Below are 56120 nucleotides of genomic sequence, written 5' to 3'. Positions count from 1 at the left end.
GAATGGCTCAAGGAGCAATACAGTATCCCAGAACAGTTTGAGCTCTTCGCTCCTGGGGCTGAGGGTCGGGTTAACAATCCGCCTCTGGGTCAGGTGGCCTTCTATGTCGAGAACCTTCGGGCAGGTCTTCGCTTTTCGATTTCGGAGTTCGTCTGGAACATTCTGGATTATTACGGACTTTGTCCGGCTCAACTGGCACCGAACTCAGTCCGATTGATAATCAGCTTCGCATTGTTGTGTCGGCTTTTGCCGACCTATCCTCGTATCTCTCTCTTCCGGACGTTCTTCGTCCTCCGACCCCACTCAAAGGCCCGAGGGTGGTGGTTCTTCAATCCTTGGAAGGGTCTTTCATTCATCACCGATCTTCCATCATCGATTCATGGGTGGAAGAACTAATTTTTTTTTGCGTCCTCTCCGCTTCCTTGGGGGTTCCCTTCCCGCTAGAGGGACCCTCGGACTCAGCCGAATGAGAACAGTCGGATGGAGGATGGGGACCGAGAGAATTTTCACCGACTGAAGGATGTGTCGGTGCCGAAGCAGAGGGAGCTCGTCACCGAGCAAGCTCCGTACGACGCTGGCCTAAGTTCGGTTCCTTATTTAGGTACATCTCGGTCTATCGGTCGTTTTTTGTCTTTTCTATCCATCTTTGGACTTGCGCTGATCCTTCGTTGAAATTACAGGGATGCCATCGAGAGTGAGGCTGATCGACGCCGACATTCGGCAACATGCGACGAGGAAGAGGCTAGCGCACGGGGCCGAACCATCGCGACCTCCCAAGAGGCCTCAGATAGCATTGCCTACCAACCTTGCGGTGATGGGAGCGCAGCCCGACGTCGAATGTGCGTCGGGCTACGAGCCTGTCATTGCTCTGCCGGTGCCGGTGGTGCCACCTGAGGCGCCATTCGAGGAAGGGGCAACCGAGGGGGTAGTCGAAGGAGCGTCGGCTCCTCCACCAACAGAAGAGGTTCGGACCGAAGTACGTGAGCCCGAACAACCTGCAGCAGCCGCCGTCGTGGCCTCGGGAGGGACCCAATCGAGCTCAAGCTTCCCGTCCCTCTCTGATTTTCGGGCCTGGGTGGCCGGACGAGGGAAGGCTCCGATGGCATCGGGCAACGACACAAGGTCGGCCGGCCGAGCCACGTCATTCGACGTCCCGCTTTCCGAAGGAGCGTCGGCCCTGGCCAATCATGATTTGGCCAGGAGGTTGTGCCAAGCAACCATTCTCCCGACCGACCGGGAGATCACGAAGAGTCGGCCAGTGTCCGACATGCTTTCTTCCTTTTACCCGACTATGATCCAGGTGGGCTCCTACTCTTCCTTTCTCCTCTTCATTATTATTTTCCATCAGTTCGATTTTCTGACAGTCGGCCTTCCGTCCGCAGCTGATCTATAATATATTCGGGCTGGAGGTCGGGTACCGAAGGTTCGGCGATGTCTGGGCGGCCTGGAAGAAGAAGGCAGAGATCACCGAGGCTGAGAAGGCGACGCTGGTCGACTAGCTGAAGTTGTCGGTCGACCGTGAGGCCAGGCTCGAGGAGGAGATCTCTCGACTCACCAACGACCTAGCCACCTCGGAGGTCAAACTTCAGTCGGCCTGCGAGCAGGTTCGGCGCAAGACCCGCTCCGTTCATCGACTGAGGCACGAGAGGGACGGCTGCGTTAGGGAACTCGAGGTCGAGCGCGAACAACTTTGCGTTAGCCTGGAGAACCTGGCCAAGGCTGAGGAGAACCTGTCCTCCGCCCAGGCTGACGCCGACATATTGAAGGCGGAGGCGGAGTCGGCCAGGGAGGCACTGGGTCGGGCGGTGGAGGACTTCCGTGGTTTGGAGGAGTACCGGGAGGATCTCCTCGAGAGCGGCTTTGCCTCCTACCGGGTGGGGTACGAGGATGCCCGAGAAGCGATCCAGAGTCTGCACCCGGAGCTCGACATGAGCGGGATCATCCCTCTAGGGTTGGAGGACCAAGCGGCAGAGGGAGAGGCTGACCCACTGCCGACGGAACGAGTCACCGAGGACGAGGCGGCTCCGACCCTCGGTCCCTCACCGACCCGAGCGGGCACGTCGGTTGCTCCCAAACTATATCCGGTGGAAGAAGCCGACTCCGACGAATAGTCGGGGTATCCGCTTTGTTATCCTTATACTTTTTTACTTTCTGTTCAGCCTTTGATATCTGTAATCTGTCCTCATCCCAATTTTGTAATCGAGATTCATCCCAATTTTGACTTAGTAAAATTAAAGACTTCTCACTTTTTTTCGTGTGTAGTTGAATGTGTTTGATCGTCCGAACCATCTCTAGGTGCATAGGTCGTAGTTCCGACATGTCCCATTAGGACGTTCGGTAGGATCCAGCATAGCCGATCAAAGTGATCAGTGGCGTGCGCCCCGCTAAGGGTAGAACAAGCCTCGATCACAGGTCGGCATTCCGACCGCCGCACAGGCTGCTTAGGATTCGATGGTCGAGAGCCGTACAGATCGTAGGTTGAGCGTCTATCGTCCGGACCTTGGTCGGGTGTGCACATGGGGTCGGGTGTCAGCCAATCCCCGAACATGGCTCGTCGACACGACCGTTTCGTAGAGTCTGATAGTCGAGTAGCGTCCGACGCATTCGGATAGGGCAATGATGGCAAGTCGAATATCCATCATCCGGCCCTTGGTCGGGCACGTACATCAGGACGTATGATAAATAGTGGCAAGCCGAATATCCTTCGATCGGTCGTGACCGGATCGGTTCGTCGCAAGTTGAATACCCGTTGCCCAGACCTTGGTCGGGCGGGTACGTCGCGGTCGTCTTGGCATTTTGCCCTTTCTTAGTCAAAAGTTTGGCTAGTTAGCCAACGGTGTTGGTCGAAATCCTTTGCCTTCAAAGACAGGGGGCCGTCGTAGACATTCCGCTCATTTGATCCCTGTTGTAGAATCTGATATGTCGTCGATGATCGGGACGTAGATTGAGCCGTAGATTCGGTGATTGAGTCGTAGATTCGACGACCGAAGCATAGGTTTCCAACGAGATATAGGGCTAAAGTCGGGGCATCGAGGCTCGTACTTCAGGTGAGAGCCGACCCTCGATGGAGGGCCAAACTTCACGGACTCTGGAGTTCTGAAATCATATTGTATTCCGAGCAAGAAGGGCGTACGGAGTTTATTGATAATACAATTTCAGGTTGTCAGCATTCCAAGTTCGAAAAATAGCCATCCCTTCTAAGGTCTCAAGTTGGTAGGCGCCCGGCTTGCAAGTGTCGGTTATCTTGTAGGGTCCTTCCCAGTTCGGGGATAGCTTCCTTTGATCCTGAGGCTTCGAGACTTCCGCCTTTCTCAAAACCAGGTCTCCGGGTCTGAAGGACTTCGGCTTGACTTTAGCGTTGTAGTATCGGGCTACTCTCTGTCGGTAGGAAGCCATACGGAGTTGAGCCTCATGTTGGAGTTCGGGAAGGAGATCCAAGTCAGCTCTCTGACACTCAGAGTTATCTGGCTCACAGTATTGCTCGACTCTAGTTGATGGTAGCCCGATCTCCAGTGGGATCATTGCCTCCTCCCGAAGGCCAAGTTGAAAGGAGTTTCTTCGGTCGGGACACGAGGTGTCGTTCGGTACGCCCAGAAGATCGAGTGCAATTCTTCGATCCAGAGGCCTCTGGCTGCGTTCAGTCGGGTCTTCAGTCCATGCAGAATGGTCTGATTGGCTACTTCGACTTCTCCGTTGGACTGTGGATGCCCGACCGAAGTCAGCTTGTGCGTGATATGAAACCTCGCACAGAACTCTCTGAAGTCGTTGTTGTCGAACTGTCGCCCATTGTCGGTGATGATAGTGTGCGACAGCCCGAATCTAAAGATGATAGACTTCTGGACAAAGTCTTCCATCTTACGCTCGGTGATTTGCGTCAGAAGTTTCGCCTCCATTCACTTGGTGAAGTAGTCGATTGCGATAACTATAAACTTTCTTTGACCAGACATCGGAGGGAAAGGGCCGAGCATGTCAATCCCCCATTGGGCGAAAGGCCACGGGGTGACAATGGCAGTCAGTTGGTTGGCGAGCCGGTGTTGCAAATTAGCATACTTTTGGCATGGCTCGCACCTCCGAACCAGGTCAGCCGCATCTTTCTTCATGGTGGGTCAGTAGTAACCCTACCGCAGGACTTTGTAGGCCAAGAATTTGCCCCCCAGGTGACTCCCGCAGATCCCTTCATGCACCTCCCTGAGTGCGTAGTCCGCATCCGTCGGTCCGAGGCACCGTAGCAAGGAAAGAAAGAATGACCTTTTGTAAAGTCGCCCGTCCATCATTACGTACTGGGAGGCCGCCCATCGGAGTCGCTTGGCTTCCGCAAGGTCTTCGGGGCTGGTTCCGTCGGTTAGGTACCGGACGATCGGGTCCATCCAACTTGGCTCGATCGTCAGTTGCAGCACCTCCTCGGCCCTATCGATGCTCGGTTGCTCGAGGCTCTCCATGAGTGTCCGGCCCAGGGTGCTATAGACGGACGTTGCGAGTCTGGAGAGTGCATCGGCCCGAGCGTTCTCCGACCTGAGAATGTTGGAGATCTCGAAATACTTGAGGTGTGCCACGAGATCTCTCACCTTCTGAAAATATTTTGCCAAGGTCGGGTTCCGTGCCTCGAATTCGTCTTTGACTTGTCCCACGATCAGCTGGGAGTCGGAGAAGACTCTGAGGCTGTCGATTCCGAGCTCCTGCACCATTCTCAAGCCAGCGAGAAGCGCTTCATACTCGGCTTGATTATTGAAAGCTTTGAAGTTGAATCGGAGGGCGTACTCGGTAACCACCCTCTCTGAGTTGGTGAGTAGGAACCCGACACCGCTCCCTTGGGCATTGGAAGCTCCATCTATGTGTAACACCCAGGTTGACCCGAGGTCACATTCGGAGGTTGCAGCTTCTTTGGAGCTTCCATCTTCTGACATTTGATTGGCTGTCGGGCATTCCGCAACAAAGTCAGCCAGGACTTGGGCTTTCAAAGCAGGATGCGGTCGGTACTGGATGTCGAACTCGCTCAACTTCATCGCTTATTTCGTCAGTCGTCCTGATGTGTCGGGACGACGGAGGATCGCCCTCAGGGGCTGGTCAGTCAGGACCACGATGGCGTGTGCTTGAAAATACGGACGGAGTCATTGCACGGATATGACTAGAGCAAATATCATCTTTTTCGCCCTTGAGTATCGAGTTTCGGCCCCGTGGAGCGCCTTGCTGGTGTAGTATATGGGCTGGTGAATTCGGCTCTCGCTCTCCCGGACGAGTACCGAACTAATAGCCTCTGGGGAGGTAGCCAAATAAAGATACAATGTTTCTCCGACTTCTGGCTTCACAAGCAGGGGCGGAGAGGCCAGGTACTTCTTTAAATCTTCAAAGGCTTGCCGGTACTCATTCGGCAAGGAAAAGTCCTTCGTCTGCCTCAGGATTTTGAAGAACAGGAGGCACCTCTCAGCCGATCGAGAGATGAATCGGCTGAGCGCGATGACCTTCCCATTAAGCTGCTGCACCTCTTTTTTGCTGTTTGGGTGCCGCATGTCCATAATCGCCCTTATCTTCTCGGGGTTGGCCTCGATTCCACGTTGAAAAATGAGAAACCCGAGGAACTTCTCCAAAACTACCCTGAAGGCACACTTGGTCGGATTTAACTTCATCCGATGTTGCCGAAGGGTGCGGAAGGTTTCTTCCAAGTCTTGGATATGGTCTGAAGCCTGTGCGCTCTTCACCAACATGTCATCCATGTAGACCTCCATATTGCACCCGATCTGATTCTTGAAGACTTTGTTGACGAGGCATTGGTAGGTGGCTCCGGTATTTTTCAGATCGAAGGGCATAACTCTGTAGCAGTAAAGGCTCTTGGCAGTCACGAAGGCCGTATGCTCTTCGTCCTCGGGCACCATCCGGATCTGGTTATATCTGGCGAAGGCATCCATAAAGCTGAGCAGTCGATGTCCGGACGTCGCATCCACTAGTTGATTGATCTTCGACAGTAGGAAGCTGTCCTTCGGGCAGGCCCGATTCAAGTCGGTGTAGTCGATACAAATCCTCCACTTCCTATTGGCTTTCTTCACCATGACGACATTTGCGAGCTAATCGGGATAGGTGGTTTCTCTGATGAAGCCGGCCTCGAGCAGCTTGTCCACTTCCTCGTCGATGGCCCTCTGTCTTTCGGGGGCGAATGCCCGTTTCTTCTGTCTCACCGGCTTCGTACTAGGGGCGATGTTAACTCAGTGAGTCATTGTCTCCAGAGGTATGCTGGACATATCTGCTGCTGACCAAGCGAATACGTCGGCGTTATCCTCCAACAGTTTTATTAGCTGCCATCACTCCGGGTCGGTCAACTGCAACCCGACCCAGACGACCTGCTCAGGGTTCCTTATCATCGGGATGGAGATTAGCTGTTCAGCCGGTTCACCCCGCTCCTCCTCTTCCCATTGGTCCAGCTTGTCGACCGTCAGGGAGTCCTTCGACTCAGTGCTTTGAGTAGAAATTTGGAAGCACCGCCGAGCGAGTTGTTGATCCCCGCGCATCTCTCCGACTCTATTTTTGGTCGGAAACCGAACCTGCAGGTAGTACGTCGAGACTATCGCTCTAAGGGCATTTAGCCCGGGCCTTCCAAGTATGGCGTTGTAGGCCAAAGGTACTTGGACGACCGCAAATGTCATATGGACGGTGCTTTATCGTGGTTCGGTCCCAGCTGTCACAAGAAGAGTAATTTCTCCTTCCACTGCGACGGCTTGTCCGGCGAAACCCATGAGAGGCGTAGAGACCCTCCTGAGTCGGTCGGTCGACAGTCGCATTCGAAAAAAAGTCGAGTAAAACAAAATATTAATTGAGCTTCCATTATCGACAAGAATCTTTTTTACATCATAATTCGCGATTGTTGCCAAGACAACAACAGCATCATCATGGAAAGTTTGGATTTCCAGAGCATCTTCATCTGTGAAGATGATTACATTGTCCTGATGCAGCCGCTTCGTCGACTCTTCTCTAGCAGTCGTCCTCCGATCCAGTCGTTTGGAGATCATGTTGATGACCCCAGCCGTAGGCCGATTATTCACCGCCTCTTCAGTTGGTTGGGGTTGTCGGTCGTTAAGGGGCCGAGCCAACGGGTCCTTTCGGTACTTCCCGAGATAGCCTCATCGGATGAGGTCCTCTATCTCATCCTTGAGTTGGATGCATTGCTCGGTGGTATGACTGCGGCTCCGATGAAACCGACAGTACCTTCTCCGATTGAGGCCTTTTGCCTTTAGAGGCGGAGGCCATCGTAGATATTCCGCTCCTTCAATCTCCATCAAGATCTGCGCACGAGGAGCAGAGAGGGGAGTGTAGGAGTCATACCTGCGATGCACCGACTTCGGACTTCACCGTCGGGGCGATCTCGGGCTCCGCCGTCGGGGTGAGATCCGTTTGTCGGTCGGGGGCCTGCTGGGTTCAGCAGGAGCCCGACCTTTCTTGCGCTTCTCCTTTTGGCCCGTGCTCTCGATCAGGCACCGGTCGGAAGCTCCTTCGTCTACACGTATGTATTTGTATGCGCGCTCCAGCAATTCGGCGTACGTCCGGGGGAGGATATTGTCCAGGGAGTATGTGAAGCAGGACCCCCTTAGCCCCCTCTTCATGGCCGAAATAGCCATGTCTTCGTTGAGGTCTCAGATCTCAAGCGTGGCTGCGTTGAATCGGGCCACAAAGTATCGTAGAGTCTCATTTTCTCCCTACTTGAGGGAGAAAAGACTGTCTGAGGTTCGCGGTGGCTTCCGACTGGTGCTGAAATGGGCCACGAAAGAATGTTCAAGCTGTCCGAAGGAGTGGATACTTTCCTAGCGGAGGCTGGAGTACCAGACCCTGACAGCTTTGCGGAGTGTGGCGAGGAAGCCGACGCAAAGGAGGACATCGGTTGCCCCTTGGATTGTCATGAGAGCCTTGTAGCTCTCCAGATGGTCAATTGGGTCGGTGGAGCCGTCGTAAGGCTCCACGTGAGGCATCTTGAACCGACTAGGGATCGATTCGTCGAGGATGAATCGGGAGAGAGGTTGGATGGTCCAGAAGTCGACGTCGTTCGACGATTTCTGTCCATCCGCCTGGAGCTGGGCAAGCCGACGGTCAATTTCTTCGAACTTGCGCTCGTAGTCATTTAACCGTCGGTGTTGAGAAACTCCAGGAGTCGATCCTCCCGATGAATTTGAAAGTGAGGTGGACGGCGTTCGCAGCCGCTTCTCCCTCCTCGCTCGCTTCAGCTGTAAAGGAGAGGGACATCGAGACCGACGGGCGTCACGCTGTGGCCGCCTCCTCCCTTCTCGGTGGGAGTGGTGAGACGGCTGCTCTTGAGGAGGAGATGGAAGTAGACGCAGGCATCGGCGGCTGCTTCTGGACGGCATGGGATGTGCCACCGGTTGTTCTGCCAGCGGTCGCAGCAACTGAGTCGGTTGATGCTGGAGATTTTTGACCGCATCTGTCAGAACGGTCATTTGCCGCACGATTGCCGCGATCTGTGCCTCCGTGGTCACCACCGGATGCAGAGAGCTGGGCTTTGCCATGGAGGGTGAAGGAGAGGGCTCTTCCCGACGGGAAGAGTGCCTCGCCGACCCGGTAGCTCTCGATCGCTGAGCTCTGGTTTTCATCATCTCGAGAGGTCTCTGAAGCTCTAGGGAGCTTGCTATTTTACCTCTGTCGAGTGTTCCCCTACCTGATGCGTCAAAATCTGTTGCGGCCAATCCCCCGTTGCCCGATCGTCGAGGTCGCACACCTGCAAGAGAAGTCCTCACAGACCGGAGATGCCTCCGGCGGGGACCCTCCGACGGTCAAGTCAGAGAGACTAGGCAACAGCGGAAAATCAGAGGCTCAACTCGAGAGGACTAGGGAAAGCTTGGGAGCTGGAGGGAACGTCAGAGAGCTTACCAAAACTGTTGCCTTACCCCTTTTTATAGTAGAATGCGGCGTGGTCCCGCCATTAATGGTGCAGACAACTGGAGAGTTGTCAAATCGCCGGAGGCTGTCAAATCACCGCGGGTTGTCAAAACGAACCCTTGTCCTCAGCAGGACAATGCCCCAGGGAGATTGCACAGTATGTCCTTGACAAGACAACAGCCCACAGTGGTCGTACGGCCCTTGGGCGGGCTGGCCGACCATACGTCGGTATTCGACTGTCGGGACATTGGGTGATGACTCGGAGACACCGTCGGCCGGTTTAATACCTCGCTGAAGTCGGACGTCGGCTGCCATCCCTGACAGGGAGTCGGTGATTTGGGCTCCGCCGCTCGGTTGATCGGGAATAGAATGGGTCTGCCCGACCGACACACTTTCGGTCGGATAATGTCGGCAGCTACTGTCGGCAGTCGTCGGTCGGTGCGGTCGGTAGAGTCGGACGTCGGTCGAACAGATCCGAGAGTGAGTCGGTGTAAAAGAGATCGATCGGTATATCCCAACAGGAGCATTTAATATAACGTATCCTGATAGATTCGGGATGGAGTCAAGTCGCCCAAACATTGATATCAGAGCACGAACAATTTTCATGTGAGCAAAATTTTCAAGTTTGATACTAACCAGAGCCGATTGCATGTTTCCTGAGAATTGTATCCTTATGAAATTAGTGCCCGGACCACGCCCAGGTAGACTACCCCAATCCCATGGTAGTTAGCATGCTACATTCATTGTATTTCACGGATACCAGATTGCACGTTATCCATCGTGCACGTGCTCCGAGATGTGTGCTGGTCTACCTAGGCGTGGTATAGACGATAATTTTTCTTGTATCCTCTGTTAATGGCAGAGCCAGCTTGACACGCATCCTTTTGGATATCTAGTCAAACTACTTTTTCTATGTTGTTGGAACAAAGGTGACCAGCGAATGGTTAAAAAAAAAAAATTTATATATTTCTCTTAGATTTTTTAAGTTAAATAAAATTTAGAGGATGTTTGGTTTGTGATCGTAATCAAAACCGAAATGATTTGAAATCGAAATCAGAATGATTTAATTTTTTAAAATACTTGATTTATGATCGAAATCAAAAACAGAATGAAAATTTAAATTTATAGGAGAGAATAAAGATTGAGTTCTATATATATTGAATCATTCTCATTTAATTCTGAAATTAGAATCAAAATAAGAATCATCCATTCCTATTTTGATTTTTGACTTTCATTTTTTTTAACCAAGTATCTCTTTGGTATTTACAGCGTGCATATCTGATAGGATAAATGAAGAATCTGGTGGAGTCTCTTTGAACACAAAATGTCAAAAAAAATCTAAAATATGAAGGATTATAAAAAAGGTGAAAAAAATATTGTTGGCGGGGGCTCAAATTGGAGTTCTCATATATCAAAATTAATAAGGAACCAACAGTTTAAGTGGAAAGGGGCAAAAAAAAAAAAAAACAAAAAGGAAAATGGAGTTTAGAAAGAAAAAAAGATCCACAAATATCGGATTCATTGAACTGTCGAGAAGAGCTGGAATTAGGTATAGGGGACAAAGCTGCGCGGGCCCATGGTAACAGAATACCAGCTTATGAGGGATTTGGCTCGGTCAGAGTATCTTTGTCAAAATATCAAATGAATATACTCGGAATTACTTCTTCCTTTCACACGAAGTGATTTGTCCCATTTCTACTATTGTAATGTGAAGTATGGTGCATGTGCTCCCATGTATACTGCTATCTATTTCCTTGCTTCAGACTATGCATTACGTCTGGCACCTGCCATTTCACTTTAACTAGGATAAAACCATTTCTGAACCTAACAAACAAGGCATTTAATTGAAAAGAATATCTTAATATAGCTAGACGAAACCTATTTCTGAACCATGTCTTACTCCCAGCGAGCAATTGAACTCGACCCAGGTTCAAATTTATGGGACCAGGCTATCTCGTGAACCCAGTCCATCCATCCAGACCGATGCACACAAGATGGATGATGCATCGAGAGACGTGCGCACAAGTCTTGGCAGCGGATGACGTGCGCCTGGTCGACGGGGTCCATCCACTTCACCAGCTGCATGCGTTTCCAGAAAGGGTCCCGGTTGTACTTACATCTTTCGCGCGAACGTATGATTGATGTTCCTGCGCGACGTCAACCGTTGGATTGCACGTGGCACATTTCTCAAAGCACTCAAACGTCTTTCTCGAAGCGACCATTGCCCCATCCAATGGTCGACATCGCGAAATAAGGCGAATCATTCTAGATGCAACCAGAACCCGTCCAGAAGTTCGAGAAGAGCGAGAGGACGGAAGGGGCTGGGGAGGCCAACTGGAGACCACAAACGCGCTCGGGTGCCACTCCCAGCTCCAAAACGGCCTCCGGATATTCTGTGGCTCATATCCCAACCAGTAACAGCTCTCTACTCCTCCCCTCTTCCCCTCCCCCTCCTCTCCCTCTCAAACGATTCAGAGGCACCTCGCTGGCAGCCCAGGTTCCACCCACTTCGAGCTCACTTCTCTCCCCGCCTCCTCTAGGCTAAAACGGTAAAATCTCTTTAATTATCATTACTTGAAGCTTGTTGCTGGCTTCTACATGCATTGATTCTTATCTTAGAGATAGGGTTCTTTATGTGCTTGTTCTTTTGTTTTATTGGAAAAGGCTTTTCTGTTCTTGTGCTGTAACTTACGAGTTACGATCCCCAATGTGGTTGTTGAAATGCCGAATCGCATCGCAAGGAGCATTTTGCTATTTAGTTCTGTCTACAAGTAATTGTCTATTTGGCTCCTAGCCGGGTCATATTTGTGTTCGCTTTGATGGAGTCTTCGGATATAGCTTTTATCTCTCATTTGAACAGGTCGGAGTTTTATTTGGATTAATTTTTTTTTCTTGGGCAGCGAGGTGGCCTATGGTAGTTGTACTTTGTTGCAGCTATAAATATACCTGATGTTTACAGGACCTTGTTTGGTTTTAAATCAAGTCTGGAACTGGGGGTGCCAGCTTTCCTTATAAAATCGTCAGATGTCATTGATGCTGCTGGAACAAGAAAAAACAGCAGGAAAAAGGGGAAATTTAAAATTAAAGACTATTATTTAGCTAAACTGAAAAAAGAAATTAATATGTGCAGTGCCGGGTCTGGTACTTCTAATATCGCATTAGTTTCATAATATGAAAGAACATTGAGAAAAGAACTTAAAAGAAGTAACTATTTTTTAAGTAAAACTAAAAAGAGAATTTAGTGGGCTTATCATGCCATGGGAGAAATTATTAGTTGGACCTGGTCCACCGTGGATCACTAATAAATTCATTTTAGCACGTGCTGCTATTAGGGATTACCATTACATGCGGTGCTTTCTAGTTGGACTGGTTCACAGTGGACTTGGTCCAACTAATAATTTCTCCATCATATGGGGCAGGTCTAGTTTCATGCCATGTTTCCTTTTTTTCACATTTTATTAAAGAAGAAACTTAGAAGTCAAATAGAGATTGGGTTTCTTCTACTAACGGACTCCGTTGGTTCCATAATTGAAACAATAAAAAAAAGAAAATAAAATGCACGCCTAAAAAAAGACTCTCTGTGTGTGTGTATGCGTGGAATCTCATATAGAGAGGCATTGACACATTTTCAAAGCACAACCTTAATGATTTTTATTTTAAGGCATACCTAGATTAGGATACATCTAAAGTAAAGCTTAAAGACGCTAATCTACTAAGAAGTAGAACTTTTTTGGAATCACTCCTAGAAGCAGTTAGTAATTTCAATCTGAAAGTTGTGAAAGTAAAATTGAAATGGATTTGCCTAAATTACCTAACTAAATTAAGAAACTAGTAATAAATTAGTACAATGGTCATGCATCATTATCTGACAAGGAAAGCTACGTATAGGGTTACAACTTAGAAGTGGTTTTCCATTCTGGAATTATTGTGTTGTACTAATCAATTATTGAAGGATTTTTTTCTCAGGGATTAACATATAATGCTTCATGCATTCGAAGGTTAGCAATTGGCGTGATAAGGGTTTTTTGTTCTACCACCCTATCAGTTGTAGGCACTACCATTGAAAGAGACAGATATGTTAACAGATAGAAACATACATGAATATACACAGAGAAAACCTTCTCTCTTTCCCAGTTTTTAGACTATTTTGAACACCTTTCTAGTAATTCATTGACATGATTAGGCCAGTTATGACAACTTCCTGTGAATACATTATACAAGTGAGTTCTCTGAGACGTGTTGTTTCTTGAAATCAAACAATGTATGTATTTGCAATTCTAACACATGTATTAATAGTAGCTCTCTTTCTCTTTCTTTATATATTTATATATATAAATATGTATAAAGAATGTTGGGAGCTGGGCACAGAAAGCCAAATTTCTAGCAGCAAAGCTTCCATCTCTTAGTAATTGCATCTTGCAGCAGCCTGCACTCAGGACAAGATAAAAAAATTTATGGGCCACAGGAAAATCTGTATAATACAGATAATGTTATCAATATACATTATAACAGTGATTCTTGATTAATACATGTGTGCACGTGCTATTTGAATATGAATAGGATTTTATTATCCTAGTGAGGCCACAACATAGTATCATGGTGGCATGCTAGCAAAACATAAAGTTTCCTAGGTTATGAACCACGAAGGGACCATTGAAATGATGATTAGTTTAAGTCACTGACAAGAAAAGTTGTACTATATCCTGTGTTCGGTGCCAATGCAACTTCTAAGTCCTTGCTGGTGATTATGATCATTGTAGTGTTGGGAGACAAAACTTGATAATTAGTGGATTTTGGGTGTTATCAATAGACAGGATGTTTTCTTATGGGCTGAAGTACACATTGTAGATTCTCCCTTTATACAGATGAAATATTTAAGGATAAGTAAAATGATGCTGAGATCAGCAACGACATAAATTTTGTATCTGACTTAAGAAGCTCTTAAACAATAATAAGCAGGGTCTGACATCCCATACCCTTAAAGTACGTTTATTTTGAAGCGAGTATTCTTTGCTCCAAATGTATGCTTTCCTTCAAATTCTCATGCCTTATTCTCCAAGTAAAGCTTATAGTGTACCATGACGATATTTTTCCTACCAAAATTTTTATTTGAGCCCACATAGTACGCCAACATGTATAAAAAAAGCTCATCCTTCCCATTTACTGCAAGATTTTTTGTTTAAAAAAAATAAGAGAGTAATGCACCTGCCCATTAGTGATGATTTTCAAGTGGAGATTAAGAGTTATGGCATATGCCTCTCATGAATTTCTTCTTTCTTCCTATGATATGACATGATATGAGATAGGATTCTTAGCAATGAAATATATGGGCGTAAGATATGCCAAAGGATTTGTAGGATAATAAACTGTGTTGTTTCCACAGTATGCTAGTCATCTTTTCATGTTTTTTTTTTGTGTGCATCAGTTTTCTTATTAAATTTGGCTTCACTTCGTGCTTGCCCATTGCACGATATCAGTTTTGTTATAATGTGTCTTCTGAACAAATTTATTGATTTTTGCATAAAATGCCTCCTGTATTTGTTTCAACTATGTTATTATTCTGAATGTTGATGTGTGTTACTATTTCAGTTGTGTGGTTGCCGCAGGGGTACACCATGGCATGCTTAAAGATCAGTGCTGTAAGGTAACTTCTTCAATGGTAACAAAAATCGCCTTTATATTCTGATTCCTCGTGTAATGTTTTTAATTAACCAATTGAGTTAAGGTTAGATATTTGATCTCTCAAACAGAACATTATTATAGTTAATGTAATTGAATAAAATTATCGGCAATGCATGTGTTGTTTTGCAATATAATACACTGCCTCCATTCTTAAGCTACCTGCTAAAATGGCATATCTTTCGATCTTTTTAAACCAGTTTAAGATTTTTGTTCAATTACCATTGTCATCCTTTATTATAGTTAATATATTTAGGTTGATTTATCTTTTTTTTTCCTTCTTCTTAACTTCTTAAAACCATCTCTTCTTGAATAATCAGATTAGTTATATAACAATTCTATTCTGTTTTGTCTTGACATGGTGGGACTTTTTTGGTGTTAAAGGAAGCTGGAGTCTGGACATTGTTGTGTTATTCCAAGTTATGTCTCATCTGATAGACTATGGCCACAAAGGTTAGCTTATAAGCATTATGTTTCTGTAACTTCTGCACAACAATGTAAATTCATTAGTGTGATATATCCCACCCACCCACTGTTCCGGAGACATTCATCTTGGAGAGTCTTAGCTGCACCTGTTAGCTTGGATGAAGAGCCTTCCTCATTGTCAGAGGGAGAGAACTTTGATGGTACCAGTGAAACTGTTTCAGATGATGCATCTGAAATGCTCCTTCCACGAAAATTGAAGTCTGATGAGGTAATACTTCATAAGTAAGTTTTGCTTCTACCTATTTTCCTTCCTGCATGCCAACACCTGCACTTAAATGATATGGTTTTAACTTTTAATTGTCATATCCTTATTCTAGCCTTAACTTTCATTATTCATCATTTCAGCTTACATTAAGCCTATAACTTCATGGGCACCTATTGGATTTATGAACAATGCTTTTATCTCCTAATGGCTTTTCTTAAAATTTAACGTTAATTAAGTTTTAGATATCTTTGAACCAGAAATTGGGGTAAGATCCTATGTCAAATCATTTTGTTGAGAATATGAGATGTCTTGAATGTTCAGTGAAACAAGAGAGGAGCTGGAATACAACATATATCCTGCAAGAAAGCTGATAGAGTACAGAAAACGACAAATAGGTGGAATAAGGGCTTTTTTTTTGTGATCGTCAGGAGGCTTGCAATTTAACATAAAAGATAGACTGAACAGTAACTTCCAGATTTCTATTCATGATTCCTCGGCTTCAATTTTTCTTATGTTGATATTGGTAAAAGGCAATATTAAACTTCAAAACCTTATCATTAAGAAAAAAAAAAAATTTAAGTCAAGATATTTATATTAAGTTAAGTGAGTGAGAGCCTGGTGACTATCTCTTCCATTTCTATATTAATTGAATATCCAAGTTAACATAATTCATAATTATCATGGTCACAATTTTTCAGCCAGGAACCAATTCTCTTAAAAATTAAGAATGGCATATGAAGAATTGTTTTTGACATTTAATGTCCTATTTTCGTTTCATAATAATTAGAAACAATCTTATAATTCACTAATAACTTCAAAAGTATTTGAAATGCAATTTTTTATCATTTATATTCAGCTGTCATCCTAGTTAAATAAGTTTTTTTCCACTTGTGAAAGTACAGGGATTATAGCCTCTTAAAATACTTTCCTCTTTCACCTTCAATAATTTACTCTATAGAATATCATTGCATTAGCAAAGCTTTCAATCATAAAATCCCTAATTTATAGGCCTGTGATTAGAGCATATTAATGGAATGGGCTGTTCTAGCACTTTAAAACTCCATCTAGAGCACTTCAAATCATTTTCCCAAATTGCACTTCAAAACTCCGCCCTTCACTTTTGCTGTAATTGTTCTGTTTGTTCTCAAGGGCGCTACATCTTCAAATTATTTGGATTGTGCATATTACTTGGGTGCTCGTTATGTAGCTAGGCTGATGTTACATCACACGATAACTTCAATGAATTAGCAATACACCAAGGAAAGTGAAATTGGATCTGACAACTAACTACATTGAAGCCTTATTGATGAGAGAAGAATGAAAATCAACCCAACAGTCCAGCACGGCAAGATAGGATTAGCACCAAAAAAATAGAGAATTTAGTTAACTAAGAAATCAAAACATAGAGCAATTTATTGATTTTCCAAGTATTTCTTCAAGTACTGATACCTGAGCATTTTTTGAATGATTCTAGGACTTATGCAGTCCTTAATATTCCATAAGTTTTAATAGTCTTTTGGTAGCTCAAGGACTTGGAGCATTTCTGAGAAGAAACAAAAACAACATTAACAATCATCAAGTTTGAATCCCATTTTGAGAGACGTGCTGATGCAACTAATAGTAGCATGCTTGCTGATATTAGTTGCATTGATGATCACACCTATTTTGACTATAGTCTACCAAAGCTTATTGGTTAAACAACACTGAACAATTTCTAATGCAACTGATATTTGCAATCTTTCGCTGTGAATACCTCCCATTTATGAGCAATGTCACTTAAGATCTCTTGAGAATGCTATTCAATCCTGAGCAGCAACAGTGTAGAACCATCTCTGTTAAGGTTGAGCCAGTCTTTAATATGAATGAAGAAAAGCAAGGAATTCATTTTAACAACAGGGCTGAAAATGCAACCAAATGATCAAGTATTCTTGGCTTGATACTGGAGTCTGTAATTTAGAAGAATAACTAGCATGGAAGCACTAACACATTTAATTGGACAGCTAGCACATATACATGCATTTAACACTCCTCAATCTTTACTCTTTATAGGTGCTAGTTCGTGTTGAGCAAGGAGTATAACTGGGCATTCTTTTACAAATGAAAGTTTCAATTAAGTCGGCTGTGGCATCCAATATTGTTTTGAGTTTTGACATGAACTGCCTTTACTAATTATATGCAGCTTTTAGATAGTACTTTTAGCTTCTTCATAAGCATATTTATAAAATTTTATTTAATTACATATTTTAGGTTTCATTGCAGTTAAAATCACTGTTAGCTGATGCTGAAAGGCAGAAACTTACAAGGAAACTCAGCGAAGCTAATCAATATAACAGATTTCTGAAACGACAGGTTTAAATGAATAATTAATTTGTTTGTTATTTGGTGCATTGACATTAATGCAAAACTCTGGTTTCCCAGTTTTATACTTCCAAATAATGATGGACATGTATGTCTGAATTCTAAACTTTCTTGTTACATGTCAGTTACTGAAATTCATAGCGAAACATCTGTAATATTTGAAATCTTAAATTTGGACTATGAAAGTGACATTATACTTTTTGTCTACATGTGTTAGTATATGTTAGAATGTTGCTATTAGTATCTTTGTAATCATAAAAATCATAAAGGAAGGTTCTTTCTACATAACAGCTGTTTCAACATAGAATGTCCAAAATACTATTCTTTCACTTCAGCAATTTTGATGTAAATTTGGTCAATGACATGTTATCTATGTTTAAATGTCTGGTAATGGTTTAGTTTCCTTGCAAATGTTATTCAACTCTGTTCGATCAAATTAGCATTCCATGATCAAAACACTGGTTTGATTCTGCATTTTGAATCTAAACAACATATTCTCCCCCTTAGGCTGACCGTACATTGTAGGACCAAAAGTTTCTTAAAATGAACTTACACCATTGAGGTGTAAGATTTTGACTTGATGCAAATTTTTAATCAGGGCATTCAATTACATATATATACTTAAAAGAGTTAACCGTATGAGCAGAACATTGGACTATGTTTTCATGTATAGAACCTTGTTTGAACTATATGACAATCTTAGTATGAAGAAATCAATGCTATTTGATTGTCTATCACAATTATGAGCTGTGATAATGCTTGAGAATGCACAACCATTGATGTGTAGCATGAACTTTGGGAAACATTAAATTGATGGATTCAAGAATGGAAGGTGGTAAGGTGCATGGTTGCTGTCGCAAGCACCAAAGAATAATAATTTACTCTGACTCAACTATTATATAGAATAATGTGAGATCAGGTGTCAAATTCTCAAGGATCAAAGGGCTGAGTTGTGTTCAGATTAGAAAATAAGGTGAAGAATTTAGATTTTAAGATTTTTAAGAAGAATAAAAGAAACAAATTTGATGGAATAAAGTTGAGAAAAATCAAATTGAAGAAAGATCCTTGGGGTTTTCGAATCCATCCTTTAATTATAGATTTATATTTTAGTTAAAAGCAATCGAAATCATTATAAACTACAAGCCGTAGTGATAATAAAAAAATGAATTTATGATCTTGTTCTCAACATAGCTTATCTTGCTGAGCATGAATCGTATCTTTAGATCACTATTCGTCTCTACGTAGTCATAAGTTATTCGAGATCAAGTATTATAAAGCAAGAAAAACTATTACTTGAGTACATGAATAAAATTATAGAAAATATTCATGTTTGCAAAATATTCAATATTATTCAAAAGAAAGAAGCCTTACAATATTTAAGTAGTTGATTGCATAATAAAAGAAAATACGCAATAAGAACAAGAAATAAAACATAAATCTTGACTGAAGGACTTCATGTACTCCTTGAAGGATGAAAGGTTTAGCTGCTCATGGATTGTATCACGCTTGCCATCAGTAGCTCCATCTTCTTGTCGGAGAAGAACTTGAAGAAGAAGAAGATGCAGAACCTCCTTGTGCCACAAAAAATTCTCTCAAAACTTCAAAATCTGGCAACCTCCCTCTCTTCCTCTCTACAAAATTTTTCTATAATTTTTCTCTCTCAATCTCTCCTTTATCTTAATCCTTTCCTTTAGGCTACCCCACACCACTTTTTATAGCCTTAAAGGCCTCCTCAAATCCTAGGTGTCTCAAAGTCTCTCAAATCCTCATGCCTCCCTCTTTCCTATTTCAGTTATGACATCCTAAAACCCTAGCCGCCCCTCACTGTGCGTCTCAGGCTTGTTTTCTTTTAAAACTCTAAAAGCCTCTCAGTGTCGCGTCCTAAACTCGTTGCACCTGCCCTGCGTCCGCATGAATTGCTCGCCTAAGATCGCATGTACGCCATCCTGCACTCGTGACCGCACCCGCTTGCTACCTTCATTCACGCCCACCTCGCATGACAACGCCCGATTGCACACCTGCAAGGACCGTGTCAACACTCGCGTTCAAACCCGTTCCCGCGCACCGCGTGAAACCCCCCGTGAGCCACGTGGATGGACACGACTACTGTTTTTGTGCACCACATGTGGACCGGTGCTCGTTTTCCTTGTAAGCCGTGCATGGATCGTGTAGTTGTTTTGTGAGCCGCGACGTGGTGTGTGGATCGAGCAGCTTTGTGGGCTCGCTGTGTGGGACTAAAATTTCGTGGACTGAAAATTTGTCTTGCTTTCTTCTAATTTGGATCATGCATTTGCGTTGGTTGAAAACTTGTTAATAGAGGCAGGCTAACTTGGGTTCCGTCTTGGGCTTGGTGACGAGCCGATATCATGTATTTGTTGGGAACGGTTGGTTTGTGAATAATTCTTCATGATTAACATTTTCTGAAACAAAAAGTAAAAAGTATCAAATACTAAATAATAGAAATTAAATAATTAAGATTTTAATACTTCTTATGTCATATTAATACATTGATTACACCCCTCAATTTGAATTTTACTCGTCTTCGAGTAAGAAAAAAATCAATATCATGTACTCTCTTGCTTAGAGATGAGTATTCCATCAGGTAATTTTAAAAGTAAATGATATTCAGTCAGAAAATTAGCGAAGTATGTTATGGGGTATTAATACTATCTAATAAAGTGGTTAAGTAGAGAGCATAAAATTTTTCAAAGATCTTTCTTGACCGACTCCTTTTATCTTTAAATCATCTAACTCCGAGTGTGTTGACGTATTGTCTTCATGCATATTTGTTTCTTCTTCTTTTTTTTTTGCATGTACAGTCGATGCAATGTCTTAACTCCTTAAGCTTTCTATCTGACTCTTGTAACGAGTTTTAGGTCAATGATTCTTAAATCAGTTAGTTTTAGGGCATTTGGTGTAGAACATCTCTCGGACTTACTAGCTCGAGTCGAACGGGCTACGGATTAAAATTGGCTGTATAACAAGGTTTCTTCACATTTTTCATATTTTCACGCGAATATCAATGCTTACTTAGGCAAAGTGGCCCAGTTACTTAGTGAAAAGTACTCAAAACCTACTATTTTCAACAAAATTTATTTATTTATTCTTTTTTTAATATTTAATGAAGAAACTTTTGCATACATCAACATATTACATTTGTACACACAAGAAGTAGATTCTTCTTAGATGTTAATAGGGAGGGTTAGAAATGCTCAGACATTGATTTTCGTTCTAGATTTAACCATCTATTGATTTTTTTTAATATTTGATCCCTTGATCTTCAAAAATCCTCGGGACTGTGCATCAATTGTTTCTTGAAATGCATGATTAACCTCAAGTCTAAAGCATAATCAGGTACATAATCACAAACACAATCACGAACATATTCGAGGATTTATTAATTTATCAATTTATCCCTCCCCTCAAATGATATTGTCCTCAATGGAGTAAGAAAAATAAAGTGTTAGATAAAAAGGAAGAACAAGGAGAGTTGTCACGTAGGATAAATATGCTCTTTGAGTTGACAGGTGCTTTCAAAATTCCAATCCAAGTCCCTATAAGCAAATGCAACTGAGTAAATTTATTATTATTTTTAAACCTAAAGAAACTAAGATGAAAAAATTGGGTTGCCTTCCAAAAAGTGCTAAGTTTAAAGTCTTCAGCTAGACTTTATGCATCTTAGAGTATCTCCTCAACCCACTCCTTTTTTAACCACCTCTCTCATATTATGGTTCAGTCTTCTCTTTATGTCCCTATATGGTTTGGCATCTGCCTTACAGTAAATATGATGCATGCAGATGGAAGGGTCAATGTCTTTTAGATCAACAATAGTCCATCCAATAGCTTCTTTATGTTCTTTTAGAACACCTATAAGTTGAGCTTCCTAATTATGGGTCAAATCTGATACAATGATCACCGGGAGGGTGTCATTGGGTCTTAAAAACACATACTTGAGTGTGACAGGAAGTGGCTCAGTTCTAGACTAGGTGGTGATTCTAACGAAGAAACTATTGGAGTGCTAGATAGATCGACTAATGGCTCATATTTAACAGTCCATGGTGGTGTGGTTTTGGAGTAGAGTATATCTAATAAGGCATTCACTTCATCGATATATCCATCTACATCAAAGTTATCCATCCCGAAATGAGTCAGACAGGTGTGTAAGGGAATCCTGAGAAAGAATTGAGAGCTTCCTCCATTATATCCTCAACTATATCCTTCAAAACAACTATCAGTTTGTGGTCCTTAGGAAGCATTGAACACATTCAACCTCAACTTCTTGTTCCCAGAAGAGACGTCCATGACTCCTGTCCTACAATTGATACAGCATTGGCTGTAGCTAGGAAGGGTCGATCTAAAATGATGAAATTTTGTCTAAAATTGCTATTAAGTTCTATGTCAAGGACAAAAAAATCAACTAAAAAGTAAAACTCATCTATCTTGACTAGAACATTTTCAATCATCTCACGTGGTACCTTAATAGATCTATCAGCTAGTTGTAAAGTATCAGAAGTGGGTTTCAACTCGCCAAATCGAAAAAGTTCGTACACTGAGTTAGGAAGAAGATTAACACTTGCCTCCAAATCTAGAAGAGCTTTTTCAATGTGAAGGTAGGGGTATCTGGATCCTTAAGTTTAGGAGGGGTAGAGTGCTGAAAGATTGAACTAACTTGTTCGGTGAGACAAACAAACTTTCTTTAGAATTTGTGATCTGAATTTGCATTTGTGTGCACAAATCTTTCAAGAATTTGGCATAGGCTGGGACCTGTTTGATTGCATCCAGAAGGGAGAAATTAATCTAAACTTGTTTGAACAATTCCATCATTTTATCTATCTTTCCTCCTTTATTAAAAGGAACAGGAGATTCTAGAGCATTTGAAAATGGGGCCTTAGGTGGATGAAAAAGTGCTGATGGAGTTGGTTCATCCCTCAATTTCAGGTCCTTATCCTTGGGCAATTTTGACTTGGTCAAAGTTTTAGTTTTGATCTCCTTGATTTTACTAGGTTGCTCTATGATCTTTCCATTCCTGAGAGTCATAACAGATTTAGTGTGTTTTGAAAAAGTTTCAGGGGCATTAGAACTATCAATTATATATTGTCCTTTCGGATTTTTCTCAGGTTGATTGGGCAATTTTCCTTCTCCCCTACTGAATGCAGTTACTAGCTGGTCGATTTGGGTCTCTAGCTTAGCTATAGATTCTGTATGGGAGTGAAGGATCTGGGTGTTGATTTCTAGTCCTTTCAATGCGTGTAGAATATTTTCTTCAAAAGCCAAATTATTGGTAGAGTGTTGAGGAACAATTTGAAATTGTGGGTAGGGCCTATAGTTTGCATCCGGGTGATTTGGTCTTTGTACAGCTGGGTTATCCATTGGTTGTGGTTTCAAGAAAAGTTTGGATGGTTTCTCCAATTTGGATTGTAAGTATTGGAATAAGGATTATTTTTTGATTTATACGCAGTTTGGGTTTGGGCTTGCTGAACTTGCTATTGTACAAACTCAAAGAAGTGGGGTGCAGCTGGGCATTTACTCACAAAGTAGGTGTGACTCGAACATAAAGCTCAAATATCTTGAGCAGGAAAGGATGGAGTAGGAGAGTGTCCGATATTCAATAAACGATCTAGTTTTTGGGACAACTCATTGACTTTACTGTGGATATCTATGGAATTTTCGACTTCATAGATTCCACCTCTCTTCTGGACAAATGTGAGTTTATCTCTACAAGAGGCAGACATGTGATGCAAGAAATTTTAACTAAGGGTTTCAAATAATTGTCATATCTCATCCTTACTCTTTAACATGAATGTCCCTCCACATAAGGTATCGACCATTTGTAGGTGTATCTCTGATAATCTATCATAGAAACATTGAACTAATTGCTATTTAGGGACAGCATGGTGTGAGCATTTACGAATGAGGTCCTTAAGTCTCTTCCATATTTCATGAAATAAATCTCCATCCATTTGGGAAAAATTAGTAATGGCTTTTCTAATTTGATTAGTTTTCTCAATTGGAAAGTATTTCTTGAGAAATTCTCTTTGGAGTTGATTTCAAGTTGAAATGGTCATCGAGTCTAATGAATGTAGCCAATATTTGGTCTTTTCTTTCAGCGAAAAGGAAAATAATTTCAATTTAAGAGCATCATCAGAAAAATTTTGAATTTTGACTGTGGAGCATATCTCAAGGAATTCATCTAGATGTTTGTATGGGTCTTCATTACTAAGTCCATAGAAAGAAGGCAACATTTGAATGATACTTGACTTAATCTCATATTGGGTGGCCTCTATGGGGGGCACCTGAATACAAAAAGAATATATATATGAGGATAGAGTGAAATACTCTTTTAATTGACAAGGAGGGTTGGGTTCACCGTGTTCAGTCATATTCCTAGATTGAATAGTTCTGAAAGTTTTTTCAATTTCTTGGCCTAATGGTTGCAATTCTGATCGTAAAGATCGACGGTCAAGCATGCAACTAAGAGTTCTAGATCCGAAGAATCTTATTTTATTTTAATTTTTTTTTTTTTGTAGAAAAGAGAAGAGGAACAAGAAATCTGGAGGTGAGAAACCTAAAGGAACCTAAAACTAAGAGATAGATGAGAGGAATATTTATAGTTTTTTTTTTATGATTTTAAATGCGAACCAGTTTCACACAAAAGACAAACTCTAACTAAGGTTTAACTTAGATCTAGATAGTTTTTAACTGTTCCAAGGTCACCTTCAAGTACTCTAAGTTTGAAATAATCAACTAACCAAATTGGCCAGATAAGTGTAAGATTGGTGGGAGATTTTTCGTACTTTCACAATGATCTTAATTAAATAATCATTATTTTTCAGGATTGAGTTCCTGAATCACTTTCTTTAGACACCAATTGATTGATCAATTTCAAATTCGGTCCAACTTTCAGGTTTCGTTGTTCTAATGAGCTTGAATTTCTTAGGGGCTGAGGTCTAATCGATTTTAATTAGGATTAGGTCAATGCAAAATGAAAGAAACTTGTTTGTGGGCTAAGGAAGGGTGATGAAATCCTCATCTTATCTTGTGTTAAGGTTTATGCTTTTAAGATGTGTTATGAGAATGCAATCCAACAAACAAGATATACAAGCAAAATATTTTTTTTTATTTTTATTTCTAATGTCACTATATGTATTATGAGAATTTTTTTTAATGTTGAAACAATCGTGTCAATGATCTCCGGCAATGGCGCCAAAATTTGGTTGCTGTCGCAAGCACCAATAATAATAATTGAATCTAACTCAATTATTATATAGAATAGTGTGAGATTAGGAGTCAAATTCTAAGTGATCAAAGGGTTGAGTCATGTTCAGATTAGAAAATAAGGTGAAAATTTTAGATTTTAAGATTTTTAAGAGGAATAAAAGAAACAAGTTTGACAGAAATAAAGTTGAGAAAAATCAAATTGAAGAAAGATCCTTGGGGTTTTCGAATCCATCCTTTAATCATAGATTTATATTTTAGTTAAAAACAATCAAAATTACTATAAACTACAAGTCATAGTGATAATAAAAAGATGAATTTATGATTTTATTTTCAATATAGCTTATCTCGCTGAGCACGAATCGTATCCTTAGATCACGACTCATTTTTACATAGTCATAAGCTATGCGAGGTCAAGTATCATAAAATAAGAAAAACTACTACTTGAACACATGAATAAAATCACAAAAAATATTCATATTTGCAGAATATTCAATATTATTAAAAAAGAAAGAAGTCTTACAATATTCAAGTAGTTGATTGTATAATAAAAGAAAATACACAATAAGAACAAGAAATAAAATACAAATCTGGATTGAATGACTTCATTTACTCTCCCGAGCATGGAAGGTTTAGCTGCTTATGGATTGGATCTCGCTCGCCATCAACAGCTCCATCTTTTTGTTGGAGAAGAATTTGAAGAAGAAGAAGATGCAGAACCTCCTTATGCCGTCAAAAATTCTGTCCCAAAATTCCAAAATCGGGCAACCTCTTTCTCTTCCTCTCTACAAAATTTCTCTACAATTTTTCTCTCTCAATCTCTCTATCTTGCTCCCTTCCTTTAGGCCACTCCACACCCTTTTTTATAGCCTTAAAGGCCTCCTCAAACCCTAGGTGTCTCAAAGTCTCTCAAATCCCCACGCCTCCCTCTTTCCTATTTCAGTTATGACATTCCAAAACCCTAGCCGTCCCTCACTGTGCGTCCTAGGCTTGTTGTTTTCTTTTAAAACTCTAAAAGTCTCCCTGTGTCACGTCCCAAACTTGTTGCGCCTGCCCTGTGTCCGCATGAATCGCTCGCCCAGGACTGCATGTATGCCTGTCTGCACTCATGACCACACCCGCTTGCTGCCTTCGTTTGCGCTCACCTTGCGGGACCACGCCCGAATGCATGCCCGCAAGGACCGCGCCAACACCCGCGTTCAAACCCACTCCCGCGCACTGTGTGAAGCCCCCCTGTGAGCCATGTGGATGGACCGTGGCTACTGTTTTTGTGCACTGCACATGGAACAGTGCTTGTTTCCCTGTAAGCCGCTTGTGGACTGCGCGGTTGCTGTTTTGTGAGCCGTGACATGGTGGTGGCGGAGCGGCTTTGTGGGCTTGCTGTGTGGGCCTAAAATTCCGTGGATTAAAAATTTATCTTGCTTTCTTCTGATATAGATCATACATTTGCGTTAGCTGAAAATTTGTGAATAGAGGCAGACTAACTTGGGTTCCATCTTGGGCTTGGTGACGAGCCGATAGCATGTATTTGTTGGGAACGGTTGGTTTGTGAATAATTCTTTATGATTAATATTTTTTAAAAAAGAAAGTAAGAAGCATCAAATATTAAATAATAGAGATTAAATAGCTAAGGTTTTAATACTTCTTAGGTCATATTAATGCACTGATCAATGCATATTTGCTTCCCCCGAAAAGTGTTGGTCCTCTTGGACATTAGACTCTAGGTACCCATCAATGTTCCTCCACTTTATTGTTCATCCAAATAATTATAATGTCTCGGTTGCTTTGAAAAATGATTCTTCCAACCTCAAAATCTCTATTTTTGGTGGGAAACTTAATGAGCTTGGTGCCTATTTCAGAAAGACAAGGAAACAAAGCTATCGTAGGTTTATAGGCGAAATGTGAAGGGGAGAGAATGAGTGCCTTTTTTGCTTCCAAGTTCCAACTCCTTTGCTTTCATCTTCGTTAACCTTTCTAACTAGAATTGTTGATTTCTGACTATGCTAGTTAAGTTTGATCCAAGACTTGTTTGGAAAGTGAGATTATATTTATTTTCTTTTGTTGGAATTTTTGTTCCTATGAGTGAACACCTTAATTTCCAAAATAAGATACTGCAATATTTGTAGCTATAGAATCTATTCTTTTGTCATTCACATGAGTTGGTTGTTAAGATTCATAAACTGCAGGTACATTTCTTGTTCATTTAAGTTGCCCTAGCACAACCAGATGACCAAAGTGATCTGTTTTGTCCTACCTTGATGTAAAATCAGTACTTTCTAATTGGTTGTGCACTACCGTATAGAAGATTAACTATCCTTGGCATTTCTTTAGTGTCTGTCTGGCCTTGATGGACACCTTAATAACTGCATGTCTTCATATGCTGCAGCTGCAAATAAAAGAAGATGCATTGGTCAAGTTCAAGAGTGAACTTGCTGTCTTGGAACTTGAACTTCAGGCTAGTACTTCTATTACTCTTTCAAGCTACTATTTTAATCTTTTTCCAAGCATATCTCTTATCCTGCTGCTTCTAGCATTTTGGAATGAGCTCTTGTAATATTTTCAAGTTTTTTTTTTAAAAAAAAATAGAAACACAACCATTATTTTGATCCACTTTAGGATGTCATTCATGCAGGTATCATCCATAGCGATAGAGGCCTTATCAGGCAATCTTGACTAGTCTAGGCCTTTATCAATTGCTGGTTCACATTTCAGCATTCTAAAACACCTAATATTTCTCAATAGTGTATGTGCATGTAGTGTACTATGAATTATTATCATAATAAATAAAGCTCCGGCACTTGATGATTTATTAGTAGCATACTTTCTATTAATAGGCTTTGGTCGGCCTGGCAGAAGAGATAGCTAATTCTGGAGTCCAACTTGGTTCAAGAAAGATTAATGGAAAATATATCCAGTCCCATCTTCTCTCTAGATTGGAAGGTAATTTTTATTCTCCATGCATATGTGGATTTGCATTGTGGTTCTACTCCTGTTCGTGTATTGTTGTCTATTTTTTGTACAACTGGATCACTATGTAAGAATGGATTGAGAAAGATTAGCTAGTTCATTCCACCAGCATCGACTGTTGTAATTATATTGATTTCTTAATAAGCCGAAGACTTAACAGAAGAAAATGAAAGGAAGAGGTTATATAGGCATTAGATATATTAGATACATGAGGTCGTTCTCGAAATATCGACTTTGAGTATTTGTGCAATTCTTGAATATGTTAGCTCCTTGCCAAGAAGAATTTGTAACCTAAATGACAGGAAGATACATATTGTGTATGGAAAAGAAAGTTGTAGCATCATAATGTCATGAAGATAGTATTAGGAAGATCACTTTGGGAATTAATGCTGAAATGCAAAGGTGAGAATACCACAAGTGGAGAATATAGCAAGTTAACAAGATGTACAATAATATATGCTATAGATACAGAAACATTTAACACCTACCATCAAGCTCGTTATGGGTCACACATTGAGAGTTGGTCAAGTGCCAGATGGTAGGAGACTTGATTAGAAAGTCCACAATCTGAAGTCCAGAATGTAGATACTGCAAAGAGCGCATGTGAGCAGCGTAATGAAGATGAACCATGTAGTAGTCAATCTTGGTATGCTTGGTCTGCTTGTGATACACCAGTTGGCTGGGTATCTGTATAGCTTTCCATTTATCGAATTGGGGGGCTGTGAATTGATAATCACCACCATGTCAATAATATCATGGCTAGACAATCTCAACAATTATGTCAATTATGGTAGTAGTGCTCTGCTTAAGTTAACACAATTCCTTTTTCTTGGTTTGCTTAGGAGTCCATTATGGATGCAAATAGCCAGTGAGCATGACATTCTGTAACATCATTGTTCTCAAAACTGAAATGAAGCAGAAGGGAGTCATGCACATATGGTAGTGTTTTGTTGACAATGAAGAGTCCAAAAAACTGAAGAATGATGAATGGTAGAAAGAGGAGCATAAACTGGCTAACCATGTGCACTCTGTAGGCAATACCAGGCTGCAATATTATAAGTCAAAACAAAGCTATTGGCAGTTTGCCAATAATTGGTGATGCCAGTCGATCTCATCTTTAGGTTGAAACTTCTAATGAAGCTCAATGGGGGTGGTTAAACCTAACACAATCAAGCTCGCATAAGAGATGGGATTGACTGCATACGTCTGAAGAACAGATAGCCATCGGCATACCTCATGACTAAGGAGGTAGGTAAGATGCCCAAGAGCCTTCATCTTATAGGGGTCTTGAAGATGCTGGTTGACAAACTAAAAGTGAGAATCATGCCATTCAATTAAAGAAGTATATTACAACCTCGAGAAAGAGTCGAAATGAACATATGTATGTGAGTGAAAGCAGCTAGAAGTTTAGCATAACCACTTGCTAATTTCTCGAACCAGCTCCTAAGAACTTGTTTAAGCCTGGAGGAGAAAACATGATAAATCTCAAATGTATTGTTTGCCCCACTTTTCTCTTCGATGTATGTTGTTCCTCTTAACCATGAATTTCACAACCTTGTTGATCATCCAAACCAAACCTTGACTATCCAATTACCTGCCACACTATTTCCACTACTGGAGTCCTAAGGCTGAGGGCTTTTTCAATCTTTGGTGGTAAACATGTTTGGGAGCCACATGCAAACCCAACCATCAGCAATTGGGTTTGTTTAGGATAACCTAGACCTGACCCACTCATAGAAAGCCCTTACAAAGATCTTTTATATTTTGGTCAGGTTTGAGTTGTTTGGTGGTCTCAGTGAAAAACTGCCACCCTAATGCCCTTGTGACACCTAAACGTGGGTGTGGAGGAAGGTGGGGTTTCTTTTTTTTTTTCTTTTTTTCGGTTTGGGGGTGGGGGTGGGGGTGGGGGGGTTGGGGGGGGTGGTTTTGTTGGCAGGAGGTTGGTTTTGGGTGGGTAGGTAGTGGATGCAATTAATTTGTGGAATGAAGCCTTCCATGCCTATGTTCAGCACCAATCATCTGCCTGCCGGTACTATTTTACAGGTGACCAGAAGCATAAAGTGTTACATTGCACTTGATTGATAGACAAAATTCTCGGAACAATTTTAGGAACCAAAGAATGAAAGCAAGAAAAAAAGTGGCTAGATGGATTAGATTACAGAGGTAAGAGTGCTACTATGGTGTAGGTATGAAAACTGTCATCAATAAAGAACTAGAGAGGAGATATTTTGGAAAAGTATTATGAATCTCTATGTTATGCAGATGATCACACAAAGAACTCACTGATGTACAGAGGAACAAGTAGTGGGCATAAGAGTAGGAATGACGCATTGATATAGATGGTGAAGGCAGATTGATCTGATCAATTAACTTCTGTGCGCATCTAGTTTTTTGCATGATGTTCATTGCTCTCGGTGTAGAAAGATCCATGCCAACAATTTAACCACATGTAACAGTGTCATGCAGATACAAAAATATTTGGTCCCATCTTGTTTCACATCAACCACTGCCAGTGCCAAGAAGCTCTACCCTGTTTATGAAGAGCAAGAGGCAAAATAGGCCAAAAGACAAGCAAAACAAGAAAACAATAGGATATGTGGAAATTGGTGGAGAAAAAAGAGATAGCAGTAATGGGGATATATTGAATGGTGAAAAAGGAGCATGGAAGGCTCCTCTTGTGCACAGAAGGAGAATTTGTGCACAGGCAGCAATAAGGAAAAGAAAACAATGAAGAAAAGGAGGCACAAGTAGAGAAAAATAAAGGAAACTAGAGAGTATGGAATACACAAAAGGTATTAAATATATTGGAGGACAAAATGATCGAAATCGAAGCAACATTAGTAGGATTTTGAGAGAATACTGTCTGATAGAACCAGACTGTTCGATGACTGGGCAGACTGCAAAGTAGGTCCGACAGAAGTCTTCGATATCCACTAAAACGACATGAAAATTGTAAAAGTATGAATGGGAAGAAGATGAGGGGCAAATTGAACTAATTGGATGCTTCCAGAGCCCTACGGTTGGCTGGATGGCTTACAATGAGCAGAAGAAATAATCAAAAAGCAACCATCATACATCCCTAAGACAATGATTCAAAAGTAGGCAAAGCCCTTAACAAGCGGAGAAACCCTGAAGGACAGCACGATTGCTGCATATGACGATGGTCAAGCAACAGTCTCTGGGGAAGGTAGCAGAATGAAATGTGAAGGCAACCTGAACATCGATTATCCTATCCATTCAATGGTTTGATCATCAACCATGAATCTTCATTAACACAGTTCTCTATTACTCATATGAATGTACTGGAACAGATCCGGATTCTGGGCTTTCATGCCATGTATATCTGGAAAGCTGGAGTGAGAAATACAGCAGAAGTAATCGCATTTGGGTGATAGCCCACATATTTACATAAATACAGTGAGGTTACCCATTTGATGAAAATATCGCAGATGAAAAAACTAAGTTCTCCAAAATAATGATTTTTTTTGGTTTGTAGGTATAGATGTAGATCGTATCCAGTGGTTTGAATCTTCATTTTGGAACCCGTCTTCAAATTTCACTTGACCGTATTTCATCTCTGGCTGACCTTGTTGTACTCTCTCTCTCTCTCTCTCTCTCTCTCTCTCTCTCTCAAACACACATGCATATATACACCTATATACAGGCAAACACAGAAAGATATACATGTGACGGAAGTACATGCATGTTTGTACACATTTATGCACAAGAATGTATACCTTTCATAGCTTAAGTTACTCTTTTTGATTCATTTGGCTTTTTCAATTTTTGACCATTTATTTTTCCTCTCACATGTAGCTGTCCATGAAAAAGCAAAGGAACAGATAAAGGATGTTGACTTATTGAAGTTTGAGGAAATTACCTTGTTTTGGGTTGGCATGGCTGAGGTATATTTTTTTATCTAAAGGAGCAAAAAACCTTAACAACTGAGAAAGAATGCACTTGTTTTTACTTTATTGCATGATCTTGTAGTTGTGTATGAGTCCTTTAGCAGTCGGTCTTGTTGATGTAATTTTAAACTCCCATAAAATACAGATTGCAATACTGTGCAAATTAAACCAATTTGTGGTACAATTCCATATAAAATAAATAAGAGAACGGCCTCTTTGTACAAAGCTTTTGCAGTTTCCATCAAAATCTCTTAAACTTCTCCATTAATAATCTTCAGTGTTTTCTGCATCTTTTTTCCCTTTGCACATTTCTTAGTGATGATGCATTTGAAACCTTACAAATCTCATACGTACATGGTACACACATCAGTAAATTGTGGCATCAGAATTCATAGGACTGCAAGACTTTAAGCCTAGTTCACTTGAATGCAGGATGCAGATCATGAATTTGATTTGCTAGTAGATGCAAATTGCGAACAGCAAAATCAAAAGTCAGCCAAATTAACTAGTGAATTAGGCATGTAGTACTGCGGTTGACAGAAAGGAAACGTATATGCTCTTTTTAATTAATTCTGATTTCAGTTACTCTCCTTTGGACTATCAGAGTGTGCAAGTAATGGGCTCGTTTGATGGTTGGACTCAAGGAGAGGAGATGTCACCAGAGTATTCTGGTGATTATGCCAGATTTTCCACTACCCTGAAACTTAGACCTGGCAGGTACATGATGTTGGTGCACTGTTGTTATGACCCACGATGAATGCTCTTTACTTTAACACACTCTTCTCTTTGCAATGAAGGTATGAGATCAAGTTCTTGGTGGACGGAGAGTGGCAGTTATCGCCAGAATTTCCAACTGTTGGTGAGGGTATGATGAAAAACAATCTGTTAGTCGTGGAATAAGTGCATTGTTCGTACAAAATTGCCCTAGAATCCTCATTTTTGCATGTGTCATGGAAGGACTGTTGGTAAAAAGCACAACAGGTGAGTGCCAAGTCATGTTGTTCCTATGCTGTAAATGTACTGCTGGGATCATGTCACATATTACCAGATATGCAGTGAATCTGTACTTCAAATTTACCCTCGACTTTGATGCTATAATATTTTTTTCTTGGTTCATCATCTCCCTAATGGCACTCTCCTTCCTTTTGCCCCACATTGAGACATGGGCTTATTTCGAATGCCCTTCAGATTATTTTGGCGAGCAAGCCAGTATTGTGTTATTCATTAATAAACCAGCGATCACAGGTACTTTTCTATATAAGAGCTAAATGATATCTGTTGGTTCCAACACGGCGGAATGTTTCTCCACAAGTGTCAAGGTTATTTGCAGGATATATCAATAGTGTTTTCTTTCCTTCGTTAAGGTTTCTTTAGGCAAAACCTGTGGTGGAGATGAAAGAGGGCTTCTGAAATTGGCAACCATATCGGCCTCGCTGAAGGCATGCAAGAGGTGCGAGAGAATCCCCTGTAATTGATCCCTGCTGGCAGAGTACAAGTCGGGGGGGCAACTGCGAGGGTGAGCACTGGTAGGCTGTGAGCAACCTAGAAGTTGAGTCTCACCATAGAGCAGGCCTGGGGATACTGTATCTATGCTCTATTTCAATCCTGAAAGGTGTGTGAACTGCAGTCCGCTCACTAGCTACAGTCCTTGTGTGGCTGCTTCGTGCTAGCTTGTGAATTTTTACCAGAACCACCTCACAGGAAACTTAAAAGGAGCAATGTTCACGGCCTGCACTTCCTGGGGCCAATGGCAATCGATGGCCATTCCGCTGTCACGGGCCAAATCCTTCACAATCTAGTGCTTGGCAAACTACCATCTTTTTGTCTTTAACGTCTTGGGAAACTTGATGGCTGGACGAATTTCCTTTGGCCCCGCCGGATGATAATGCCGTTGCTATCAGCTTTGTGTCGTAGTTGCTCGCTTTTCAGCAAAGAAAACAAAAAAAAAAAAAAACTTATACGTCAATGCCGAGGCAGTTCTCATTGCTACTTGAACACCAGTACGACGCGACATAAGTTGGTGGCGGGGCAGCATCTTTTCGAACGTCCATGTCACCATTGTACCATGTTTCAGTCTATAGCCGCTCTACCGCGTGAGCAACTTGCAGTTCTTTCTTCGGTATCGTTCCTCGCAAAAAGCTAAGTACCAGCGCCGACCACTGCTTCGGACGGTCGTTTACTTCTGCCAATTTTGGAAAATATATGCAACCTTGATGGCATACCTTACATTGAACTGTAACGCTTGCTGCTACCATAACCTTTGGCACTTGTAAGTCAAATTAGTAGGAAATAAAGATGTTTTCTTTTTTTTTTTTTTTTTTAAAAAAAATTGTATCCTTAAGAAGTATTGGCATTAAAATTATCTTCTATCAATAGATAGTGAAAAGACCAAATAGCGCATTGCCGCCTTCAAATAAACCAATTAATCGTTGAGTGACAACACGGGACATCGCAGATATCTTAAGATCATATTCAAATTCACAAAATAAAGATCCACAATTTACAGTTTGTTTAGTTCATTTGACGCAATCAATAATAAATCGTTCGGTGAAAGCTCAGGAATTCAAAGACTCTAATCTTACTCGAGAGGAATTTTGCTAGACGCGCAGCCGTTGGGCGGGGAAACTTTTTTCGACGTATGAACAGTTACCTGTGATAACACCAGGGAAAAACAAGGACATCATCTGGAGGCCAATTTTAAGGATAGCCAGGGTGGATTTCTGATACCTGGAGATGAATCATATTCCAGGTAGCATTGATCTGCTACATCAAAACGGTGGCCATGCATTTCTCTACAGGAAAATTTGGGATACGGCAGGTGTCAGCTTAAGATTTTGAAGGGTTCTGCAGCATAACACCATGGGCATATAGAGAGGCAAATGGTTTTCAGATCTAATCAGTCAGGAAGTAAGGCATTCTGTTTTTCCGCAATCAGATTTAAATTTCAGAGACTCAGCTCCACCACAATAACGAGATTAGCTCAAGCACCTAAAAAGACTAAATACTGCTCTTCAGAAACGAGATGAATTTGTGTGGATTTCAAATTCTCATGAAATTAAAACCTGTTCCTCTAAAATAGTTATGCTTCTCGTAATTGTATACGTATGCGTTTCAACTCTCATGAAATGAAAGGAACTGATGGCCCGCCTCATCTTTCATCTCAAATACAAAACAACACCGGTCTTGAGACTTCAAAGCTACCACATGATAATGCAAAGAATAACCAGAACGCTTCCGCTGATGAACAGAATTTCCATCACCAAGAATATATTCTAATCAGCAGTCATAACTGTATGGAAACCCATACTAGCATAAAGTTAACTAACAAGGATCTTGGGATTGATTGCATCTATTCTGGAATATGGTCGGCAGAGAAGATATGGACATTATGTTGCCTACGTTGCTTGGTTCTTCCTACAGGAATTACGGGTTCTGGTTAACTGTGCCTGTCACATTGTTGCACATTTACCCAGTCATCTCCAATTTATTTGTATATAACTTTCTCCCTCCGATGTCCTACAAAGAACAAACCACATCCAAAAGATGGAAAGATTCAGATGTCATACCCAACATCAAAACATAAATCTGATGCTGAATGCATCGATAATCATGCAAATGCCTTCACAGATGCTTGATATGATATCAGTACTTCACTGCTCCAGGTCCCACTGTTCTTCAAATGTGATAATCTTTGAAATTCAAAGATCGAGGAAAGTTGAATACTTTGACACAACCTCAAACAAAGCATAAAGATGTATCTAAATGTTTCCACATTTAAAACTAGATAAGTAATAAGCATAAGCTACGGTTTATTTTCCACTTTGTCATGTCAAAACCTATATGTGCCTAGGGACACATCTAACAACATCATGGATACCTTCAAGCAAGCAAATAGAAATTCACTGGTGGAACAAATGATGTTTGTAGTCTGCACTGTAAAGAGAACCAAGCAGATACTACCAACATCATGGATACCTTGAAGCAAGCAAATAGAAATTCACTGGTGGAACAAATGATGTTTGTGGTCTGCACAGTAAAGAGAACCAAGCAGATACTTTGCCTAGTTGGTGGGTTGGTCCGTCTGTCCATCCCATTCCGTTCCGTCCATCCGTCCAACCAAGCAGATATTTTGCCCGGTCCATCCATCCATCCATCATGGCAGATACTTTGCCTGGACCATCTGTCCGTCCGTACATACATATATGTTAGAATTTGATGCTTCGAGATTCAGCTCACATTGAGCCCACAGTGAGGTTCGCGACGAAAAACGGAGTCCAACGAGATCAAGATCGCCCCAAACGGAGCTCGAACGGAGGAGATACGAGCTTTTGAAATCGGCATGAGATCCAAGACGACAGAGGACCGCCGGCAGCCGGCGGCGCAGCCGCAGACGGCGGCGCGCGGCCCAGGTGGGGCCAACGCGCGGGACGCGTGACCCAGGTGCGCGGCCCAGCACATGCGCGGGCCCGCGTGTGCGGGCCAGTCCAGGCCCAGGCACCCTGCTTGGGCCCTGTGCACCGCATGGGCATTTTTCACGCGTTTCACGTGGTCCACGATACTATTCCGTGAACCGATCACGATTGGAGGGCTCAGAGAGCTCCCAATCTTGATCCGATGGTTCTGGACTTGATTTGGGTTGATTAAGGACTCTTAAACCTAATCTAATTGGGTTTAAGCTCTTTAAAAGGCCTGTGACGCACAGAAAAGAGAGTGGTTCGGATTTTTGCCCTATACGGAGCCGTACGGAACCCGAGAGAAGAGAGAGGCGGAAGCGTTGAGAGAGAAGGAGCAAAAGGCTCCTGGACAGCGGTCGCCGGACACTTCAGGGGTTCAGGGGGTCTTCCAAGAGAGAGAGCTTTTGTGAGAAAAATTTCTAGTGAGAAAAGAATTGGGTGTACGAGGGTTGAGGGTGAGATCTCTTCTTGTAAAATTTCTTTTTCATAGTGAAGTTTGCATGTCCCATGGAGGCGAGCCATTTTGTGGCTGATCCACGTATTTTGATTGTTTTGTTTCTTTTTTCTTCTTGCTGCATCGCGTGATACTGAAAAGATCTTGGGAGGTGATGTCCTGGCCAGACATCCACCCAATAATATATGTATATATATATGCATGTATGTATATTAGTTGTCATGTCATGGTCACTTGTCATATATACACCAGGAGATTTGCATAATAAATACAAAAAGCCGTGTAGAAAATTAGTTGGGAGAAAAACGTAACCACCACGCCTTTTCCAAGCCACCAGTTGCCTAAGATGATCTAATGATGTACTATTTTCATTCTCCAAAAATTTTACGTGTTTGCCTTCCAACAGTGAAGTTTTACCATCCTCCAAGAATGTTCCACTTATCTTTCTTCTCCTCATATTGCCCAGCAATTTTATGATTCTCTGAGAGGGTTCAGTGTGAACCATATCCATAAAAGAAAACGACAGATCTATGACCACCATCACAGATGCCATAATAATGCCGTTGCATATAAGCATTCACCAAGTCATATTAGAATTTCTTCTCTCTGGTACTGCATGATATCAAAGTTTGGAATATCAACATAATCCTCTTGTCATGATTTGAAAAGTGTTCTAGTTAGTTGAAAAGCCCTTGGGTGATCCTTTTCCATGTGACAAGTAGCTGATCAACATCATCAAGGAACGGAGTTTTTATAAATTCCAAGCTTTCATCATTCCACAAATTTCTCATTTTATGAAACACGCAACTACCACTTTGGCTTATCTGATTCATTACGATTTATTTGATTGAATACCCTCTCTTTACTATAAGATATAAGTTTCCAAATTGTATTTGAATTCACCATGTCATCAACTTGCCTAACAGGACATATTCACTATATAAGTCTATTTCGCAGCCCTTATTTTTTATTGGCCACTACCGAAATTTCACAAGCCTTTTTTTCAATGGCAGCTTCACTGTCTACAGTAGATTATTGTTAATCTCTACTTATCTTTGTGAATATGCAATACCTCAGGACGGCAACTCCACCCAACAGCATGCCCTATCAACTCCACTCCCAGCTCAACACTTTCCATAATGTAAGAATCAGAACCACTATACACCACAAATGCTATCTTTAATGAAATATATTGCATTTTCTCTCAAGATTGGAATTTTTTTTATTTATTTAATTTTTTGAGCTCGTCATTGCCGAATATCAAACTGAACAATGGTAAGACATTCTGCTCAAACAATTCCAACTAGCTATAGAGGAATATACAAATTTTGAGGCTTAGTGATAATTTTTTTAACCTATAATTTTCACTAAAAGCTTTTTCTTGAATTCATCTTTATAAGAAATTAAATTAAGAAACTTTTGCTGTCTTTTTCAAGACCACAATTCCCAAAATAATAATCTTTGATAAACTTTTTCCAACCATTAGTTTTACACCTAGGATTTGCTCATCAGGGCTATCTCTAACAATGCTTCCCGAGATTAAGTCATCTTATAGATGAGATGTGGTCCCCTGCATTCCTGAATTCTGGGGCTAACCTCAAGCAATCTAATTCTTTATGATAGCCATTTTTAACTATTAAACACAGCATCCTCATCTTGTACAACGACATGTTATCCTAAGCGCATATTATGCTAACATGCACTCTTTAGCATGCAACACTCTAATCTAAATGATACAGTGTCCTTTTATAATCTACTTTCAAATTTTAATGGTATTTTCTGATAAGGAAAACACTTAAAAGGCCCATACCCAATTCAAGCACCTTATTGTCATCGTAAATTAGACATCACCGTAGATCTCTCTGCCTCTTACAAAATTGTTTCATGGTAGTGAAAGCAACATGTTTACGAAATTTTTTAAACTGCATATGCATTTCCAGTATTCCTATTAGATCAATTTTCAGTTGCTGATTTTCGTTTTCTTTTTTAGTTGGGGGGTGAGAGGCACAATTTTTTTTTGATAATATCGGCCAATTTAGTCATGCCAACTTGATTTGAGATAATTTCACGCATTAGTGCCCAACAATTACAAAAGATGGTTTTATGAAAGACATCATACCATAATAATAATAGACCATGTGTCAACCATAATGATTATTATCTGATTGATTATTCTAAACCCCAGAAGCAGCATGATAAAGGTAGAAAACTGCAGAAAATAAGGAGAATGGACTGATCCTTGGAAGATAGTTACCATCAATTTTTATCATTCCAAAAAGTGCAAGGAGACAGCAGGTCTGACTAATATTTCTTATGAACAACTGGTCAACAAGCACGGCACCACAAGATAAGCGCTGGATTCTTGATTAGAGTCCAAAAGATGAACAAACATATTAGCGGGAACAAAAGAATGTAAACTTTAGCGCATGTAGGTGCAGCAGATAGAACAAATATCAATGGCCTGTTGAAAACGTATCTCCCAAAACGAACAAATTTTAAGGCCTTCACTGTCACATTCTATGGAGCATCATATAACCACATCTAAACTAAATCACAAAACTTCCATCTCAACTACTGTTGGCACAGTTCCTCTGAAAGGGAAAGCAATGAGATCTCAAAGCAGGGCTGACCAAAGACTAAACGCCGAAACAACGGTCAAAAATAACATCTTCAAAACAGTAGAAAACAATCTATTCATCTTCAAAGCAAATGAAGAAAGCAAAGAAACAGAGATTCGAGTTTCCAAATCATAATAGAAACTTATTATCACCTCAAACAAAAAGACCCAACAGACTCAATATAAAGAAATAAAATAACATCGCAGACTCAAGAAAATCTAGCGAAAAATAGATGGAACGAATCACTCTTGCCCCTTCTGTTCTCATGCCTCCATCTAGCAGAGCATTATTTCAAACTAACCTCCAATAGGAGAAAGTAAGGCAGCAAGGATGACAGAAAAGCCTTCATCATTTAATGAGAAGAAGAGATCCCCAAGCCGAGGGACTTGTTAAGCCAGGCCTTCCAGCTCCCGCTCCCTTTCCTCCCAAGCACCTCGGAAGCAGGCTCATCCACCACCCCCTGCTTCTTGCACAGCACAAAGTTCCTCGTGCCGCGAGAGTCGATCGACTCCAAGGGGTTCAAAGCTGCCGATCCACCAGAAAAAGAACAACGTCAAATCAATGATAAAACCCCAAACAGAGGGACGAAAGTATCAAGAAAGAAGGATGAGACGACGCCATACCATCAGATTCAGAATTGGCGTAGTAGAGAAGGAAGTTATTGAGATCGGACCCAAGGACAGGGAGGCGGCCCTCCCGAGCGTAGGACTTGAGGGCGGTGTTGATGACGGTGGCGACCAGCTCCCCATCGTTTACGAGGAAGCGGAGGGGGCCGGCGCTGCCCAGAACGTTGACGGTGATGAGGAATCGCTTGCTGGCACCACCCCGATCGCCTCCTCCTCGAAGAATCCGCTGGTTCTTCCCGAACTTGATCTGGAACGGCGGTGCGACGAGACCCATTGTCGCCTCCGGCGCCGATCGAAAAAAAGAAAAAAAAAAAAAAAAACGTAGAAGTTGGAATCGGTTCTGATCTCGCTTGTTAGGAGAAAAGATGGATGATAGAGATCAATCGGTGGTGGGGGAGGGCTGGAAAGAGGGATCGAGGCCGAGGCAGCGATAGTGCCAGCCCTGCATGCAGGAGCCGAAGGAGAAAGAGGAGGTCGAGGAGGATAGATGAACGCGTGCGGTGGTCGCCCTCTTCTCCGACGACGACGACGACGACGACGAGGAGGAGAAGAAGGGGGAAGGGGATGTCAGGTAATCGCTCACCATTCACAAGAAATACCCTAGGCTTCGATGGACAAAGGAGAGAAATAGAGATGGAGAGGGAAAAGGAGCGGAGGAAGAACAGGAATCGGAGAGAAGAGATGGAGATCGAGTTGGGATGGGAATTGGTTTTTGTCAAGGAGTTACATAGAAAGGACGACCAGGTTGTATCCGTCCGCGGTCCGGTCCGGTCCGGCTGCCGAGATAGCCTTGGCGTCGTGGATACGCGGCCACTGCATTAGATCAATACATTTGAGGGATTGACTCATTTTTTTTATTTCGTTTATTCGCCTAATAGTCTTATTGTTGCACGCAACCCTAGTAATCAAATTTTCTTCATATATTCCGGAATATTCTCTTTTTTTGGTAAAAGAATATTCTCAATTGTTGGGACAATCGTTGCGGGCTTCTCCACAATGTAACGTACAGGGCCCGGTCCTCCCGAAGAGGCCACTTGCTGGGAGCCATTTTCTTTGATTTTTTTTTTCCAAATTTCCCCCTTTTGCACACATCAGCATCGTGCATCTTCAATTTTTACAAAGCATGCAAAGAAGGGTCTTCATCGATAGATTCTTTGACGCAAACAGATGGAGACGGTAAAGACCTAAAAAATTCTTGTGAAAGAAAATAAAGTATCAAAATAATAATTTTTTTTGGTAAACTCAAAATAATGATTTTTAAGCAATGTCTCGGGGTACTTTTCCAAACCCACTGATCCATGGTACATCCTAAGATTCCTATTTGTAACATTTTTTGTAAATAATAAAATTTTCCTAATAAAGGAGATTGAATATTGGAATTTGTCAAAAAAGATCAAATTAAATTATTCACGTGGCACACCCGGATTTTTTTTTTTTAAATTTTGAGTGTACGCACGTGGGGAGCGTGATTTGGATGCTTGGGTGGTGGGTGCACATGGACCGAAAATGCACTTAATGGAAATCACTTTGGTTGCTGTGTGTTCTGCAAAATATAATATTTACAGTAAAATAATTGAGCTTGAAGTGTGTGTGAAAAATTATAATAATATATATTTATAGCGCATGCAAATAATATAAGGAGGGCTAGGAAATCAAATATGGGCTAAGGTGGTCAAATATGAAAAGGACCATTAGCTATGCGATTATGTGAATTGACGCGGCCCAAGATACAGAGCAATGTTATTGCTTCAGCGGCTTGCTCATCAACATTGTATTGTCAAAATATGTGACAAATGCAAAAGTAAATCAAAGGTCAACTACACGGATGTGGTAACAAAATAGAAGATTCTTTGTAGGTAAAAGGGTTTGAGGAATAATATGCAACATGATGGAGGGGAACCAAAATTTACATGTATCATTTTCTCTGAATTTGGATGTCATATGAGCCAATTTCCTTGCAAAAGATTTCTCATAAATCATACTTTCATAAGTGAAAATACACCAAATGAAGTTAAGTTTTTTTCTTAATTAATATAAAAAAAATTATTTATCTAAATAATCTAATTTTTAACTTATTTATCGGAACGATGCAAATTCGATAAAACACCATTTTGAATGGCGTTTTACCATGACCACGTCACCCCATATTTTTCACGTAGACTACTTAAAAAAATAAAAATATAAAATAAAAATATAAAAAAATATGGTATTTTTAAAAACGCCATATTCTTTGGCGTTTTTTCTCCCAAAAAAAAAGAAAAAAATGATAAAAAAAATAGAAAAAAATAAAAAAGATTAATTTATAAAAAAATAAAAATTCTAATTTAAAAAAAATCTCAAAAAAAATCTTAAAAATAGCATAAAATAAAAAATACCATAAAATTAATTTTTTTCAAATTAAATTTTTTAAAAAATATCATTAAAGAAGAAAAAAATGAGGAAAAATTGAGAAAAAAATAAAAATTATAATTTTGAATGAATTTTAAAAAATAAAAAATTTAATTCTAACTCAAATAAAAAAGATAATTTTAAATTATTTTGTCTATTTAAAATTAATTTTTTTAAAAAATATCTAAAAAAACTTAAAAAATTTAAAAAATAAAGAATATCATAAAAAAATGAGAAAGAAATGAGAAAAAATAAAAATAAAAATTTTAAATTTTAAAAAATTAAAATTTTTATTTTAATTCAAATAAAAACCATCATTTCAAATTAGTTTCTCCGTTTCAAATTATTTTTTTAAAAAAAGATATTTTTAAAAAAATAAAAAAAAATAAAAAAATAAAAGTGCCATAAAGAAGTCAAAAATATAAAAAAATAAAAAAATATATAATTATAATTTTAAATTTAAAATAAATAAAATTTTTAATTTTAATTAAAATAAAAGACATCATTTCAAATTACTTTCCCCATTTTAAATTAATTTCATTAAAAAATTCCAAACAAATAAAAAAAATCTCAAAAAAAATTTATAAAAATAGAAAAAAATGATAAAAAAATAAAAATTTTAATTTTAATTTATAAAAAAATTTAAAATTTAAATTTAAATTCAAAAAAAATAAAAGAAAAAAATGCCATACGAAAAGTGAAAAAAAATAAAAAATATGAAAAAAAATAAAAATTATAAATTAAAATTTAAAAAAAATAAAAATTTTAACTTTAATGAAAATAAAAAATATCATTTTAAATTACTTTCCTCATTTTAATTTTTTTTTAAAAAAATATCTGAAAAAAATTGGTGTAAAAAAAATAAAAAATACCATAAAAAAAGAAAAAAGGGAAAAGAATTGAATTTTAAATAAATAAATTTTCTAATTCTAATTTAAAAATAAAAATTATAATTTTAAATTTAAAAAATTAAAAATTTTAATTATAATTCAAATAAAAAATGGTAATAAAATAAAATTTTATTTATTAAAAAATTATTTGAAATAAAAATTTTATTTATTCAAATAAAAATTCATTTCAAATTACTATGCCTATTTTAAATTAATTTTATTTATTAAAAATCACATAAAAAAGTAAAAAAAATTAAAAAAATTATTAAAAAAATTAGAGAAAAATGCCAAAGAGAATGACGTTTTTGAAAATGCCATTTCCTTTGACATTTTTCAAGGTTAAATTCCAAAAAAAAAAAACCCCTCTCTCCTTCTCCCTCCTCTACGGCTATCTCCGACGTTTTCTCCTCTCGGGTGGCATGGCGGCGACCTCCCAGCGACGGTGAGCTCCCTCCTTTCTCTTTTCTCTTCCTCTCTCTCTCCCTCTTTTTCCTTGGCCGTCGGTGACAGAGGGCCGACGGCGGGCCGACGCGCCCCGACGGCAGCCCCGACGATGGGCCCTCCCTTCCCTTGGCCGGCCCCCTCCTCTCCCTCTTCCTCTCTCTCTCTCCCTCTTCCTCTCTCTCTCCCTCTTTTTCCTTGGCCGCCGGCGATAGAGGGCCGGCGGCGGGCCGGCGTGCCTCGACGGTGGGGCCCGGCCCTCCCCTTCCCTTGGTCGGCCCCTTCCTCTCTCTCTCCCTCTTCCTCTCTCTCTCCCTCTTTTTACTTGGCCGTCGGCGACAGGGGGCCGGCGACGGGCCGGCGCGCCCCGACGACGGCCCCGACGATGAGCCCCAACCCTCCCCTTCCCTTGGCCGGCCCCCTCCTCTCCCTCTTCCTCTCTCTCTCTCCCTCTTTTTCCTTGGCCGTCGGCGATAGAGGGTCGGCGGCGGGCCGGCGCATCCCGATGGCAGCCCCGACGGTGGGCCCCGGCCCTCCCCTTCCCTTGGCCGGCCCCCTCTTCTCCCTCTTCCTCTCTCTCTCTCCCTCTTCCTCTCTTTCTCCCTCTTTTTCCTTGGCCGTCGGCGATAGAGGGCCGGCGGCGGGCCGGTGCATCCCGATGGCAGCCCCGACGGTGGGCCCCGGCCCTCTCCTTCCCTTGGTCGGCCCCCTCCTCTCCCTCTTCCTCTCTCTCTCTCCCTCTTTTTCCTTGGCCGCCGGGGACAAACAGCCGGCAGCGGGTGGCGGGCCCCGGCGGCTGCTCCCCGCGGTAGCCCGACGGCGGCTCCCCGCGGCGGGCCCCGACGGTGGCCCCCCGGTGACGGGCCGCGGCGGGCCCGGGCAGCGGGCCGCGGCGGCCGACCCCAGCGGGCCCCAAGCGGTGGGTCCCGATGGTGGGCCCCGAGCGGTGGGTCCCGACGGTGGGCCCCGGCAGCGGGCCTCGGCGGCCCTCCGATGGCGGGCCCGTGCCGTCCTACGGCACCATTCTATTCCAGTCTTTTTAATTTTCTTTTTATCTTATTATTTTTTATTTTTTATTTTTATCTCATTAGATTAAGATTTATTTTAAAATTCGATTCGATCATAATTTAAAAATTTTAAAATATATTATATTTCATGAAAACGTAGACCTATCAGTTGACCAATATAGGATATTCTATGATATCCATATAAAATATATATTTAATTATATATTTTTGTATGGGTATCATAAAATATATGCATTGGTCAATTGATTGTCCAGTTTGGACAGTTTGGGAATTGCATTTAATTCTATAGGTAATTACATTATTTAAATGATACGCGGAGGGTTCGAGAGAAATTTTGGACAGTATTTTTCTTTAGTTCTCCTCACACATTTTCAGCCGTGTGGGGAGAACTAAGGAGAAATACTGTCAAAATTTCTTTCGGTCCCTTTTGCGTATCATTTGATTAATATAATTAACCTATAGAATTAATACAATTTTCGAATGGGATAGGATCTATCTGTACCTATTTGTTGATGATATGATGCATTTATCATGTAAATCTTTTGAAACGATAAAATAATTAGTAATACTAAATATTTTGATTTTAATTTTGTCATAGGTTTCTCCGAGAAAATGGTCAGTACTCGAGTTCGTGTACTATTGTATTATAATGGCATGATACAGAATGATGAAACTGGTATGCAGTACAGTCACCCTGCAAATCGGATGATTAGAATATCTTCATCATTATCATGTCAAGAATTATTGGACTATTTATACAGCAGTATTCCTGTAGACAAAGAAAAATATGAAATAAAATTGAAATGAAAATCTCCTAATCTGTCGGGACAGTTAATGTGGAGCAATTATATCTTAGTTCCAATTGATGACGATGAAGATATCGAAGAAATGCTGACATTTCCTTTGAAATATGCAGAATATCGATTTTTAGAATTATATATTGAAAAGAAAGATGTACCGAGCTTTGGATACTATAGTTGGCTTTTAACTCAAGTGGACAATAATGTTGGGTCTTCATCACCTTTCATAACTCCTATGGTGCAAACCGATAGTGTTGAGGCCGTATTTGCATAGCAACATTCCACTACTGCCGGCCCTAGTTGTCCAATTATTCAGAGTCCTATGGTGACTTCTCCTGTGTCTTCTGCTATGGTGACTTCTTCTTTGCTAGAAGTAGTGGTAAGTGCGGGAGACGACACTCATATAGGGAATGATGACTGGGTAGTTGGTAGAATAAATTCTGATAATCTAGGTTTTGAGTCAGATGAAAGCAGAAATGAAGACTGTTGGATGGATGAGGACAGTAGCAGTAATGATGCTGATAGTGAAGATGAGAATGATGATGAAGATGTTCAGGCTAATATTAATGTGGGAGAATCTCAACCTCGTTTGCACGAACCTCCATAATTTTTTAACGATATAAATTTAGATGATGGTGGTTGTGTTAGTGCTGGTCGGAGATTGAACTCTGACTATCAGTTTTAGGACTCCTCGATGACTGAATTTTTTAAAGGTTTAATGTTTGAGAGTAAAGATTATGTAAGGAGAGCTGTTGATCTTTATCATATTATGAAGCATCGGACATACAATGTAGTTCAATCGCATTCGAAATTATGGTCCGTACGATGCGCATCATCAGATAATGCTCAAAATTGTAAATGGAGGCTTCGTACTGCATTGTTGAAAAAATATGGATATTTTCAAATCACAAAATATGAGGGTCCTCACACTTGTTTGTTTACGGGGTTGAGTTGAGACCACAAATATATCAGTGGAAGGATGATTGGCACACTAGTCCGACATATTGTTGAGAAAGATTTCGGTGTCAAAGTTGAAGCTATTGTGGCGCTGTTAATGATCAATTTCAATATACAGTGTCATACAGGAAAGCATGGTGTGGAAAGCAGAAGGCATTGGTTGATATTTATGGAGAATGGAAGCCGTCTTATGCTAAATTACTCTATTATATGACTGTACTTCAACATGCAAATCCCGATATAGTTGTTTCATAGAATTTTTTTCAAACTGTGAATTCTAATGTCCGAGTTTTAAATTATATTTTCTAGGCTTTCAAACCATCTATCCAGGATTTTACGCACTGCTGTCCTGTAATCAGCATTGATGGCACGCACTTGTATGGAAAGTTTAAAGGTAAGATGTTAATTGCAATAGGAATTGATGCAGAGAATGGGATATTTTTTTTCTACACCAATTTTTTTCAGATATTTTTTAAAAAAATAATTTGAAATAGAAAAAGTAATTTGAAATGATATTTTTTATTTTTATTAAAGTTAAATTTTTTATTTTTTTTTTAAATTTTAATTTATAATTTTAATTTTTTTTTTCATATTTTTTCTTTTTTTCACTTTTCGTATGGCATTTTTTTCTTTTATTTTTCTTGAATTCAAATTAAAATTTTAATTTTTTTATAACTTAAAATTATAATTTTTATTTTTTTCTCATTTTTTTCATTTTTTTTATTTTTATAAAAAATTTTTTGAGATTTTTTTATTTGTTTGAAATTTTTTTAAAAAAATTAATTTGAAATGATGTCTTTTATTTTAATTAAACTTAAAAATTTTATTTCTTTTGAATTTAAAATTATAATTTTTATTTTTTTCTATTTTTTTAAATTTTTGACTTCGTTATGGCATTTTTATTTTTTTATTTTTTATTTTTAAAAAAATATATTTTAAAAAAAATAATTTGAAATGGGGAAACTAATTTGAAATGATGGTTTTTATTTGAATTAAAATTAAAATTTTAATTTTTTAAAATTTAACATTTTAATTTTAATTTTTTTCTCATTTTTTCTTTTTTTATAGTATTCTTTATTTTTAAAATTTTTTAAGTTTTTTTAGATATTTTTAAAAAAAAATTAATTTTAAATAGATAAAATAATTTAAAAATATCTTTTTTATTTGAATTATAATTAAAATTTTTATTTTTTAAAATTCATTCAAAATTATAATTTTTATTTTTTCTCAATTTTTCCTCATTTGTTTCTTCTTTAATGATATTTTTAAAAAAAATTAATTTGAAAAAAATAATTTTATGGTATTTTTTATTTTATGCTATTTTTAAAGATATTTTTTGAGATATTTTTTAAATTAAAATTTTTATTTTTTTTAAATTAATTTTTTTATTTTTTTATTTTTTATCATTTTTTTTAGGGGAAAAAACGTCAAAGAATATGACGTTTTTAAAAAATATCATTTAGAATTACGTTTTTAAAAATGCCATTTTAAATGCCATTTTTTTAAAAAAGTTAAATTTTTTGATATTTTTATTTTTATTTTTATTTTTTAAGTGATCTACGTGAAAAATATGGGGTGACGTGGTCATGGTAAAATGCCATTCAAAATGATATTTTTTCAAATTTACATATAAATAAATTAAAAATTAAATTATTTAGATAAATAATTTTTTTTATATTAATTAAGAAAAAAACTCTAATGTGGTTGGATGTTCGTTTACGAGGGTACGATAAATAGAAACCTACTTGCTGCTAATAATAATGGAAAGAAAATTGTCCAGTTGATTTGATTTTTAAAACAGAACAAGGGTGTACTTGTGTGGCTTATTTGTACCACCATCAATAATAAATCATGAGATTGAAATGATCTTTCCTATTTATTGTAGTAGTAAGGATGTGGGGACGCTTGCATGGGTCATGTTATTGTCATATTATGTTTTTTTTGTACTTCCAAGTTTGTTTTGATGTTCGTTATTAGTGCCTTTGAGGAAATATGGATAAGTTAGTTATTTGTCATATTGCTTTCCAAAACTTTGATGCCTAAGCTATGGAGGCAAAGAAACTAGCTAGTTATTAGTGCCTTTGAGGAAATATGGATAAGTTAACGAAGAACACTACTTGTTGAAAAAAAAATTTAGATGCAGGAAGAATACATCAAATAGCTAATTTTAATGTTGATGTTTTATTATATAAGTTTGATTACTATATGCATATATATGACAAAAAATAGTTCTTCTTGGATATTTTTTTGTTGGTCCATTTAAATTTCAAAATCATTGAAAATTATGCATATTATCATGGGTTTGCAAATATATATATTATTACTCCAAAAACCAATTTGAAATACAAGCAAAGGGATTTAAATGCAAATTAAATGATAATATTATAGAAATTCATCTAGCAATAATTTGAGTTTAAAAAAGTATTTTATATTATTTTCTCATATTGCTTATGGCTTTTGTTTGAGAGTTGCAGATGCAAGCAAAATATAAATTACATGAAACATGCATGATTGTGATTGATCAATTATGAATTAATCATGCATCAGATAACCCTTGAATAAAGCTGAGAATCTCAACCTAGCTATGCATTCTCGTGGACTAGCTTATTTCATATTTAGAACTACCTGGCTGGGATTTTAGGTAGAATACTATGTCTAATCCACTATATTTATCCTATGAATCTATAGATGGCAACAAGTGGAGCTTGATTAGACCTTCAAAGCTTAGGCCATATTAAATAGAGTGCTATTTTTGGATACGGGTGACATTTGAATTTTTTCAGATATATGATCTATCCTTAATTCTAATAATAGGATCTATTCAGCAAACTTTATAGGATTTGTGATAGATTCGGGATTTACTTCTCAAATTTCTACTATCCGAATCAAATTATATATAATATATATTATTTTATATAAATTTGTTAAAATATATTTGTTATGAGGAAATTTGAACCCCGCGTCTCAAGAATATCCACCCTCTATTTTTATTACTAAGCTATAAAACTTATTTATATTTAGATTGCTTATGAAATTATTTACAATCATTTTTATTTAATATTTTTATTTTTTATTTTTTATAATTCTGAATTGAATATCTGATCTGATCCGAACAATTTAATATGAATTAACTGGATATATTTGGATATCCAATAGATTTATTATTTTTTAATAGGATGGATATGAAATTTTTGGATAATATTTTAATGGATATCAGGTAATAAGATTTTAAACATATTCAAGTACACGTAGGATAAATTTTACGGTTGTCCTGCCCGTTATCACTCGTATGTTTAAATCCACCGGAGTAGCCTCACAATGCCATGCATGATTAGATTGGAAACCAGGAGCAAGTTAGGTTTAGGTCAAATTGAGCATTGAACATAAATGCTGCTTCACAACCTCGATTCAGACTACGTAGTGTACTGATTCATAAAACGCCCTCACACTCCAGTGGTTAATTGTGCCGTACAGAGGAGTCAAATGAGGGCTGCAAAGAAGTTAGGAGAAATTTCAAGTTAGGTGACATTAGTCTGACCTATACACATTATGGTAGAGTTAACTAATTAATCCATACCCGTATGTCGGAGGACTCGTAGAACCTAATTTGATTTCATTGACCCCTAATTTGCTTTGCAAGACCAATATAGCTCATCCTAATCTGACTTCTGGGAATTTTCTTACTCTATCTCAACATACAATCCGCGACCAAACGACGAAATCCAGTGATTGAAGATTCATATTTGTTGGGGACTCATCTGAACCATATTGACCTATCCTAACACACAACAACCAAACTTTTGCTCACTGTTTAGAAACAAATGATTAAGAGGCTTGCCCTAGATATACAGACGTGGGATTTCAGCATTTACATGCCAGCAGTCTATCACAAACATCATCCTCCACCAACCATGGATCCCATAAGAATATAAGAGTATATTTAGTTGGGAGTAATTGGACTTTGGAATGAAAATGAATGATCGCTTACTTGGTTGGAGAGAATTTCAATTTCATTCTATTGTGGCCAATCTCCTGTTGCGCCTAGTTCCGGCAAAGAACAACCTACAAAAGAAGTTTACTAACCAAAATTATGTTCGACGAGGACTCTCCGATGCTTAAGTCAGTGGAGAGTAATAAACAGCAGATAGAATATTAAAATTGACAGAGTATCAGTGTAGAAGTATCTTTTCCTTGTCTGTTCCCTTATCTCTCCTTTATAGATGTGGTCCCACTTTTTATAGTACTAAGGGGTAGTCACCCCAATTATCGGACCATAATCATGGAGTTAGTGGGCAATTTATGCCCACTAACGATCATCACATGTAGTTATTACTCACGATTGTAGTATCGTGATAATATATTTGACAGTCAGCCGTTTGATAGTCGGTCCTTATGATGCTGGTTTGGTTATGAAGATGGTCAGTCGGCTATTAAGATGGTCAGTCAGTTATGAAGATGGTCAGTCGACCATGACATGAAGATAGTCAGTCGGCTATGATATGAAGATGGTCAATCGGTCATAATGTGAAGATGGTCAATCGACCATAATTACTCTGTTTCGGTTAGATGACTCTCATGAGAGTTGAATTCTGAAAATTTCTTCCCTTCCAGAGCTTTCCCTCTTAGGATCTCTTGGCTCTTCTTATATAGGTATGGAGCAAAGGACCGATCTCAGATATAGGAGCCGACGTAGAATTAGAGAGAACAAATTCGATTGTCCCAACAGTTGCCTCCCACTCTCAAGTTCAAGATGGCTTGACGCGTTGGATGATAGGAGTCAGCGTATCTTCTGCCATGACTTCGAGTCCTGATTCTGTGGTCATTTTAGTGGATAATGAAAGAATTTTTTTTTTTTATTACTGGATCTTAGTCTGATTTTGTAGCCTTCAGTTCGTAGTGAAAGAAATTTTTCTTTATGTCGTCTTTTTGAATGTGATCATCATTCGCCATAGATAACTGTTGAATATTTTTTAACGGACTGGAGTCGAGTTGGCATATTCTTTCGATAAATCGTAGTAGAGTCGGTGTATTATTCATCGGACCATAGTTGAATCGACATATTATTCCGTCCAACTATAGCTAAGTTGGCATATTGTTCCGTTCGATCGTAGTCGAGTCAGCATATTATTTCATCCGATCGGAGTCGAGTTGGCATGTTGTTCCATCCGATCGTAGTCGAGTCGGCATGTTATTCCGTCCGACTAAAGTCGAGTCGGCATATTATTTCGTCTTATTCCATCCGATCGTAATCGAGTCGGCATGTTGTTCCATTCGACCGTAGTCGAGTCGGTATGTTGTTCCATCCGATCATAATTAAGTAGACATATTGTTCCATTCGATCATAGTCAAGTTGGCATATTGTTTTGTCCGACCATAGCTGAGTTGGTATGTTGGTCCTCTTGGAACTCATTTCGATCTGGAGATCGGTATTTTTCTACTTGGCCCTTCGGGATTTGAGCTGGAGCTTGTATTTGCCGTCGAATCATCTTTGAGCTGGAGCTCATATTTGTCGTCGAATCATCTTGAGCCGGAGCTCATTATATCATATTTCAGTTGAAAGTATGTTGAAAATCGAACATGTCGTTCGAATATATTATGTCGTAAGGATAACTTTGCTGAAGATACAGTAGTAGATTATTGGCATTCCATGTTAGAAGGGCAATCATTCTGCCATAGAGGAACATCATTGTAGATTGTTCTATTGATTCGGAACATGATCGTAAGTCGTTTCATTATAGAGGAGCATAATCATTATTTAGAGAAACTTTTCAAATCGTTGATCATGATCGCTTCATCGTTTGAAAAAGTTTTTAGAATTATCGATCACGATCGATTTGTCGTTTGGAGAAATTTTTTAAATGTATATTGTCATTTTTTTTTTATCATTTTTGCGGGAGAGAATAGATGGCAAACGACGCGTTGAGAGTGATGGGCTGAATGGTATGGTCCATCCTGCCGATGAGACTGTCTTCGAGATTACGCCACTATCGATTGTTGGCTACGTCAAAATGAGGCGGCTAATGATTGGCAGCGTCGATTTGAAGAAGCAATCGAGAATGATGGGGCTCCCTTGATTGTTGCCATGAAGCATGGGCTCTAAGTTTTGGCTCAGACAGCCTCTTCCTGCAGGAAGATCACTAGCCATTATTGATGGATATCTTCTGGGCTTTTCCTCTTTATCATTGTTCTTTCAGAATTTGTTTGCCCCCCTACCTGGCATACCAATTTGTTGTGATCAATCTCCTGTTGCGTCTAGCTCCGACGAAGAGCAACCTACAAAAGAAGTCCACTGACTGGAATTATATCCGACGGAGACCCTTCGATGCTTAAGTCAATAAGGAGTGGTAAACAACAAATAGAATATTAAAATTGATAGAATATCAGTCTAGAAGTGTCTTCCCCTTACTTATTTCCTTACCTCCCTTTTATAGGTGACTCGGATGTAACCGCTAAGCACGTGGTTCCACTTTTTATAGCACTAAGGGGTAGTTATCTCGATTATCGGGCTATAATCATGGAGTTAGTGGATAATTTATGCCCACTAACGATTGTGACATGTAGTTATTACCCATGTTTGTAATATCGTAATTATATATTTGGCAGTCGGCTATTTGACAGTCGGCCCTTATGATGCTGGTTTGGTCATGATCGGTCATGATATGAAGATGGTTAGTCGGCCATGATATGAAGATGGTCAATCGGCCATGAAGATGTTGCTTCAGTCATGATGACTCAAGTTCAACTATGATGACTCTGCTTCGGTCAAATGACTTTGATTCGACCATAATGACTCTGCTCAGCTAAATGATTTTCATGAGAGCTGAATTATAAAAGTTTTTTCCCATCCAGAGTTTTTTTTCTTGGGACCTCTTGGATCTTCTTATATAGGTATGAAATAAAGGACCGATATCGAATATGGGAGCTGACGTAGAATCGGAGGGAGCAAATCCGATTGTCCCAGCATATTCTGATTTCAAAGAAAATAAAGATTTTTTAATTTTTTAAAATTTAATTTCTAATTTTTCTAATATTCAAAATCTATTTTAATTTTAATTTTAAATTTAAATTTAAATATATTAAAAAATATGATTATTTCAATACTAATTTCGATCCGGATCGCTGTGAACCAAACAATAGGGGAAGGGATGATTTCCCTGCATCACGTACATATGCCGAAAACTTGCGCATCCACTCTTCCGAAACATTAATAACAAGCTTTCATCGAAAGAATAAACATTCATAACATACTAACCGTATGTGACCCAAGCTCACCGAACAAAAATTGTACCAAAAAAAAATTTTTTGTGCACCGCGGGTGGTGTTGTGCACCGCCTGCGGTGACGAGCTCATGCACGAAATTGAAAAAAAAAAAATTTATTTTTTTTCATATATCATTTTTCGATTTTGCACGTTAGCCTAATCATCATAAACGGTACACCCACGATCCACAAAAAATTTTTCTTGCATCAAAACTCAAATCCTCAGCCCACATACATGTGGCCCAACGAATTACTGCCAACACACTTTCTTTCCTCGAGCATAAATAGGATTAGAGGATGAAGGCTCAACCTATTGGACCCTCACGAGTCTGGTCTACTATCCTTACAGTACATGACCGCCAACCTAAGGTTGTGCGGTCCGTGCTTCTGATCAAGCCATCTCTTCCCGCTTCCAGCGACATAAATCCTCCACATGGCCACACGTGGCAACATCACATAAACCGGCGAGCCACTTCCGTCCGTCGGTTCTCCTGTCTTAATATCCTCCTCCTCAAACCTCTAATCCGAGATGATGAAGTGCGAACCCAGCGGTTGCTGACTTAACTAGCTGGCAAAGGTGGGTGCTGGGAGGTGACCAACCTGGGAACGTAGGAATCCCTCGTTGAAGTTGAACTGCTAAATAATCTATACTCTATCTAGTGGTGCCCTGAGGGTGGTCAGGTGGGCTGTCTTCCCCCACCTTTTTGATTGCCTTTATTTATTTTTTTTACCCCGTTTCGTCTGGCTCTCGTTCCCCATTTCCATCTCTCTCTCCCTCTTTTTCCCAGCGGAACCAGTTCTCTCGTCGCCTGTTTTAACTTGAGGCCATGCCTACTGTAAATTTGTTATAGAGATAGAAAGATTAATGTGGCTTCCCCTTCCCTTTGATTGCCTTTTTTTACACCGTTTCATGTAGCTCTCCTTCCCACAATTCCATCATTCTTTCCCCCTCTTTTAACCCATGGAACCAGTTCTCTCTTCACCCGTTTTAAACATGAGCCCACACCTTTTCTTTTAAAAAATTAAGGTAAGGCGTATTGTCAATAGGTTACAGAGATAGAAAGAAAAGATAAAGAGAAGCAAGAAAGAATACCTCCAACACACCTCCTCCTCCCCTCTTCTCTTTATCAAAATTCCCTGCCCTCAAGCAAAGCTAAGCGGCACCGGCGAGCAACAGCAGCAGCTTTTTCTCTATTTTCTTCCTTTATACTTGGACTCTACCTACCATCATAGCATCCTTCTCTCTCTTACTTTATACTTGGAGTTAGGGTTGAGAGACTAATCGGTGGGGAGAGATCTGGGGCCTCCGGGTGATGGGCTGCACCCAAAGCATTATTTGCGGCGGCGGCAGCATTGAGTCTGTAGATGTGAACAACAGCCGAAAACACGGCCGGAGAGGTGGCGAAGCGGCAGCCTCCGCCCTTTCCCGGGCCTCGCCATCGCCGTCCCCCGAGCTCGTAAATGTGAGGGCGTCATGTAGAAAAATGGCGTGGAGTCTCCAACTGATGCTCTCCAGAGCAAGTGCTATAAGGCGGCGGCGGAGGCGAAGGAGAGGGGAGATGGATGATGAGTGTGGTGGTTCCGAGAACAACAAGCTATGGCTGCTAGCAGATACCCCAGCAGAGGCAGAGGCGGAGGCGGAGGCCGAGTCGGACCCGCAGTCGGTGCACTCGTCGTTTCGGTTCAGCTTTGGCTCGCAGGCGGAGGCCGCCTCGGAGCTCTGCGGGGCTGCCACCACGGTGCTGCTCCTGGTGAATTTGGAAGGTGAGGGGGAGGGTATGGGGGATACCCCGGCCCGGGAGCGGCAGCAGTGGCAGAGGCTGGAGTCGCTGGAGAGGAGCATCTCGCCGGTCGCCGGAGCGCTGGTGAGGTTCGGCTACGCGGAGATCCGGTCGGCCACCGGGGGCTTCGCCAGAGGTACCCATTTATTTCTAATTATTTGTCAACATGGTTATAATGGATTTACAGGACCTCTGGAAGAAATGTGACTTTATTTGTGGGATCTGGGGATTTGTTCTTGTAGGAAGGGAGCTGGGGAGGGGGGCTCTGAGCCGGGTGTACAAGGGGAGGATTGGGGTGGGGAGGAGGGCGGTGGCGATAAAGAGGGTGGAGGGGCAGGACCGGGAGAGCGCCAAGGCCTTCTGCCGGGAGCTGATGATCGCCAGCTCCCTTCACAACTACAACATCGTCCCTCTGCTAGGCTTTTGTGTCGACAAGGAGGGCCTTTTTCTTGTGTACAAGTATGTCTCCGGTGGAAGCCTCGATCACCACCTCCATTGCCAGGGTATTCTTCTTTTTTTTTTTTTTTCTTTTTTTTGATGTTGACTTACTTTATACTGTAGATTTATAGCTATATACATATGTACTACTCCAATTGCTCCAGCTGTAGCTAATTTTGGTGATTGTGATGGGGCACGCAGAGAAGGGGAGGAGGAAGGTGTTGCCATGGGAGGTGCGGTACAAGGTAGCGATGGGGGTGGCGCGGGCGGTGGAGTACCTGCACTATGGCGCCG

At 40.2% G+C, this 56120-nt stretch overlaps 3 protein-coding genes and 1 non-coding gene across 7 annotated transcripts in view; 3 read left to right on the top strand and 1 right to left on the bottom strand.

Moving 5' to 3' along the window:
• Positions 1–11150: 11150 nt before the first annotated feature.
• Positions 11151–32811, top strand: LOC105041290 (protein PTST, chloroplastic). 4 transcript variants are annotated; one of them, XM_010918194.4, is made up of 9 exons: positions 11151–11423; positions 14481–14518; positions 14938–15247; positions 17492–17593; positions 27204–27272; positions 27652–27757; positions 31601–31689; positions 32297–32409; positions 32490–32811. In XM_010918194.4, exons 2-9 carry the CDS (start codon positions 14490–14492, stop codon positions 32590–32592), a joined length of 921 nt encoding a protein of 306 aa, XP_010916496.1. In that variant the 5' UTR covers positions 11151–11423; positions 14481–14489; the 3' UTR covers positions 32593–32811. The 4 variants fall into 4 exon arrangements, with proteins under 4 accessions (XP_010916496.1, XP_010916495.1, XP_010916499.1 ...); XM_010918193.4 differs by having other exon boundaries at positions 11153–11423; positions 14464–14518; XM_010918195.4 differs by having other exon boundaries at positions 11155–11423; positions 14464–14518; positions 17504–17593.
• LOC114914039 (small nucleolar RNA R71) lies at positions 23489–23594 on the top strand. The gene has a single exon (XR_003800472.1). It is a non-coding gene; the product is annotated as a small nucleolar RNA R71 (small nucleolar RNA).
• A 5766-nt stretch (positions 32812–38577) lies between the features above and the next one.
• On the bottom strand, positions 38578–40662 carry LOC105041292 (uncharacterized). The gene is made up of 2 exons (XM_010918199.4): positions 39842–40662; positions 38578–39743 (listed from the first exon to the last, which is right to left on the bottom strand). Exons 1-2 carry the CDS (start codon positions 40116–40118, stop codon positions 39571–39573), a joined length of 450 nt encoding a protein of 149 aa, XP_010916501.1. The 5' UTR covers positions 40119–40662; the 3' UTR covers positions 38578–39570.
• Positions 40663–54335: 13673 nt separating this feature from the next.
• LOC105041293 (probable serine/threonine-protein kinase PBL21) overlaps positions 54336–56120 on the top strand; it is a 7309-nt gene continuing 5524 nt past the window's right edge. The window contains exons 1-3 of the mRNA XM_010918200.4: positions 54336–55524; positions 55631–55891; positions 56028–56120. The exon at positions 56028–56120 is cut by the window's right edge and continues 68 nt beyond it. Coding sequence (XP_010916502.1) covers positions 54921–55524; positions 55631–55891; positions 56028–56120 — 958 coding nt within the window. The 5' untranslated portion in view covers positions 54336–54920. The remainder of the gene's footprint in view (positions 55525–55630; positions 55892–56027) is intronic.

The sequence above is a fragment of the Elaeis guineensis genome, chromosome 3, assembly GCF_000442705.2.
Source record: "Elaeis guineensis isolate ETL-2024a chromosome 3, EG11, whole genome shotgun sequence".
In the NCBI taxonomy this organism is placed as follows: domain Eukaryota; kingdom Viridiplantae; phylum Streptophyta; class Magnoliopsida; order Arecales; family Arecaceae; genus Elaeis; species Elaeis guineensis.
Note: the sequence above shows the minus strand (reverse complement) of the source record. Positions and strands in the feature narration are given on the sequence as shown.

Excerpts from the sequence above, each read along its gene's own strand:
- LOC105041290 (XM_010918194.4), top strand. The coding sequence starts at position 14,490 with ATGGCATGCTTAAAGATCAGTGCTGTAAG. Across the intron at positions 14,519-14,937 it reads TTAAAGATCAGTGCTGTAAG|GAAGCTGGAGTCTGGACATT; the intron begins GTAACTTCTTCA and ends TTGGTGTTAAAG. Across the intron at positions 17,594-27,203 it reads ACAGATTTCTGAAACGACAG|CTGCAAATAAAAGAAGATGC; the intron begins GTTTAAATGAAT and ends CATATGCTGCAG.
- LOC105041292 (XM_010918199.4), bottom strand. The coding sequence starts at position 40,118 with ATGGGTCTCGTCGCACCGCCGTTCCAGATCAAGTTCGGGAAGAACCAG. Across the intron at positions 39,744-39,841 it reads CGCCAATTCTGAATCTGATG|CTTTGAACCCCTTGGAGTCG; the intron begins GTATGGCGTCGT and ends GTGGATCGGCAG.